Source organism: Salmo trutta, chromosome 25 (assembly GCF_901001165.1).
Source record: "Salmo trutta chromosome 25, fSalTru1.1, whole genome shotgun sequence".
In the NCBI taxonomy this organism is placed as follows: domain Eukaryota; kingdom Metazoa; phylum Chordata; class Actinopteri; order Salmoniformes; family Salmonidae; genus Salmo; species Salmo trutta.
In genome coordinates this window covers 43,146,473-43,218,561 of record NC_042981.1, presented here as the reverse complement: position 1 = coordinate 43,218,561, position 72,089 = coordinate 43,146,473, and the positions used below count along the sequence as shown (strand labels likewise).

Here is a 72,089-nt window from a genome sequence, read left to right as displayed (position 1 = left end):
CAGCTGATAATTATCCCGATAATTGTATCGAAACTGAACCTAAACCGAAACTAATTTCACACATATAACAGATGAAATAAATTAAGTAAAGTATGATTGGGAGAAAGTGGGAGAATGGGTGAGTTGATAATCACCAATTGTGAATGAAGAACAGGGCGGCCATTCTATTGTATTGATCCATTCTAATTCTAATGGTATGTACCCTATATCAGCCCATCTTATCAGTCTACTCTGGCCTAACTGGAGTAGACTACATAGTGAGAGCGTGTGTAATTGTACATGCTGAGCGGCTTTCAATATCTGGGAAACTATCCACATCAGGCAGCAGGTGAGTGAGTGTTGTAGAATGTGGTGATGAGGTTTGTGGAACCTTACGTTGGCAAGGGGAGAAATGTCACCATGGATAACTTCTTCACTTCACTGTCATTGTCATCAAGTTGCTTGCAAAGAAAACAAGTCTGACCGACACCATGAACAAAGTGAGAAGGGAGCTCCCTCCCTATTCGCAAAATAAGGCACATGCACAGCCGTTGTACTTCACAATGGTGCTGAAGAATTACAAGACAACAGGAACACAATAAAGGGAGACTTATGTACTACAACCAAACAAAGGTATGTCAAAGTGTGTCAAGCAATTGAACATTACGAAAATTGTGTCAACTGTTAGTACAAGGGATAACAGCTACATGAAATCGAACTGATGCCATTGCATGAAGATGCACACAACCTGACAATAATTGACTATTTTTGACTGCTTTCATATCGACATATGTTAAATATGATGCCATTATTGCTTTTGTACCGAGTTTCAGTATTTATCAGGGCCACTTGGCGTCTTTTGACCAGGGAATTTAAATGTTGTTAATAAAAATAAGCTGTTACTGTGTTCCAACACATATGCTTTCTGTTTCATAGTCGTAACAAAGGCACTCCACGAATAAAATTGACTGAACACTTGAATTTTGGATTTTTCTTTTTTTTTACATATAGCCTACAGTAACAAACTAATAAATGCTATAGTGTTATTTGAAATAAAATAAAAATCGTATTTTAATGTTACCCAAGGCCTTCATAAACACAACCAAGTTATTATTTTTGTGATAGCATATATGAAATATATTAATTACACTACATTACAATCAAAACCCCTAACTATTTTCCCGGTTACTCCAAACAAGTTTTATTTATTTTTTTAAACACAGTATTTTTTGCACTACAAGAATACACCAGTTTTGGATTTATACATGGCATTGTCATGCTGGAGGGTCAACAAAACAATATGTGTAAAACAAAAATAAACAATAATACTCCAAATTGTATGCCCGGGGGAGAAGAGGGCAGGAGAAGAGCAGAGCGATGAGAGACCAGGAGCGAAGTAGAAAGAGGAGTTGGCTGAAAGGAAAAAGGCAGGACATCAGGCTGAGGAGGTCAAAAGAGGAGCAGAGAGAGGAGGACACGAGGGCTTCTAAGGAGAGAAGTCCATAAAAATAAATCCCAGTTGAGGGATTCTTCCAAAATAGAGAGTGAATGGGCCAGAAAGAGATGGTACGTTGGCTTCCATGCCAAGTGTGTGTGAAGATATGCAAGCTCACACGTTGGAACCAGAGAGAACCATCAAAGTTCTTAGTGAGATGGATATTCTATACAGAGGGCTTCCTCTCTTGGTGCTGTTGTTGTCGTATCGGCTTCCAGCTTTCTTACTTGATTCAGTATACAATTGAGATCCAATCCACCTTATTATTGTCATCGTCACAGAAATTCATTTTACAGGTTTACTTGAATAGGGCCCATAATGTCTGCCTGTCAGACATAATGTCTGCCTGCTTAAGATTCCCAGCTACATGAAAAGGGGTGGGTGGGAACGTAAACTCCTGCATTGAACTTTTTTTGGTGCTAAAGTTCCTGTCACCCCTGGGTCAATTCCACACTTCTCTCCCTCTATAGCTCATCCTATGTGGAACCGAAGATCAACCAATGAATCATTGTAGTGCCAAGCGGCTAAACAGTCTCCCACTGAACTGACAAGAGACACCATTAGTTTAGTTGCGATAAATGCCAGCTTCCTGACCGAAACGGCAAATCCAATTCTTGCTTACTTATTCTTCTTCACTGGTCATAGAGATCCTGTCTGAGGGTCACTGATCCCTCCCGATCCCATCTGACCTTGGTCCTGAACATCCAACCGAACCACTACTGATTTAAGAATAGACCAGCTTTTAGAGTGGTGCAGGAAATACTTAGTCTTTGAATACAAAAAAACAAGGGATGTTATTTTTTACTTCAGAATCCAGACACCTTTTATCGATTCATATACTCTCAAACAAAGTACATTGATGTTGAAAGTTGAAGATTGCATATTATTTCAGCTGTTTAGGCACAGTCCTAGTTAACAAACTATATTGGAACTCCAACACATATGGCATATGCTCTAAACAAAAAGGATTACAAATATTTACTTTTTTATTTCACATAGAAAATGCATCATGACCCTGTTGAGATGACCTTTCAAGGATAGCATGTTTACCTTTTGCTTTATCGCCTGGTACTCCTCCCTGTCTGTAATCAACAAGAAAAATATCAACAGGATAGTAAACATATCAGGTAAAATAGTCAGAGCTCAGTTTGTGGTTACAAATAAGGGTACATCATACAACTCATCTCCAATTTTTCGGACGAGTTTCATACAATGTGTTTTATTTTTGTCTCCGTTGTCATTCATCCGGTGTACTCTATTCCTAACACAAGCCAATGAATATGCATCCAGGACTTTCTTTCAGACTTTGTTGTGTTATGAAGGCCTTTGTTGAAACTTTAGTAAGTGTCTAGGGGCATGAGACTACTCTTTCACAAAGAATAATCAAATATTGCATCTCCATCCTCCCATCATATATATAGTAGGCCTGTTATTATGCCCATTGTGATCCAAGATGTCACATCTCAGTATATCAGAATATCCAGATAGACCCACCATGAAGAGCTACTCCTCAGGATTCCCCCTACAGACCCACCTCATGCCACAGAAAGAGCACCAACTCAACCTAGGTCTCACATTTATATTGCTTTCTAGCAGGTCAAAACAACTTGTCAAGTCAAATAAAAACTCCCCCTGATATACCCCAAGAAACATTCCCGTTTTGTTTTAACATACCCGTAAAGCTCTTTGGTCAAGGCCTAATTCAAACTGCTGGCATTTTCAAACCTCTAGAAAGGCAGACTTTGTGAAAGCATGCTCGTGCTCTATGGCAGTGTGCACTGAAAGACTAAATATACCCATTTTCATCTCACTGCGTGGCCATGCACGACTCCAACACCAAGTTTGCAGATGACACGGCGGCGACGGCAATGAGACAGCGTACAGGGAGGAGATCAGAAATGACTCCATATTCAGGGTAAGACATATAGATCTGACTAAACCAGATGTGGCCAGATACTATGGGGAGCATTGGCCATTCATCATTTTAACTTGTCCACGATGAATACAGAGGAAAACAAAAAAATAACTCCAGGAAAAAGGAATAGGCTCTTGACTCTCAATCGCTTTCCTTTATTTTGCTGTGGTGTTTGCCATGGCAGGTATGAGAGTATGAGATGGGCATGTCCCAAATGGCACCCTATTCCCTACACATTCAGAAATAAAAGGTTTAGATTGTACCGCTTTAAGAACAAACGCTTGTCACTGTATTGGTATGGTGTAATGTATATCCTTTCTACCTTTAGTTATATGTACATAATTGTACCCTTGCAGTTTGTACCTTAGAGCCAATAGTGTACCGTAGGACAGAGTTTCCCAAACTCTGTACTGGGGCTCCCACTGGGTGCACATTTTGTTTTTTGCCCTAGCACTACAAATGCCTTTTTAGGGTACCACCACAGTGACAAAGCTGTTTGTTTCTTTTAAGTGGCAAAAATGTACCTCTGAAAAACACTAAAGTGTAAATCCTTATTTGCATATTTCCCAGGGTGCCTTTAACGTGAATTTTAGGGTTACCAGTACCACCCATGACAGTCTTTGCTAGTGACAGAGACAGAATTGATGCATTCAATGGCTTTCAGTCCTGTAGCCTTCAGCAAGTGAGTGCCTAAGTGACTATTTTATCATTGAAATTAAACGCTTTGACAATACATTACATATATCATAAGGCCGTAATTTGACAGCAAAGTTACCTTAATACTACATCCACCAAGTTGGTCATTCTGACTGTTTTCAATTTTGTCATTTCAATAACTTTATTTCAATAAAAACCTTGAATCCACCTGTCCCTGACTTTTCCTAAACATGTGTATTTTACACTAGCAGTACTTTCAGATAAATATCATAAAAGATAAAAACTTTAGAAGCAGTTCATCCTCAAAACGCCACGAAGGTCAAAATGACCGTATGCATATTTAACAGTTAGCTTCGAGGAGTACCGAAAGCCACCAGTAATAAATCCATTTAACTAAAAAAGCCTGGCCCGTTGGACCCCCCTTCATGCCAATGTCATTTGGTTGCGTTTATGAAGGTCTTAGGTAACAGTAGAATATGAAATGTAAATATTTGAAAGAACATAACATTTTCATTAGTTTGTTATTGTAGGCTATGTAAAACCACTGAAAACTGAATTTGAAGTGTAAAATAAATTTTATTTGCAGTGTCTTTGTTAGAACTATGAAAAAAAAGCATGTGCGTTGAAACACAATTAAAGCATATATTTATGACAAAACAAATTAAAAATACCCAACCCACAAGACATGCGGTCAATGAAGAAAATATCCGTATAAGCGCCAAGCGTGTTAATGAATAGTGAAAATCAGCACAAAAGCAATAACGGCATTATCATTTATGACTATGACAGCGGTTAAAAAAAGTCTATTATGGTCAGTTATTGCACACATTATTTGCTGCCTCGCTCGTGCTTACAGTATGGTGTGCGTCTTCACGCAACAGTTGGATCTCATTTAGCTGTTATCCTCTCTAGGGTAGGTGGGACGAAATCGTCCCACCTACGCAACAGCCAGTGTAATCCCGTGGCGCGATATTCAAATACCTTAGAAATGCTATTACTTCAATTTCTCAAACATATGACTATTTTACACCATTTTAAAGACAAGACTCTCGTTAATCTAACCACACTGTCCGATTTCAAAAAGGCTTTACAGCGAAAGCAAAACATTAGATTATGTCAGCAGAGTACCCAGCCAGAAATAATCAGACACCCATTTTTCAAGCTAGCATATAATGTAACATAAACCCAAACCACAGCTAAATGCAGCACTAACCTTTGATGATCTTCATCAGATGACAATCCTAGGACATTATGTTATACAATACATGCATGTTTTGTTCAATCAAGTTCATATTTCTATCAAAAACCAGCTTTTTACATTAGCATGTGACGTTCAGAACTAGCATACCCACCGCAAACTTCCGGTGAGTTTACTAAATTACTCACGATAAACGTTCACAAAAAACAACAATTATTTTAAGAATTATAGATACAGAACTCCTTTATGCACTCGCTATGTCCGATTTTAAAATAGCTTTTCGGTGAAAGCACATTTTGCAATATTCTGAGTAGATAGCGCAGCCATCACGGGCTAGCTATTTAGACACACACCAAGTTTAGCCCTCACCAAAGTCAGATTTACTATAAGAAAAATGTTATTACCTTTGCTGTTCTTCGTCAGAATGCACTCCCAGGACTTCTACTTCAATAACAAATGTTGGTTTGGTTCAAAATAATCCATAGTTATGTTCAAAAATCCTCTGTTTTGTTTGTGCGTTCAAGACACTATCCGAAGGGTAAATAAGGGTTACGCGCCCGAAGCGTTTCGTGACAAAAAAATTCGAAATATTCCATTACCGTACTTCGAAGCATGTCAACCGCTGTTTAAAATCAATTTTTATGCCATTTTTCTCGTAAAAAAGCGATAATATTCCGACCGGGAGTCGTTGTTTTAGTTCAAAGACTGTCACGCTTGTCGTTGGAAATGGAGGACCAAAACGCAGCAGATATGTGTATGCTCATCTTGACATTTATTTACTCAAAATGAACATACAAAATAACAAAACGAACGACGAAACAGTCTTGAAAGGCTCACTCAGCAAAACAAGAAACAATCTCCCACAAATGCACAGACAAACACACCCAACTAATATAGGACTTCCAATCAAAGGCAACACCAAACAGCTGCCTTCAATTGGAAGTCCACCCCAATTAACCCAACATAGAAACACACTCACTAGACTACACATAGAAATACATAAACATAGACCACAACTCAAAACCCTGAAATAATAAATCAAACGCCCTTTTAACAAACACACCACCCTGAACCCCATAAAACAAATACCCTCTGCCACGTCCTGACCAAACTACAATACTAATTAACCCTTATACTGGCCAGGACATGACAAAGACAGAGAAAATTTTCTCCTGCATGGCCTGTTCTGCACTCATGTCCTCAAGCTGCTTCCATGCTGTCCTGTAGCAAAACATAACCACAACACAGCAGATTGCTTCTGTTCCTCCCAAAAGCATTCAAGAGAACAAGACCATGCAGTAAATGAGTTTCAATTTGTAACAAAAAAATAGAATGTAGAAACCGGTACGGTTTTGGAAACATAAGGAATGTGTCCGGTTTGGAGCGAGCAGTCGCACTACGCTTCACTCCACAGGCCATACAAACGCTTCACACCGCGTGGCCGCTGCCACTCTAACCTGGTGGTCCCAGCGCGCACGACCCACGTGGAGTTCCAGGTCTCCGGCAGCCTCTGGAACTGCCGGTCTGCGGCCAACAAGGCTGAGTTCATCTTAGCCTATGCTACCCTCCAGTCCCTAGACTTCCTGGCGCTGACGGAAACATGGATCACCACAGATAACACTGCTACTCCTACTGCTCTCTCCTCGTCTGCCCACGTGTTCTCGCATACCCCTAGAGCATCGAGCCAGCGGGGTGGTGGCACTGGAATCCTCATCTCTCCCAAGTGGACATTCTCTCTTTCTCCCCTGACCCATCTGTCTATCTCCTCATTTGAATTCCATGCTGTCACAGTTACCAGCCCTTTCAAGCTTAACATCCTCATAATTTATCGCCCTCCAGGTTCCCTTGGAGAGTTCTTCAATGAGCTTGACGCCTTGATAAGTTCCTTTCCTGAGGATGGCTCACCTCTCACAGTTCTGGGTGACTTTAACCTCCCCACGTCTACCTTCGACTCATTCCTCTCTGCCTCCTTCTTTCCACTCCTCTCCTCTTTTGACCTCACCCTCTCACCTTCCCCCCCTACTCACAAGACAGGCAATACGCTTGACCTCATCTTTACTAGATGCTGTTCTTCCACTAATCTCATTGCAACTCCCCTCCAAGTCTCCGACCACTACCTTGTATCCTTTTCCCTCTCGCTCTCATCAAAAACTTCTCACTCTGCCCCTACTCGGATGGTATTGCGCCGTCCCAACCTTCGCTCTCTCTCTCCCGCTACTCTCTCCTCTTCCATCCTATCATCTCTTCCCTCTGCTCAAACCTTCTCCAACCTATCTCCTGATTCTGCCTCCTCAACCCTCCTCTCCTCCCTCTCTGCATCCTTTGATTTTCTCTGTCCCCTATCCTCCAGGCCGGCTCGGTCCTCCCCTCCTGCTCCGTGGCTCGACGACTCACTGCGAGCTCACAGAACAGGGCTCCGGGCAGCCGAGCGGAAATGGAGGAAAACTCGCCTCCCTGCGGACCTGGCATCCTTTCACTCCCTCCTCTCTACATTTTCCTCTTCTGTCTCTGCTGCTAAAGCCACTTTCTACCACTCTAAATTCCAAGCATCTGCCTCTAACCCTAGGAAGCTTTTTGCTACATTCTCCTCCCTCCTGAATCCTCCTCCCCCTCCCCCCCTCCTCCCTCACTGCGGATGACTTCGTCAACCATTTTGAAAAGAAGGTTGACGACATCCGATCCTCGTTTGCTAAGTCAAGCGACACCGCTGGTCCTGCTCACACAGCCCTACCCTGTGCTTTGACCTCTTTCTCCCCTCTCTCTCCAGATGAAATCTCGCGTCTTGTGACGGCCGGCCGCCCAACAACCTGCCCACTTGACCCTATCCCCTCCTCTCTTCTCCAGACCATTTCCGGAGACCTTCTCCCCTACCTCACCTCGCTCATCAACTCATCCTTGACCGCTGGCTACGTCCCTTCCGTCTTCAAGAGAGCGAGAGTTGCACCCCTTCTGAAAAAACCTACACTCGATCCCTCCGATGTCAACAACTACAGACCAGTATCCCTTCTTTCTTTTCTCTCCAAAACTCTTGAACGTGCCGTCCTTGGCCAGTTCTCCTGCTATCTCTCTCAGAACGACCTTCTTGATCCTAATCAGTCAGGTTTCAAGACTGGGCATTCAACTGAGACTGCTCTTCTCTGTGTCACGGAGGCTCTCCGCACTGCTAAAGCTAACTCTCTCTCCTCTGCTCTCATCCTTCTAGACCTATCTGCTGCCTTTGATACTGTGAACCATCAGATCCTCCTCTCCACCCTCTCTGAGCTGGGCATCTCCGGCGCGGCCCACGCTTGGATTGCGTCCTACCTGACAGGTCGCTCCTACCAGGTGGCGTGGCGAGAATCTGTCTCCGCACCACGTGCTCTCACCACTGGTGTCCCCCAGGGCTCTGTTCTAGGCCCTCTCCTATTCTCGCTATACACCAAGTCACTTGGCTCTGTCATATCCTCACACGGTCTCTCCTATCATTGCTATGCAGACGACACACAATTAATCTTCTCCTTTCCCCTTTCTGACAACCAGGTGGCGAATCGCATCTCTGCATGTCTGGCAGACATATCAGTGTGGATGACGGATCACCACCTCAAGCTGAACCTTCGGCAAGACGGAGCTGCTCTTCCTCCCGGGGAAGGACTGCCCGTTCCATGATCTCGCCATCACGGTTGACAACTCCCTTGTGTCCTCCTCCCAGAGTGCTAAGAACCTTGGCGTGATCCTGGACAACACCCTGTCGTTCTCCACTAACATCAAGGCGGTGACCCGATCCTGTAGGTTCATGCTCTACAACATTCGCAGAGTACGACCCTGCCTCACACAGGAAGCGGCGCAGGTCCTAATCCAGGCACTTGTCATCTCCCGTCTGGATTACTGCAACTCGCTGTTGGCTGGGCTCCCTGCCTGTGCCATCAAACCCCTACAACTCATCCAGAACGCCGCAGCCCGTCTGGTGTTCAACCTTCCCAAGTTCTCTCACGTCACCCTGCTCCTCCGCTCTCTCCACTGGCTTCCAGTTGAAGCTCGCATCCGCTACAAGACCATGGTGCTTGCCTACGGAGCTGTGAGGGGAACGGCACCTCCGTACCTTCAGGCTCTGATCAGGCCCTACACCCAAACAAGGGCACTGCGTTCATCCACCTCTGGCCTGCTCGCCTCCCTACCTCTGAGGAAGCACAGTTCCCGCTCAGCCCAGTCAAAACTGTTCGCTGCTCTGGCACCCCAATGGTGGAACAAGCTCCCTCACGATCCCAGGACAGCGGAGTCAATCACCACCTTCCGGAGACACCTGAAACCCCACCTCTTTAAGGAATACCTGGGATAGGATAAAGTAATCCTTCTAACCCCCCCCCCCCTTTAAAAGATTTAGATGCACTATTGTAAAGTGGTTGTTCTACTGGATATTATAGGTGAATGCACCAATTTGTAAGTCGCTCTGGATAAGAGCGTCTGCTAAATGACTTAAATGTAAATGACTTAAATGTAAAATAAAAACATGGGGTCGCCTCGTGCACGCGCCTCAGTCTCATTGTACTCTGATCGAACACCATCCAAATGCGCTAATGTTTTTCAGCCAGGGGCTGCAAAGACATCATTCAGCTTTTTCCCGGGTTCTGAGAGCCTATGGGAGCCGTAGGAAGTGTCACGTTACAGCAAAGATCCTCAGTTTTCAATAAAGAGAGTCAAGAAGCCCAATAAATTGTCAGACAGGCCACTTCCTGTAAGGAATCTTCTCAGGTTTTTGCTTGCCATATGAGTTATTTTATACTCACAGACACCATTCAAACAGTTTTAGAAACTTTAGGGTGTTTTCTATCCAAAGCCAATAATTATATGCATATTCTAGTTTCTGGGCAGTAGTAATAACCAGATTAAATCGGGTACGTTTTTTATCCGGCCGTGTAAATACTGCCCCCTATCCCTAACAGGTTATACCTTGTCATAAGTCACCACAAATCTTTGTCACGTTCACTTGATTACAACACTTCCCACAAACAAGTCGCTTGCAGCTGAAACCAGTGTCTTGGGGTCTGTTGCAAGTGCATATCCACCCTGCAGTTTCTCCTCCCCGGGAGCTGTGCGCAATTTGGCTTGTGCAATGGCTCGCATGGAATATTTGCTGCTGCCTTGGTCTTCATATGTCTCTCACATAGCCCGTATGCAAGACTCATGATGAAGTCTCTCCTGCTCATGGTGAACACCACGTGTGCGTTGATAGCAGCCAAGTCAAGTATGTTGTAGAACACAGCAACGAGTTCCTCCTTTCACCTAGTACACCCTGACAAAATATTACTCGCTCATCTGCTGCCCGTACGGATCCTTTCCCAGATATGGGAAATGATTATTAGCATGAATCATAAGAGATTCTTCCTTGTGCGTTTCCCACTTGAGATCAGATCCGGAGGTACCTGCGTCTTCATCCTCTGTTCTGTCTCCCTCTCCGGTGGCTTCCACCTCAGGTTCAGATCCTCAGAGCTCCCACCCTCATCAGACTGTGAGGCTGCCTGAGAGACCGGCCTAATCAACATCACCAGCTGTTATCATTGGCAGCCCTATGGTGAGAAACATCTCGGTTCCCAATGCAAAAACCTTGTGCTACCAAGGAGCACGAGTACAGGACACCTGGCTCTGCTGGGATCACTTCTATTGCTAACTTTGACACCTTCTGGAAACAGAAGATACTCTACAGGAATGACAGAATCCATCCAAATCCTTTTGGCTCCAAGACCAGCTCAGTTAATCCCTACCATTGTGACAATGAGTCGTCATAATGCTGCATCAAATGTACATTATCCAAGGGACATTGGAAGACACAACGTAAGTAACTTCATTTATGTCACCCTAATTGCCCTGAATACCTTTGTTGATCCTACAGCAATTGTGTGCAGTAATCATGAGCCTATGAACCAGATTTATACTGTTAGCACTGAGGCGGTGTGCCCTAGTAGGAAGACCACTGTTAGCACTGAGGCGGTGTGCCCTAGTAGGAAGACCACTGTTAGAACTGAGGCGGTGTGCCCTAGTAGGAAGACCACTTAGTGCAGGGTGAGCTGCAGTATAAGCTCCAATGAAAATAACTTGAGCAAGTCTACTTCTGATAAGCTTCCCAGTAAAGCACTAAAAACAATCAAGCATCCCAGAGAAATGCTAGAAATATCCCTTATTAAAACATATGTAACCTGAGAAACAAGGTTCATGAAGTAAATAACTTGCTTGTAACAGATGACACAGTGGTAGCAATACATGGTTATAAATTAAATAATTTTATTGGACACATACACATGGTTAGCAGATGTTAATGTGAGTGTAGCGAAATTCTTATGCTTTTAGTTCCGACAGTACAGTAATATCTAACAATTACCCAACAACTACCTAATACACACAAATCTAAAGGGATGGAATATGTACATACAAATATATGAATGAGCGATGGCCGACTGGCATAGGCAAGATTCAATAGATGGTATAAGATACGGTATATACATTTGAGATGAGTAATGTAAGATATGTAAACATTATTAAAGTAAACATTAAAGTGACTAGTGAGTCTATGTAGGTAGCAGCCTCTGAGTTAGTGATTGCCGTTTAGCAGTCTCTCGGTCCCAGCTTTGATGCACTCTATAACATCTACCGAAAAGACAGAAATACCAACCACATTCCTGTAAAGCTTAGAGACGATCTCATGTTAAATACTGTTGAAGTAATATGGCTACAGGTTAATCTGCCTCACCTAAAACCCATTCTGGTGGGAAGCTGCTATAGACCACCAAGTGCTAACAGTCAGTATTTGGATAATGTGTGTGAAATGCTTGATAATGTATGTGATCAGAGAAGTATATTTTCTGGGTGATTTAAATATTGACAAGCTCTCAAACTGCCCACTCAAGAAAAAAAATTCAAACTAACCAGTGCCTGCAAGCTGGTTCTGGTTGTCAAATCAAACACCTTATTGAAATACTTACAAGCCCTTAACCAACAATGCAGTTAAGAAAAAAATTATTATTCAGCAACAACGTGATGCAAGTCCAAAAAAAATTTATTAAACAAATAAAGAAAGAGCAGCAGTAAAATAATAGTGAGGCTATATACAGGGGGTATAGGCACAGAGTCAATGTGCGGGGGCACCGGTTAGTCGAGGAAATGTGTGCATGTAGGTAGAGTTAAAGTAACTATGCCTAGATAATAAACAGTGGGGGGGGCAATGCAAATAGTCTGGATAGCCATTTGATTAGCTGTTCAGGAATCTTATGGCTTGGGGTAGAAGCTGTTAAGAATGTTTTTTTTTTATGTAGACTTGGCCCTCCGGTACCGCTTGCCGTGCTGTAGCAGAGAGAACAGTCTATGACTTGGATGGCTGGAGTCTGACCATTTTTAAGGCCTTCCTCTGACAGCAACAAACGCTGACACCACACATCCAAGTATATCTGACCAAATTAAGACAAGAATTGTACTTTGAATTCCGTAAAGTCAGTGTGGAAGAGTTGAAAAAAGTACTGTTGTCTATCAGCAATGACAAGCCACCGGGGTCTGACAATCTGGATGGAAAATTACTGAGGATGATAGCAGACGATATTGCCACATCTTCAATTTATGCCTGCTAGAAAGTGTGTGCCCTCAGGCCTGGAGGGAAGCTAAAGTCATTCCACAAGAATAGTAAAGCCCCCCGTTACTGGCTCAAATAGCCAATCAGCCTGTTAACAACCCTTACTAAACGTCTGAAAATAATTGTGTTTGACCAGATACAAAGATATTTCACAGACTTTCAGCATGCTTATAGTGAAGGACACAAGCACAGCACTTACACAAATGACTGATGATTGGCTGAGTGAAATTGATGATAAAATGATTGTGGGGGCTGTCTTGTTAGACTTCAGTGCAGTTTGATATTATCGATCATAGTCTGCTGCTGTAAAAACGTATGTGTTATGGCTTTACACCCCCTGCTATAATGCGGATAAAGAATTACTTGTCGAACAGAACACAGAGGGTGTTCTTTAATGGAAGCCTCTCAAACATAATCCAGGTAGAATCAGGAATTCCTCAGGTTAGCTGTTCAGGCCACCTTACTTTTTTCAATGTTTACTAACAATATCTGGTCAAACCTTTTTAATTCTATGTGCTATGCATTTCGCCAGGATTTTTGCATCCCAACACTGAAGTGTAAGATGCCTCCAGTTTTTAAATGGACTGAATCTTTATACTTACCACCTGGGTCCTGTTTCAGTAATATTTTAAAGCAGACCTTCTTGATGGGTAGCTGATAGTATACAATTTTTTGTGTAGAAAAAAACACGCTAATAATCGATCTTTGAGTAGATCAAAAAAGGTTTGATATACCTCTACTGATATGCTATCAAGCCCTGTGGCTTTTCCCAAATGAAAGAATTTAAATGTCTCAAGACGTTCCTCCTCTGTAAGTTGGCCTTCACACAGGTCTTTCTGTATAATTATTAATTTTACATCATAATTAATATTAGGGGAAAAATAGTTAATATCATTCAGTGGAGAAGGAGGATACTGAAAAGAAAACATTTGCTTAAAATATTTTGCTTCCTCTTTCAAAATAGTTTAGTTTATTAATTCGACCATTTTAAAAAACAAGCACACATAACTTAAAAGCCATACATGCACATGAATAAAATCATCGAGGATAACACACAATAAAGTCTGGGACTTATTTCCATTGTGGTCCTCTTGAGACAAGATGGCTAGACAACGTCAAACACAGTATGGCAATGAAATAATAAAACAAAAACATAGAACATCTATCTCGTCATTCCAGTTACATCATAGGGGTTATTCATATGGGCACGGAAGACATCAAACATATTTTTACTTTATTTTTAAAGCTGTCCAGAGAGGACATTGTTTTGGTTTGTGCCAAGGTGCTATGAAAATTTGGTATATAACATTCCTTCCAAATCCGAAGTTCTGGATGCCATCAAAAGTGTTTGCATGACTGAGAAGTTGCTGAGAATTTACTATTCTTTCATCTAAATAACATTTAAAACAAACACATAAAGTAAAAGTGCTGCCATCATGCCAAACTTGCCGGTCGCCATGTTGTTTTCATATGGTGAATCATGGATGACTCCGTCATTTGAACATTTTCTGTGAATATTTATGCACGCTCAAGTTGTGTTTTTTTGTCTTATTTCTTGTTTGTTTCACAATAAAACATGTTGTGCAACTCAAATGATACAAACCCCCCGAAAATCTATTTTAATTCCAGGTTGTAAGGCAACAAAATAGGAAAAATGCCAAGGGGGTGAATACTTTTGCAAGCCACTGTAAGTAGCATAGTTGTAATATTTTATTCCAAGAAACACTACGTTTCTATATTAAAAAAGGAGTCTAGTTGAGGCCTCCTTACAGCAAATATGTTATTGGGCACAACATGGACATCTATAAATTATCAGTTCTTCCATGTGAAGTGAAGTCCACGGGGTTCCTTCTTCCAGCCACTTATTTTTTATGACGAGAGACAATGGAACTACAACTTCCGTTTAAGAACGAAACGGATTCAAACCTTGATTTTCAAGCAGATTTAAGTCAGGCTGAGAATGGACCCCTTAGGAACACTCATCACCTATTGGAAAGCCATTCTGGTGTGTCTTTGGCATTACAATGTGTGTACAGTCTGGACGAGACTCAGTTTGTTGATGCAATATTCGCCCAGAAATTGATCGAGCTTTGATTGGTTCTGTCAAACTTTTTTTTTTTTCTGGCGGTTGCAACCTCTTTTTGTTTGAATTTGAAAATCCAACAGTTGTAATGGAAGGGGGCAGCACTCAGATCCTGTGTGTGGGTGTTTGAGTGAGAAAGACACAGAGGCTAATCAACCATTAAAAGCGGATTTGGTGTCAGCCAGACTAATTGCCATCTTCTACACTGAAAACCTGACCATGTTGTATGCAATACCAGAAGTTTCAACTAGATGACACCATTCTCACAAAAGATAGAGGTGCAGTGTTACTGACACGCCTACTGTCAATGCTTCAACAATAGATAATGTGTAAGAATCAAATAATAACAGTTTCTATTTAATTGTGAATCTCCACTGAAGATGTGTCCTAGCCAATAAAGGGCGGTAGACTTTGTTTTGTGCTGTATACATGGGATGTATACCGTTGTCTGGGCTGCTCCTCTATGTGTATTTGAGCACGTACCCTACATTTTAATCTCGTTCTTTTTCGAGAACATAATTTACATTCCCCTTACATATTTTAATTGTTTATATGAATAGAAAGGATTGAAATTGAGGCGTGAGAGGAATACATATTTAGTTGTGTTACCTATTAACCCAAACTCTAGCAACCTTGCTATGTAAATTACCAGTGGCCTGGCCTTGGTCTCAAGTCAGAGCAGGTCCACTGTGAGACACAGGTGCCGGGCCGTGGAGGTGGAAACACAAAGTCTGAGCCTTTTTGGTAAAACAACGGGATAAGTCTCAGGTGGAAATTTGCCATTAGCTGTAACAAGTGAGTTGGTGTGTGTTGGTGAGAAGAATTTCACCAAATACAGTCAAACTCCAAAATCACAGTACAACTCCTTTAGCAGCGTCATCGGTCTGCATTCATGAATCATTGACAACCTCCTAAATTTGTAGCAGATTCTATAGCTGTGTATTCTTTACGCCTGTAGGGTTTTTGCCACTGATAAATTAGGCCAATAAGTGAAAATATACATCTATAGGTGGAGCATTATTGGATGAACTGAGGACACATTTACATTATAACATGGAAGAAGTCGACAAAGTTTACAGCATGTGAAACACAATATATTATTTAGCATTTGTAACCACAGTGAGGTTAGCATTTGGAGGAATGTGAATAATTAATGCATTAGTGTTCCTGCTTCACCCACTAGGAGTGTCTCTTTGTATAGTATTTCTCTAGTTGTTTAATGGAGATTTAAGTGACATAAACGTCAGCACGGGTCATCGTTAAACTTTATTATTGGTTACATAATAGGCTACAAGAGGACCACAATGACTTCTTGACCATAATAAGTCAAGAGGAAACAAGTCTTCTGACATTTTTGTGTACAGTAATATTTGTATATGTTGCCTGGTGTAACATTTGTATGTATTTTAAATTGTCAAATCAAATACAAAACCCTGATTGGTCAGCTGACTTTGAATGACAGTTGATGTGGAGAGGGGTGGTAGGTGGTGGTGATATATATATATTTTTTACAGCTTCTTTAACAGACCCATTCCCCCCATGGAGGTTCAAACACAAAACTTAAAACAGTATGTCACCAACAGGTGCTTTCCCTGCCCTATGCTTACCCCTTGTATATTTATTTTATATCACTGAATCTACAGAATGACTCAGCAAAAATATGTAGCCCTGAACAGTATGATAGAACAAGAGTTATTGCCTTCCCTTGTTTGTTAGGGCTTGTTTTCTTAACAAAATACTCTTGTCTTAGTGTGCCAGAGCGCAGAATAACTGATGCAGTTCTGAACGCTCAACACCCTTGGAATATGTCCGGTGTCAGTAAACGTCGGCAACAAAGCGTAATTCAATTGTTGCCAGCAGCACAGTTATAGTCACCAATGCTCTGGATAACATGAAAAAAGCCTAACCAGCTCTGCTAGGGCGAGTAAAATGGTCAGAGTGGGGTGTTCTCTCATTATGTGTCTGGAAGTAGCTACCCAATGTTAGCCAGTTAGCTTGGGTGCTTGACTGTAGTTGTGAGGTCAGAGCTTTCAGAACAAACCTACTTATTGCCAGAGCGTCCAGGGTGCGCTCTGAACTCGAAACCACAGATAGGGCGAGTAATGTTCAGTGAGTTGTTCTCTCTCTTTTAGATGTCTGGAAGTAGCTGGCAAGTCAGTTGAGAACGGTTGGATCAACCCTTAAAGAGATGGGTAGGGCTAAGGCTTAAGAGGGTGTGAACAATGCATGAATGAGTGTAGACAAAGAAGGGCTCTTCAATAGTAGTAGTATCAAAACATTGAAAGACAGTTTTCTCAAAAGTGAATTTACAAGTTGATAAACTTTCAAAGCAGAATTACTTTCCCATTGTTTCCTCAAATGCAGTGTATGATATACCATTTTGTAGCTCTGAGTCTCTACTTTTATCCAATGTAAAAAACAGAAGTTCAAACGTTGCTACATAAGACCGAATCCAGGATCCATTCATGTGATTTTTGGTCAGAACAATTCTTCAAACAATACAATTTTAGCTAGTGAGGTTGCTTATAACATTGCTTGTAATAAAGTTATCTAACTTGCTTACCATTGACAATATGGTCAAACTAAACTCAGCAAAAAAAAGAAACGTCCCTTTTTCAGGACCCTGTCTTTCAAAGATAATTCATGAAAATCAAAATAACTTCACAGATCTTCATTGTAAAGGGTTTCAACACTGTTTCCCATGCTTGTTCAATGAACGATAAACAATTAATGAACATGCACCTGTGGAACAGTCGTTAAGACACTAACAGCTTACAGACGGTAGGCAATTAAGGTCACAGTTATGAAAATTTAGGACACTAAACATTCCTTTCTACAGACTCTGAAAAACACCAAAAGAAAGATGCCCAGGGTCCCTGCTCATCTGCGTGAACGTGCCTTAGGCATGCTGCAAGGAGGCATGAGGACTGCAGATGTGGCCAGGGAAATAAATTGCAATGTCCGTACTGTGAGACGCCTAAGACAGCGCTACAGGGAGACAGGACGGACAGCTGATCCTCCTCGCAGTGGCAGCCCACGTGTAACAACACCTGCAGGATCGGTACACAGGATCGGTACATCCGAACATCACACCTGCAGGACAGGTACAGGATGGCAACAACAACTGCCCGAGTTACACCAGGAACGCACAATCCCTCCATCAGTGCTCAGACTGTCCTCAATAGGCTGAGAGGCTGGACTGAGGGCTTATAGGCCTGTTGTAAGACAGGTCCTCAGCAGACATCACCGGCAACAATGTTGCCTATGGGCACAAACCCACCGTCGCTAGACCAGACAGGACTGGCAAAAAGTGCTCTTCACTGACGAGTCGCAGTTTTGTCTCACCAGGGTTGGTCAGATTTGGGTTTATCGTCGAGGGAATGAGCATTACACCGAGGCCTGTACTCTGGAGCTGGATCGATTTGGAGGTGTAGGGTCCATCATGGTCTGGAGCGGTGTGTCACCGCATCATCGGACTGAGCCTGTTGTCGTTGCAGGGAAGACATCCTCCTCCCTCATGTTTTACCCTTCCTGCAGGCTCATCCTGACATGACCCTCCAGCATGACATTGCCACCAGCCATACTGCTCGTTCTGTGCGTGATCCTGCAAGACAGGAATGTTAGTGTTCTGCCATGGCCAGCAAAGAGCCAGGATCTCAATCCCATTGAGCACATCTGGGACCTGTTGGATCGGAGGGTGAGGGCTAGGGCCATTCCACACAGAAATGTCCGGGGACTTGCAGGTGCCTTGGTGGGCAACAACATTTCCTCAGAGTTTCCCACTTGTAATTCTGACTTGGATGGTGTTCCAAGTCAAACTTCCCAGTCGAACCTAGGAACTTCCAATAACTCCGATAGCATGTGAACACAGCATGAGCTCCCACATGCTGACCTCTGACATCACTTTCCCCACATGCTGAGCTCCCACATGCTGACCTAGCCACCATGCTTCTACACCTGCATTGCTTGCTGTTTGGGGTTTTAGGCTGGGTTTCTGTACAGCACTTTGTGATATCAGCTGATGTAAGAAGGGCTATATAAATACATTTGATTTGATCACCTACTAAGGAAATTACCTTGGTAACAGCATTTTTGGCAGTTAAATGCAACAATAATTAGTCTATAATTAATTCATCACTATAATTAGTCTTCAAGCATGATAGCAGTACTTTAGTTTATGGTTTACATAGCTTGTTGGTCATTAGCCAATCAGCGTTTCTCAACGAGTTCAAAGCATCTGAATGCATCCATCTGGTATTTATGACTTCACAACTGGTAAATCCCCACCTCCCACTTGGTTACGAACGTAGCATTATAGTTAAGTTATGTGATGACCTAACATGCCCTGCATACCTTCAAAATTATTCGGCAAATATATATATTTTTTTTAAAACACACTTTCCATCATAATTTGTAGCAGGAAAGAAAGTTAGACAAAAGAAAAATCCACCTCTGTTGAACGGATAAAGATTTTGTAAATCTTTAGAACAGTTATATAGTTGCTGTTTGTTGTTTTTGGCGACGTTGCTTTTGTGGAATAAACCTGTGTCAATGGAAGGAAACCTGTCTTTGGTAAAACTACACTTACCAGACGGCAACAAAATCGAGGTTTCAGATGATTGGCTGAAGCTGCCCACTCCCCCTCGAATATGGCTGCAGTGACTCTGAAGACGTTATGCGATCCTCCGACATCACCATTGGATGCGAAGTGTCTTCCTTTGATACTTTTAGGACGATAAACATCTAATTCCACTGCTACATTTAATTTATGCGATGGCTTTTTATGCCAGCAAGTGCTGCCGCATTGTACTGTGCAACCATTACGTTGTCAAGGCCCTGTCAACACAGCACATGAAACTATTTGCGCCAAGCTCTACAGCCAAAATGCTGCGGTTCTATTCCAGTGACACGCAAGAAGAAAATGAACTCGTAGCTGTCACCGTAACGAAAACTGGGACGACACAGGTAAGAAAGTACACCTATAACGGCTGCCCAGGCTAGTAAAGAAAGGCTTTACCAACATTTCAAACTACTTAAGTTATTACGTACGTTCTTGCTAGCTGTCAACCTTACCAGTGGCGATTTTAGCATGTAAATATTGATGGGGCAACAACAACAAAGTGGATGCATTCCAGCAATGCAACTACACTAAACAATACATGAATTGTCACCATTTATAGTGCAAACGGTGCCTACATAAAGCTGTCGCAACATCTTAACACTGCTAAATCTGGCTATCAGCCTTATCTGGCAGCAAAACAGTTCATTCAGCCACTTTTACTGACTTAAAAAAACATGGCTGACTTGCTTGGTTTCTAATGACATTTAAGATGTACAAACTATGGCATTAGGGGACGACAACCTGATGAGGCAATCCGTAATTTCGATTAAGACATTAATTAGCGAGCTAGGACAGACGTAGTCAATATAACTTTGTTTACGCACAGTAGACTGCATGGGAAGGTGATTTCCAACAAAGTCCAGCAATAAGAGCTAAGATGTTCATATTTCTGCAAACTCTACATAAATACGGGGTTCCACGCTAACATCGTCATATTCAACAGTGTTGAAGAATTATTACCATCAACAGTGTCATCTTGTGATCAAGCCATCAATGTTTTGTGATTATTGGTATCATAAAAATATCAGCTAACGGGTCAGAAATTAGCATGTTTGACATTTAAGTGGTACTAACATACCAGCTTTTTGATAAACGGCTTAGCAAAAAAAAATAGGTCCCGTATTATCGGCCACCTTACTATATTGCTCAATTACAAGATATGTTTAATTTTGTTCAAAAATTTGAAACCAACCTCGTATCCGAAGTGTTGACTAGATAGATAGTTGGCTAGCTTTCCGGCTTGCATTGTCAACTTTTAATTAATTGTGTAGCCTGGTGCGCCGCCCTCTGGACTCTTAAATGGTTCTTCACCAACATATTGAGTGTTGTAACCAAATAATGTCTCATTTGTTTTACATATTAATCTTGGTTTGAGAAAGTAGATAACAGTTTAATACTAAAATATACATGAGTTTAAATAAATACAACTTCAGTCACGTGCATTGACAAACTCCAACAGTGTTTTAATTGTTTGTTGCAGAGATGCACTTGGAAAGTAAAGGAAGAAATACACAAGATGTTTGAATAAATATATATTATATTTTAGACATGTATTTTTTAAAACAAAGAAATAATTTCATATGAAAACAAACAATTAAATCTTTACCTCATCCCTATATTGTCACAAAAATCCAGCTCCACCGCCACCTCTAGATCCCACGGCACACACCTGCGGTGGAACCAGTGCTGGCAGAAGTCACAGCACACACCTGCAGTGGAACCTCAGATGTACACTCTGCGGGCAGCTTGCAGGTGGATCACGCTCCCCGCAGTGAGCACAGCAGGTGGTGTCTTTAATTTGGAAAAAAAACCCACATCAAATTGATTAATATGTTTATGCAATATGTAGAAGTACTACAGCAACAATAGTAATTGATATAACAGAGAGAGAAAAATTAAGATAATGAAGTACCTGAGAGTGCTGCCATGGGTGGCGTGACAGAGGTGGCCGATGGAGCTTTTCTCTTCCTTATCTGTGCTGCATTTAAGAGAGGAAGTAGTGTTAGAGCATGTTAAATGAAACCCTTCAGCTTTTTACATCAATACCTCTGGAGGAAGCTGCAGAAGTTTAGGAGGAAGTGGACATGCCTTGAGGGCTTGTGCTCTGGACTGTAGATATATAAAGAAATTTAAAAAAGTTTAAACATTGCAGTTTTATAAAACACAAGTCATTTTTGGGGGAATTTAATGTGTTTACATCTGGAGGTGGCTATATTCAAATTGCAGGGGGCAGGGACACCAGACAGTGTCGTTATGGTGGTGTGACCAGGGGAGACGGAGGAGGCAGTTGGTCCAGAGGAGGCCGTGTTGGTGGTGACAGACGGGGGGTGGTGTGCATCGTGGTGGTGGTGGACGAAACCGCCGACGATGGCTTGGAGGAGCTGGTGTTTGTAATGGTGGGGTTGAGGGGCCGATGATGGTGTGGCCGGGAGAGTAGGCACGTGGCCTTCTGTAGCTGAGGGCTCCGGCAGCTCCGACATGTGTTACACACTGGGAGGCACTGGCGGTGGTGATGCAGCTGTCAGGAGTGGTTCCAGCGGGAGGTCCAGCAGAGGCGATGGCGTCAATGGTCTCATCCATTCTGAGGGCTGCCGGATGCTCTTTCTCCTCTGCCCTCTCCTTCTCACCCCTCTCCTGCCACTGGCATGTGTATTCTTTCCCAGTGAGGCATGTGGCGACCACGGGGAGTCTTCTGTATCGGTCTAGCCGATACTTCAGGACAGTAAGGATGTGCCCCAGGTCCTTCGCTATCAGCCCCCCTCTTTTAGTGGGTGCTTTTCTGGGACTGGAGCAGGGACTGGAGCAGGGGCTGAGGGTCCTCCTGTGGTCACTGGGGAGGAGGTGCTGATGGACGGCACAGTGCTGCTGGTTCCAGGAGAGGCGGTAGTGGGACCCGGTAGGGTCAAAAGGGAAGAGGCCACACTTCTTAAACCCTTCCACCACAGCGCATGCCCTTGCAGCGCTGGTACGGGTAGCAGAATACTCTGACAAATTCTGATTTGTTTACAATGTAGGAGTGGTTAAAATAGCTGAGGTCTCCAGCTACCTTGGAGAACTCAGCCTTTCAAGGGCCAAAGTATGCCATGTCCAGCAGCTGCAGGACATGGGTGCAGTGTGGTGGAAGACAAAGAAGTATAACCCCTACCCTTAGTGCCGCCATGAGCACCTCCGGGTCCATGTGGCTCTTGTGTCCATCGAAGAGGAGAAGGAGAGGGCGCTCCTTCACTGCATGCTGAATGAAGTGCTGAAACCACTTCCTGAATTGGTCTCCGTCAATGTAGCCACTGTTTGACCGTCCATACAAGGCTTGGGGGGGCATCCCAGTGTGTAGTGTCCACCAGGGAAACCTCCTCCCCAGCTGCGTTGAAGCAGGCCAGCACTCTGATGTGCTCCTTGGTCCCCGGAGCCAGCTGGTACATGTTTTGCGCCCCAGGGAGCCAGCACTTTGTGCCTGCTCTGGTTGCTACGAAACCTAGACTCATCGCCGTTAAAGATTTGTCTGGGTTTCTCCATCAACCCACTCTCCTCCAAGTGCTTCTCGTAAGAAGTAAAGAAGGTGTCCATTGTCGGACATGTGGCACACTCAGCTCTCCCCCTGGCTAGGGTGTCCGGTCTCCTCATGCTCAGGTTCTTGTCTCCTGAACATTTCCCACCACCTCTTCACTAGTGGTGGGATTGTTTCCCTGGGTGCCGAAAGCTACAATAGAATAAAATATGAAATTGTCCATCAGGATGAAAATGTTTGTTTTGTCATCACCATACACATCCACATTTACATCACACACATTGAGAACAGTCAGTCCAGCATTCTACATACATAAACACATAGAACACCAACTACCTGCGTATTTTGTATTTCATCAGCCTCTGTCTGGTGAAGGGGAACTCATGGCTGGCGCAGTAGATGCAGTACAACACCAGAGAAGTTTCATCCTCTGGTGCAAGCAATCTGGGTAGTCCACTGCGACAACCATGGGTCACCCGGCCGCTCAGCCAGTCCGCCAGGGTCTGACGAGGTACACCATGCACCTTGGTAGAAAAGAGAACTGTTACTAGCAGATAATTCACTTATGCGTGGTAATCTCCTAAAAAGAAAAGATGCCTAACCTTGGTAGCCTGGCAGATAGCCATCCCTGCCCCGCCGTCCTCCATGGCATGGAACATGTCCACCTTGCTCCACTGCTTCATCTCGACTTTCTCCATGCAGTGGTGGTAAACACGTCGCTAAATAACTTGGCACATTTTAGAAAGATAACTCAATCTGAATATGTATAAACATTTGCATTTCAGAGCTAAGGCATTGAAAGGTGATAAACATTTTCACAACTGAAAGTGTACCCACGTTTTTTGTTTATTTGTATGAAAATTTGTGTACCAATTAGTTTAATATTGCATTTACATTACATTTTAGTCATTTAGCAGACGCTCTTATCCAGAGCGACTTACAGTAGTGAATGCATACATTTCATTTCATGCATTTTTTTTTTTTTTTTTTTTGTACTGGCCCCCCGTGGGAATCGAACCGACAACCCTGGCGTTGCACACACCATGCTCTACCAACTGAGCCACAGGGAAGACTTAGTCAAATGTAACATTTGACTAAATACTGCCTCTATGTAGCTGTTGTAAGATGAAACATAGCCTATAGTGATAGGTCTCAAAAAGTTAATGGTTCCAAATACATTTTTGCAGATTGTGCAAAACGCCCCCGTCAGAGGACTCCAAATTTGATACGGTAATGCTTGACAACATTCAGTTGTTTTTGTGATATGTATTATCTAACGCTTACAATTTATTTCCTTTTTGCTTAATATATGAACATTTAGCAACCAAGCTAGCAACATTAGCAAATCCGTTAGCTATATTTCAGAGGTAAAAAGTTGATGTTAAATGATGTGTGGTCTGTTGCGCAGTCTAATTTAAAGATATACAGTGTGTCCTACAAAATGTGTGTACGTGTTACTTTTTTGAAAACTCTCAAAACCGAACTTACATGAATTGCAATAAAAATCGGTGGTCAGCTAGCTAGAAGTGTCTTTAGTCTTTTTTCCAGTCCATTTAAATGTTGAGCTCAAGGTGATTTAGTTGAGCTCGAGGTGATTTTGTCTGAAGTTAGGGGGTGGCTGATTTTGGGGCAAAATTAGCTATGTTCTGTGTGTGTTACCCCATTTCATGTGTGCACAATTCAGAGGTAAGGCAGCGTAGTGCATATAAGCATACAATTATGCAGTCTAATAGATCCACAGTGGGATTTAAACAGTTTTTCTGTGTGGTCAAATAAGTAAATAAATTAACATTCCAACCTGGTTTAGCATTATCTAGTCCAAATTTGGCTTGATTCCACTATTTGTTTGTGTAACCTTCCGGTTCTAACTCCTTTCCAAGGCAACCATGGACATTTTTACATTTACATTTTAGTCATTTAGCAGACGCTCTTATCCAGAGCAACTTACAGTAGTGAATGCATACATTTCATGCATAAAAAAAATAAAAAATGTTGTACTGGCCCCCCGTGGGAATCGAACCCACAACCCTGGCGTTGCACACACCATGCTGGCGTTGCAAACACCATGCTCTACCAACTGAGCCACAGGGACAAGATGGTACTGGAGCATATGCAATCTTTTTTTATTTTGGGGACAGACAATAATACACCGCAGTGCTAGTTGACTTATGGCTTTTCTCACCTCCATTAATTCCATCAGCATGAAACAGTCGTATAGTATTTTTACTTTGTTGAAAACAAGCTAGCTAACAGTGTACATGGGTAATGGGATGAGCGCTAGCTTAGCTAACACGTTAGCATGGAAACTTTGTTAAAACATCAAAATACACTTCACGTTATGACAAACAACATGTTATTACATTGTACCTTAGTTCTTGCATATTCTGTGACAATTTGGAACGCAATTATAGAGAAAGTGCCTTTTAACTGGGAAAGGAGTGGACAAGCATTCCCTACCTATCATTAATACCGTCAGCATGAAACAGTCTGAGGGTGCACAAAAATAATACAGCAGCTAGGATACATTACCGTCAACCAACCTCACGATGTCCGTCAAATAACCATGAATGAAACCTATCAATGGGAATAATTGAAACTATGACATATTCAAACATGAATTCAATGCTTATGAAACAAATGTTGGCGAACTTCAAATAAAAAAGGATATATTTCTTACTCTGTTACGTTTGAATCACTTTCAGTTAGGGACTTTAGCTTGAAGGCAAACCGCAAACTCCCCTATTGTGGATAATTGCTATTGTGGCTAGTGTCACATATGTCACTGCCCCAAGCGATTCTGTTTACCAAAACTTATGTGACTCACCGATTCAGTCACAGATTCAGTCTTATGTAGAAACATTTGAGACAGATTTTTTTTTTTACATTGGATAAAAGTAGAGACTCAGAGAAACTGGTATATCATAAACTGCAGTTGAGGAACAATGTAATTCTGCTTTGAAAGTTGATCCACTTGTAACCCACTTATGAGAAAATTGCCCTTGAATGTTTTGTTGCACCTACTGAAGCTCTTTGTCTACACCCATTCAGCATCGTTCACACCCTCTTAAGCCTTAGCCCCACCCATCTCTTTAAGGATTCACATGTGAGGCCGTGTGCTAAACAGAGTGAGTAGTGTAGTAAACAACCATAGATTTCAAGACTAAAAGTGGTAAAAGTGCAGGTCATGTTGTTCTTCACATTACCGTCTTTGGTAAACACACACTATATCAAGTAAAAACTAAAAAGTGTCAGTAGAGAAAGAACAAAATAATATATAGTATGCACAACAAGAATATCAGTGATACTGGTGATAGACAATGTAGTTATATGCATGCAATATGGGGTGAAGTGGCTGAGCAGCAGGATACAAAAAATAATTGCAGTGTGTGTGTGTGTGTGTGTGTGTTAGTCATGTGAATGTGCATAGAGGCACTGCAGATAGTCCGGATGACTGGGAACTTGCCCCAAGTGATCAACTGGTCCTTCCACACCGAGGATGAATAAGGGAATCTATATTCGGAGAGCCTGTTTTTGTCTTCCCCATGACTTTGGTGTAGGCCATGTTAACCTGTTTGGGGTAGGGGGCAGTATTGAGAATTTTGGAAAAAATATGTTCCCATTTTTAACTGCCTCCTACACCAACTCAGAAGCTAGAATATGCATATTATTGTTCAGGTTTGGATAGAAAACACTCTGAAATTTCTAAAACTGTTTGAATGGTGTCTGTGAGTATAACAGAACTCCTATGGCAGGCAAAAACCTGACAAGGTTTCAAGCAGGAAGTACCCTGTCTGACAAGGAGTCGTGCGTCTTGCATCTTTTTATTGAAAAGTAAGGATCTTAGCTGTAACGTGACAATTCCCAGGGCTCCAATAGGCTCTCAGAGCCCGCGAAATAACTGAAGGTTTACGAGGGAGCCTCAGGTTGAAACAGATTATCGCCTTTTGTAAGTGGATGCTCCGAGGACCTTTGAATGATGCGCGTGCATGAGTCGCTTCTGAGGAGAAATTTTATTCGGCTGTTTAGGCTCAATGCATACTCCCGGTCGGAATATTATCACTAATCTACGAGTTGAATGGCATAAAAATTGGTTTTAAACAGCGGTTGACATGCTTCGAAGTACGGTAATGGAATAGTTAGACATTTTTGACACGCCAATGCGCCATGCGCGGGACCGCGAAGAAGCATTCTAGAACTCACGAACAAAACGTCGCTGTTTGGATATAACGATGGATTATTTGGGACCAAACCAACATTTGTTATTGAAGTAGAAGTCCTGGCAGTGTATTCTGATGAAGAACAAGCAAGGTAAGAACATTTTTCTTATAGGAAATGTGATTTTGGTGGATGCTGACCTGGGTGGGTATCTAAATAGCTAGCCCTGTAATGCCGGGCTATGTACTTAGATTATTGCAAAATGTGCTTCATCCGAAAAGCTATTTTAAAATCGGACATATCGAGTGCATAGAGGAGTAATGTATCTATAATTCTTAAAATAATTGTTATGCTTTTTGTGAACGTTTATCGTGAGTAATTTAGCAAACTGTTAGTAAATTCAACGGAAGTTTGCCGGGGGTTATGCGTTTTCTGAACGTCACATGCTAATGCAAAAAGCTGTTTTTTGATATAAATATGAACTTGATTGAACAGACATGCATGTATTGTATAACACAATGTCCTAGGTGTGTCATCTGATGAAGATCATCAAAGGTTAGTGCTGCATTTAGCTGTGGTTTGGGTTTTTGTGACATTATATGCTAGCTTGAAAAATGGCTGTCTGATTTTTTCTGGCTGGGCACTCTGCTGACATAATCTAATGTTTTGCTTTCGTTGTAAAGCCTTTTTGAAATCGGACAGTGGGGTTAGATTAACGAGATTCTTGTCTTTAAATAGCTGTAAAATAGTCATATGTTTGAGAAATTGAAGTAATAGTATTTCTAACGATTCAAAAATCGCGCCACTGGAATTTCAGTAGCTGTTACGTAGGTGGGACGAAATCGTCCCACATACCCGAGAGAGGTTAACCTCCCTGGGCAAGGTGGGACGTTTACCTAGCCAGTGGAATCGCGTGGCGCGAAATACAAATACCTAAAAAATGCTATAACTTCAATTTCTCAAACATATGACTATTTTACACCATTTTAAAGACAACACTCTCGTTAATCTAACCACACTGTCCGATTTCAAAAAGGCTTTACAACGAAAGCAAAACATTTAGATTATGTCAGCAGAGTACCCAGCCAGAAATAATCAGACACCCATTTTTCAAGCTAGCATATAATGTCACATAAATCCAAACCACAGCTAAATGCAGCACTAACCTTTGATCTTCATCAGATGACACTTCTAGGACATTATGTTATACAATACATGCATGTTTTGTTCAATCAAGTTCATATTTATATCAAAAACCAGCTTTTTACTTTAGCATGTGACGTTCAGAACTAGCATACCCCCCGCAAACTTCCGGTGAATTTACTAAATTACTCACGATAAATGTTCACAAAAAAACATAATTATTTTAAGAATTATAGATACAGAACTCCTCTATGCACTCGCTATGTCCCATTTTAAAATAGCTTTTCGGTGAAAGCACATTTTGCAATATTCTAAGTAGATAGCCCGGCATCACAGGGCTAGCTATTTAGACATCCACCAAGTTTAGCCCTCACCAAAGTCAGATTTACTATAAGAAAAATGATATTACCTTTGGTGTTCTTCGTCAGAATGCACTCCCAGGACTTCTACTTCAATAACAAATGTTGGTTTGGTCCCAAATAATCCATAGTTATATCCAAATAGCGGCGTTTTGTTCGTGCGTTCAAGACACTATCCGAAGGGTAAATAAGGGTTACGCGCCCGACTCGTTTCGTGACAAAAAAATTCGAAATATTCCATTACCGTACTTCGAAGCATGTCAACCGCTGTTTAAAATCAACTTTTATGCCATTTTTCTCATAAAAAAGCGATAATATTCCGACCGGGAAATCTGTGTTTTAGTTCAAAGAGAGAGAAAGTAAAAACATGAGGTCGCCCCGTGCATGCACCTCAGGCTCATTGTCCTCTGACAGACCACTTACCAAAGGCGCTAATGTTTTTCAGCCAGGGGCTGGAATTACATCATTCAGCTTTTTCCCGGGTTCTGAGATCCTATGGGGGCCGTAGGAAGTGTCATGTTACAGCAAAGATCCTAAGTTTTCAATAAACAGAGTCAAGAAGCCCAAGGAATGGTCAGAGAGGGCACTTCCTGTACAGAATCTTCTCATGTTTTTGCCTGCCATATGAGTTCTGTTATACTCACAGACACCATTCAAACAGTTTTAGAAACTTTAGGGTGTTTTCTATCCAAAGCCAATAATTATATGCATATTCTAGTTTCTGGGCAGTAGTAATAACCAGATTAAATCGGGTACGTTTTTTATCCGGCCGTGTAAATACTGCCCCCTATCCCCAACAGGTTAAAATGGTGTAAAATAGTCATATGTTTGAGAAATTGAAGTAATAGCATTTCTAAGGTATTTGAATATCGCGCCACGGGATTCCACTGGCTGTTGACTAGGTGGGACGCTTGCCCAGAGAGGTTAAGGTAATGCTTTTGTACTGGCACCTGAAAGGTGGAGATCCTTCGCTACTTGACAACTATCGACCCATATCAAAATTGTCCGTACTGTCAAAGGTACTGGAGTCCTTAGTTAGTAGACAGCTAAAGGTCTACTTCCAAGAAAACAAGATCTTAAATGGAATGCAATCAGGTTTTAGGTCAGGCCACGGTACTGTTTCAGCAACATTGAAGGTTTTAAATGACATTCACTGTGCTCTTGATAAGAACTTATATTGTGTGTCTGTTTTTATTGATTTGTCGAAGGCTTTTGACACCATGGACCATGCGGTGTTAGTGCAAAGGTTGAAATGTTGTGGAATTACTGGTCATGCTATATATTGGTTTATAAACCAAATAAATCAAATATGACTCCATAGAGCTGTCCTCAGGTCTTCCCCAAGGTTCTATTTTAGGCCCACTGTTGTTCATTTTTTATATCAACAACATTAGGGATCTTATTGAAACAGCGGATGTTCATTTTTATGCAGGTGGTACTGTTCTTTATTCAAGTGGTAGTAGTTTCTTTAGCTTTTGAAAATGTCCAAAGAGCATTTAACATCATACAACAGAATCTGTATGATTTTTAAAGCTGATTCTAAATTCGGGTAAAACAAAATGCATTGTATTTTCTAACGCCAGGCATGTTACAAATCATGTCATTGCTACATTGGCTGGGCATACTATAGAGCAAGTTAAAGTGTACAAATATTTGGGTGTGGGGGTTGATGATAAGCCAAGCTTCACTGTGCATGTAGAGAACTTGATAAGGAAGCTCAAGCTGAGAATAGGTTTTTATTACCGGCATAAGGCTTGTTTTTCTTTTGAGGCCAGGAAGGAGCTGGTACGATGTACATTACTGTCGGTTTTAGATTTTAGTGATGAGATATATACTGAATCAAGTGCTCTCAGGGTAGTGGCTGAGGCATCTATCTCTATCTATCTATCTATCTATCTCTCTCTCTATCTCTCACTCACTACCCTGAGAGCACTTGATTCAGTGTATCATGCAGCGCTCCGGTTCATTACAAATCAGAAACGTCTAACACATCATTGTGATCTCTACAGCGCTGTTGGCTGGTCGTCATTGACCTTGCGTAGGCTTAAACACTGGTATACACTGATTTATAAGGCCATATTGGGTTAAATGTCATTTTATCTCTGTTCTTTTTTTAGTCAGGTCAGTAAATAAATATCAATTACGGTCCCATTCTGATTTGCTTCTAACAGTACCAGAAATTATAACGGGTCATGGTAGAAATAGTTTTAGTTACTTAGCTCCGTGGTCCTGGAAATCTCTCCTGAACATTTTAAAATGTGATGATCTAGTTTTGTTGGTGGAGTTTAAACACTTGATCGATGTATATATCATAGAAGAGTGTAATTGTTTTTAGGCCCGCTGTTTTTAGTCAAGACGTTTGTTTTTAATGTCAAATGTTTTTGTTGTATTGTATGTGTGTTTTATAGTTTTGTTTAAGGTTGTGTTAGTGTATGTAAGTTGTTCCCTCTGCTGCTATTGGACCACATCTCTTGAAAAAGAGATGTTATCTCAATGAGAAAAAACCTGTATAAATAAAAGGTAATTTTTTTTACAATTTAGCAGTAGGGACTGGGAGACTAGTCAGGATTGAGGGGAAAATGAACTGGGCAAATTACAGAGATCCTTGATGAAAACCTGCTCAGGACATCAGACTGGGACGAAGGTTCACCTTTCAACAGGACAACGACCCTAAGCACACAGCCAAGACAACACAGGAGTGGCTTCGGGACAAGTCTCTGAATGTCCCAGCTGAGTGGCCCAGCTAGAGCCCTTACTTGAACCCGATCGAACATCTCTGGAGAGACCTGAAAATGGCTGTGCAGCGACGCTCCCCATCCAACCTGACAGCGCTTGAGGATCTGCAGAGAAGAATGGGAAAAACTCTTTCAATACAGGTGTGCCAATCTTGTAGCGTGATACCCAAGAAGACTCAAGGCTGTAATCGCTGCCAATGGTGCTTTAACAAAGTACTGAGTAAAGAGTCTGAATACTTATTTACAGTTGAAGTTGGAAGTTTACATACACGTTAGCCAAATACATTTTAACGCAGTTTTTCACAATTCCTGCCATTTAATCCTAGTAAAAAGTCCTTGTCTTATGTCAGTTAGGATCACCACCTTATTTTAAGAATGTGAAATGTCAGAATAATAGTAGTGATTTTATTTCAGCCATCACATTCCCAGTGGGTCAGAAGTTTACATGCACTCAATTAGTATTTGGTAGCATTGCCTTAAACAATTTAAACGTGAGTCAAACGTTTCGGGTAGCCTTCCACAAGCTTCCCACAAAAATTTGGGTGAATTTTGGCCCATTCCTCCTGACAGCTGGTGTAACTGAGTCAGGTTTGTAGGGTTCCTCGCTCGCACATGCTTTTTCAGTTTTGCCCAGAAATAGGATTGAGGTCAGGGCTTTGTGATGACCACTCCAATACCTTGACTTTGTTGTCCTTAAGCCATTTTGCCACAACTTTGGAAGTATGCTTGGGGTCATTGTCCATTTGGAAGACCCATTTGCGCTCAAGCTTTAACTCCCTGACTGATGTTTTGATGTTCCTTCAATATAACCACGTAATATTCCTGCCTCATGATGCCATCTATTTTGTGAAGTGCACCAGTCCCTCCTGCAGCAAAGCACCCCAGAACATGATGCTGCCACCCCCGTGCTTCACGGTTGGGATGGTGTTTTTCGGCTTGCAATCCTCCCCCTTTTTCCCCCAAACATAACAATGGTCATTATGGCCAAACAGTTCTATTTTTGTTTTATCAGACCTCCAAAAAGTACGCTCTTTGTCCCCATGTGCAGTTGCAATCTGTAGTTTGGCTTTTTTTATGGCGGTTTTGGAGCAGTGGCTTTTTCATTGCTGAGCAGCCTTTCAGGTTATGTTGATATAGGACAAATTTTTACTGTGGATATAGATACTTTTGTACCTGTTTCCTCCAGCATCTTCACAAGGTCCTTTGCTGTTGTTCTGGGATTGATTTGCACTTTTCGCACCAAAGTACGTCCATCTCTAGGAGACAGAATGCGTCTTCTTCCTGAGCGGTATGACGGCTGTGTGGTCCCATTGTGTTTATATTTGCGTACTATTGTTTGTACAGATGAACGTGGTACCTTCAGGCGTTTGTAAATTGCTCCCAAGGACTCAAATGATGTCAATTAGCCTTTCAGAAGCTTCTAAAGCCATGACATAGTTTTCTGGAATTTTTCAAGCTGTTTAAAGGCACACTGTTTCACTGTATCACAATTCCAATCTGTCTATAAACTGTTGTTGGAATACTTACTTGTCATGTACAAAGTAGATGTCCTAACCCGACTTGCCAAAATTATAGTTTGTTAACAAGAAATTTGTGGAGTGGTTGAAACTAGTTCATGTAAACTTCTGACTTCAACTGTAAATGTGGCATTTCTTTTTTTTATACAATTGCAAACATTTCTGTTTTTGCTTTGTCATTATCAGGTATTGTGTGGAGATTGAGGGGGGGTGGGGGGGAACGATGTAAATCATTTTAGAATAAGGCTGTAACGTAACAAAGTGGAAAAATTCAAGGGGCCTGAATACTTTCCCGAATGCACTGTGTACAGGTAATAGTCTAGCTACATTTTCTAATATTGTCAAAGTTAGTTTTCATTGCAAGTTAAAGTGTACTCTTAGCTAACTAGCAAATGTTAGCTTGCTGTCTCTCCAGCTAAAATTACATGTATGATCTGTGTAGTAATATTGTTCGAATCAGAAATCCATTTGCATTGCTTGCTAACATTGAACCTTTTTGGTTAGCTTTAGCCACCTGCATATTCATACTACAGCTATGGCAATGTTCGTTTTGGCAGTAGTATGATTTGGGATTATGGTGATTACGGCCATCTATTGTATTTCATGAACATGTGTACATGTCTAAACAATAGTGACCCATCCACTTAGCTAGATGTGACTGGGTGGTGGTTACAGCATTTCCTTCACATGACCCATCAATTTAAATAAGTGTGTCTGGTAAGCGTCATCTAAAATATTTTTATCTTGACACTTTTTGTTTTTCATATTGCTACTATGCAAGTAACCATTTCACTGTACCGTTTACACATTCTGTATTATGTGTGTTTACCAGAGATGGTAATGTGAAAAACAACATGACCTGTTCCAAAGTCAGATTAGGATGTATGCCAAGGACTAGATAAAGTGTATTTTTACCTGGAGTGTTACCCCTTTTAGTTTTAGTCTTTGGTTGTTTACGAAACTACTCGGCCTCACGTGAATCCTTAGAGATGGTTGGGGCTAAGGTTAATGCTGAATGGATGTAGACAAAGAGCTATCCAGTAGGTGTACCAAAAATATTCAAGGGCCATTTTCTCAAAAGTGTGGTTGATCAACTTTCAAAGCAGAATTACTTACCCATTACTTACTTACTTCTCTAATTTTATCCAATGTAAAAAACACTTTCAAATTTTGCTACATAAGATCGAGGCGGTCGGTCACAAATAGTGAAGAGAACAGGTCCAACAATCGACCTCTGTGGTGCACTTCAAGAAATGCAGACTTAACCCCATCCATCACGATGGCCTGAGTTCTGTCACTAATATAATAATGAAACCAAGAACAGGTGTCAAAACTCAGGCCTATCGTGGATAACTTATTCAATAAACTAGCATGATCAAAAGCTTTTGACAGGTCCTCAATCAAAGCAGCACATTTCATTTGAGTGTTTAAAGCATTGACAAGATCATTAACTACTAATGTGGTTGCTGTAATAGTGCTATGCCAAGGCCTAAACCCTGATTTGGTTTACATTCAAAATACATTTCTCAGATAAAGATCAAAGTTGTACATTTACCAAGGATTTGAGAATCTTTGCTTGAGAAGGAAGACCTGAAGTGGGGTGACAAGGATTAAAATCACTACGGTCCCCACTTCCAATGTGGCAGCACGAGCTAATTTCCATAATTTTGGAATATTTCCTGATAATAATGTTAAATAAAAAAGCAGACCAGTATCCAATTGTTCGGCCCCTGTGGATTTGTTGTCTATTGCTAGCAAATGCATTCAGGACTTATTTTTCTGTTAATAACTTTTTAAAGAAAAGCTTTGAATACCATTTCTGATCATTAAGCAAATTTCCCCTATCAGCTACCAGCCCAATCATTGTGAATAGGCTTAGAAGTTATTTCAGAGAGAGCCTGCTGAAATAGTGGTGATTAAATGTATCAATGATGGCGCTTTTTTTTTCCATAATGAGGCCAGTGTCTGAGTTAATTTGTTGTGGTAGAGAGGAGGAAGTACAACCCTTCAGGGATTTGACTTTTTTTTTTTTTTTTTTTTTTTTTCCCAGAATTAAGTATGGTTCCCATTACAATCTGAAAGAGCAGTTACATAATTCAATTTACATAAGCTAAATCCAGTTCAGGGATAGCTGAAATACAATTAAGGTCATTAAAATAAAGAATGTAAAAACAAAAAGATAACATTTTGATTTTAAATGCTTAGATTTGTGTATTCTCACATCTCTAACACAAGCAACTGGGCAATGGCTACTATTGCCTTGGGTGAAGACACCAGTAGAAACATATTTTGTTAATATAAGATCAGAGTTGACTTTGAAGGACCTCTAAGGTTGGAACTTGTAGGCTTAGTCACCAGCTGGGTTAGGTTAAGATTATTACATGTTTTAGATTGTCTAAAGCCTGCATTTCCTAATCATATTTTAGGTAACCTTGGACAATAACTTCTGATTTAGTCAAATAACTTGTTTCTTAACCCCTATAACAGTTATGGATACATGTTTCTCCAGACAAAGGCTTAAAGATAATAGCTCAAATTTTGGGGCGAGGGAAATGGATTTCAGCTATGAGACAGCGAAATTATTTTGTATAAAAATTGCCACACATGATAACCCTCAATATTGATTGAGTCCAGAATGTCCCCTGAGCTCCAAGTTTCAGTCAATACCAGAATGTCTGGATTTGTCTGCATAGCCCAGGTCTTGATGTAATCCAGTTTAGGAAGTAAACTCCTAATGTTCAGATGCATCAACACAAGTCAAACAAGCTATGTTCACTAAAAGGGCTTGACATTAACTTTGTTAGCCACATGTCTTTCGGACTGAGTGGGACAAGATAAATTATCTTGTCCCAAAAGAAACGCATTCATTTTATTTTGTAAAGTGGCATCTTTACAAAATGATGTAAAAATACAATTTTTACCATAGAGAATGGCAAAGATGTAGGCTACACTATGTCTATTGTCTTCTTTGCATATTCAAACCTGTCTCAAAAAAACAACTCTCCTTTTAAGGCTCTCCTGGAGGATGGTTGGCCACCCTTGGTAGCCTATAAAATATTGCAACCTAAAAAAATACAACCAAATACTTTTTGTCTTTATAAAATATTCCCTTCAGGGCTCGGAATTAAGGGTGTCCTGTCATCCCTGGGATGATAAAAAAAAAAAAATGTCTATGGTTTAAAGATTCTGGGGCAGTTCTGGGATGACCGATCCAAAATGCATACAACCATAATAATAATAATAATAATAATAATAATAATAATAATAACAACGAGGCTGATGCTACAGTAAATATCCATTAGAAATTAAGGGAGATCTAAAGATGCATTAACTAGCATGGGTTACGACTAGGATTATGCCTTTGGCTGCTGGACAATAAAAAAAATTATGTTGATGGTAACCAGTTTATAATAGCAATAAGGCACCTTGGGGGTTTGTGGTATAAAGCCAATATACCTCACCCCCTCGGGCCTTATTGTTTAACAATAATAATAATAATGCACAGTGCTTTACAATTGTACCCTATACAATTGTCTTGTCAGTGAAGAACACTGGATGCAAAACCATTCCAGATGTATTTGTCCATGTAATTGATCAGAAATTTGATGACACTTCACATTTATTTTTAAATATCTTTAGACTGGTATTCAGTATGCGTTGCATTAGTTTCCTTTACAATTATGCAATCCAGGTTTTCATTGACAGACTCATCTGGAGAACATAGACATTCAACCCGAGAGACTAGCTGAATCCCAGATTTTTGTATTATTGCTGCTTTGCTCCCACATGAAGAACATAGTGCCTCGACCATGTGTTCCATACACACCTCTGCATTTTCACTTATTTTCTCCCCTATGAAAAATATACTACCATCAACTTGCCAGGTTGTCATTGTAAATAAGATGTTGCTCTTAATTGACCTGCCAGGTTTGCTAAAGGTAAAAGAAACATAACTGAGTAAAGGGACAAAGTTGCATGTTGGTTTCCTTACCCTGTACGCAGTCACTAGGCAACCATGTTTTGGTTTTGTTTACCTGCATCTCCAAATGCTGTCTCTTTAATTTTTGGGCCACAAATGCTAAAGTCAATATCACTGATATTAGCATTTTTTGCGTTTCTTGTCCAAATCATCCTAAAGTTTCGAAAATGGATTGTCTAATTCAATAAAGTGAGCCTACTTTAGATGTTTGCTCACGGTTTCTTTTGTCTTTTATTGTTATTGTCCAGGAGGTGGCTGTCCCAGGGGGCCGGAGGCAAAGGTTAAACGAGGACGTTCTACCCTTCTCTGCCTTCCTGACAGGTGACTTTTGTCGAAGGCACAGCTACCTGCGCGTCTCCTTGATGGAAGAATGCAACCTTCGCTGTAAGCATGAAGAAGGTGGCTTTAAGGCACCATAATAATTGGTTTTTGAACAATAGAAAAATGTACAAAAATTATTCAATTTCTCGCCAATAGTGGGTGATTCATCTCTGTCACATTAACTTTGGTCTTTCATTCATGAGAACTGTCCTGCATTTGTAATTCACCCCTTACCCCCTGAAAGAATCAGATAAACAAAATGCTGGCCTAATAGCTCTGTCTTGCCTTCCGATAGCCTAGGTCAGGGATAGGCAACTTTGATAGGGGTAGGAGACACAAAATCTGATATCATCATGAGGGGCGCAGTTGCCCTGCTGATGCACAGGTAGGGCTGTGGCGGCCACGATATTACGTCAACCGATGATTGTCAAGCAAATAACTGTCGGTTTCATGGTAATTGACTGTTAATTAACAAACACATTTATCACTTTCACATACCGCCTACAAGCCACTGATGCTGACCTTTGGAACACTTACATTTAAAAAAATCAAATAAATCAAAGTAATAGACACAATAAATCCATTATTTATTTTAGACTGGTCTAAAGAAGCATGATATGAAGAAAATGTCTTATTTCAGAAGAACAGAATAGCATACTCTGAGTTGTCCTTAACTTGTTATGGATAGGGGGCAGTATTTTCACGGCCAGATAAAAAACGTACCCGATTTAATCTGATTATTACTCCTGCCCAGAAACTAGAATATGCATATAATTATTAGCTTTGGATAGAAAACACTCCAAAGTTTCTAAAACTGTTTGAATGGTGTCTGTGAGTATAACAGAACTCATTTGGCAGGCCAAAACCTGAGAAGATTCCTGAGAAGATTCCTTACACATATTTATTTATCGCACAGAATAGGTCGACCTTTGTAATATGGGAGATAGTGGATTGACATAGGCTAGTGCTTTTGCTATTCGTTAGGCCTGCTCATCTTGTTTGCTGACAAAAATGTGGACAGTTCTTCCAATATCTACCTCAGAATTTGATTTTTATTTATTTTTTAACCTTTATTTAACTAGGCAAGTCAGTTAAGAACAAATTCTTATTTTCAATGACGGCCTACGAACAGTGTTCAGGAGCAGAACGGCAGATTTGTACCTTGTCAGCTCGAGGATTTGAACTTGCAACATTTCGGTTACTAGTCCAACACTAACCACTAGGGTACCCTGCCGCCCCACAATAAGGACACGCGCAGTTGTGTCCCTGATGTGTCTGTCTTCACTTGTAGCCTGTGAGAAATGCCTGATCACGTGATGGAGCGCAGCACTCGGGGAGAATGGCCACTGGCCACAAAAGGCATGGATTTTTTGGGGTGTGCATTATGGCCACACAAAGGGGATGCTGCCGTCAAATTGTGAATGAGTGACTGATGGTGTGTGTACAGCCTGCGCACAAAAACAAAGCAGGGCACATGCCTTTCAAGTGACTAACTTTTTTCAAATGATCATTAGAGTCGCATCATGCAGCCTTAAAATGTATTAAAAATCAAAACATATAGCCCAACGTTTGTATAACTAAAGTTACATTAATATCTCTGAATGAAGCATATAGGAATATATATTTCTTTGTTAACCGCTCAACACAGAATAGCAGCATGTGCGCACTCCCTTAAATCATTTGGAGAAAATATCCTTTGTATTTTATTCAGCTTTGATCAATTGTAATTTTTCATAATAAAATACTGCCACGGAATTCTAAGCAAATCTTTTCTGCTAAATGAACTAGTGTAGCCCACAGCCATATGTCATAGAGCCAGATCAGGACCTAACTTAAAACCTCTTACATCTAGACGTTCCGCCAGCGGAACACCTGCTCCAATATCCAATGATGGGCGTGGCGCGAAATACAAAGTCCTCAAATCCGAAAACTTCAATTTTTCAAACATATCGCCATCACGGGCTAGCTATTTTGACACCCACCAAACTCCGATTTACTATATGAAAAATTGGATTATCTTTGCTGTTCTTTGTCAGAATGCACTCCCAGGACTTCTACTTCAATATCAAATGTTGGTTTGGTTCAAAATAATCCATAGTTATGTTCAAATATCCTCTGTTTTGTTCGTGCGTTCAAGACACTATCCGAAGGGTGACGTGCCCGACGCGTTTCGTGACAAAGAAATTCTAAATATTCCATTACCGTACTTCGAAGCATGTCAACCGCTGTTTAAAATCAATTTTTATGCGATTTTTCTCGTAAAAAAGCGATAATATTCCCGACCGGGAAACCCTGTTTTCGTTCAAAGACTAAAAATCTAAAATGGACTCTTCTCGTGCACACGCGCCCCTGTCTCATTGTTCTCTGATCGACCACTTACAAAATGCGCTACTGTTTTTCAGCAATGGGCTGCAAAGTCATCATTCAACGTTCTGCCGCCTTCTGAGAACCTATGGGAGCCGTAGGAAGTGTCACGTTACAGCAGAGATCCTCAGTTTTCAATAAAGAGAGTGTAGAAGGCCAAGAAATGGTCAGAGAGGGCACTTCCTGTAAGGAATCTTCTCAGGTTTTTGCCTGCCATATGAGTTCTGTTATACTCACAGACACCATTCAAACAGTTTTAGAAACTTTAGGGTGTTTTCTATCCAAATCAAACAATTATATGCATATTCTAGTTTCTGGGCAGTAGTAATAACCAGATTAAATCGGTACGTTTTTTTTATCCGGCCGTGCAAATACTGCCCCCTACCCTAGAGAGGTTAATACTCACAGTAATCATTCACAAAACAGGATTCAAACAAACTACAATTTAACTTGAAACATGTTACATTTTAACAGAATCCATCAGTGGCTAAACCAACTATGATTGTAATTTAACTATTTTATTCATATTTACAGATGGCATACAAGTGCATTATTAAGGTATTTCGTTTTTTATATATAAATACGTTCAAATGGCTCTCCTGTAAAGTAGTGACGCGCAACGTACGCCTAGTTTCCTGAAACGAGTCACAAATCAAATTTTATTTATCACATACACATGGCTAGCAGATGTTAATGTGAGTGTTGCGAAATGCTTGTGCTTCTAGTTCCGACCATGTAGTAATATCTAACAAGTAATCTAACCTAAATTTGACTTGTTTCAGGAAACTAGGCGTACGTCACGCGTCACTACTTCACATGAGAGCCATTTGAATGTAAAAAATTTAATTTTTAAAAATCAAAATGCATTGCTGCAGAAATACCTTTTGGAACATGTGAACTTTCATGTGCCATCTGCCCCGTAGCACTCACTTTTGTCATCATGAAGTGCTTTGAGAGACAAGTCAAGGACCATATCACCTCCACCCTACCTGACACCCTAGACCCACTCCAATTTGCTTACCGCCCCAATAGGTCCACAGACGACGCAATCACACTGCACACTGCCCTAACCCATCTGGACAAGAGGAATACCTATGTAAGAATGCTGTTCATCAACTACAGCTCAGCATTTAACACCATAGTACCTTCCAAACTCGTCACTAAGCTCGAGACCCTGGGTCTCGACCCCGCCCTGTGCAACTGGGTCCTGGACATCCTGACGGGCAGCCCCCAGGTGGTGAGGGTAGGTAACAACATCTCCACCCCGCTGATCCTCAACACTGGGTCCCCACAAGGGTGCGTTCTCAGCCCTCTACTGTACTCCCTGTTCACCCATGAATGTGTGGCCATGCACGCCTTTAACTCAATCATCAAGTATGCAGACGACACTACAGTGGTAGGCTTGATTACCAACAACGACAAGATGGCCTACAGGGAGGAGGTGAGGGCCCTCGGAGTGTGGTGTCAGGAAAATAACCTCACACTCAATGTCAACAAAACAAAGGAGATGATCGTGGACTTCAGGAAACAGCAGAGGGAGCAGCCCCCTATCCATATCGACGGGACAGTAGTGGAGAAGGTGGAAAGTTCCTCGGCGTACACATCACGGACAAACTGAAATGGTCCACCCACACAGACAGCGTGGTGAAGGCGGCACAGCACTCACAAACTTTTACAGATGCACAATCGAGAGCATCCTGTCGGGCTGTATCACCGCCTGGTACGGCAACTGCTCCGCCCACAACCGTATGGCTCTCCAAAGTGTAGTGAGGTCTGCACAACACATCACCGGGGGCAAACTACCTGCCCTCCAGGACATCTACACCACCCGATGTCACAGGAAGGCCAAAAAGTTCATCAAGGACAACAACCACCTGAGCCACTGCCTGTTCACCCTGCTATCATCCAGAAGGCGAGGTCAGTACAGGTGCATCAAAGCGGTGACCGAGAGACAGCTTCTATCTCAAGGCCATCAGACTGTTAAACAGCCATCACTAACATTGAGTGGCTGCTGCCAACATACTGACTCATCTCTAGCCACTTTAATAATGAAAAATGTATGAGAAAAATGGATCACTTGCCACTTTATATAATGTTTACATACCCTACATCACTCTGTACCATCTCCTGCATCTTGCCTATGCCGTTGGGCCATTGTTCATTCATATACTTTTATGTACATATTCTTATTAATTCCTTTACAATTGTGTGTGTATAAGGTAGTTGTGAAATTGTTAGGTTAGATTACTTGTTAGATATTACTGCATGGTCAGAACTAGAAGCACAAGCATTTCGCTACACTCGCATTAACATCTGCTAACCATGCGTATGTGACCAATAAAATTTGATTTGATATACACTACCGGTCAAAAGTTTTAGAACACCTACTCATTCAAGGCTTTTCTTTATTTGTACTATTTTCTACATTGTAGAATAATAGTAAAGACATCAAAACTATGAAATAACACACATGGAATCATGTACTACACAAAAAAAGTGTTAAACAAATCAATATATTTGATATTCTTCAAATAGCCACCCTTTGCCTGGATGACAGCTTTGCACACTCTTGGCATTTTCTCAACCAGCTTCATGAGGTAGTCACCTGGAATGCATTTCAATTAACAGGTGTGCCTTGTTAAATTGGGTTTTTCCACCAAGTACTAAGTCATGTTTTTCAGAGGGGTCAAATACTTACTTCCCTCATTAAAATGCAAATCATTTTATAACATTTTTGACATGCGTTTCTGTATTTTTGTTGTTATTTTGTCTCTCACTGTTCAAATAAACCTACCATTAAAATTATAAACTGATCATTTCTTTGTCAGTGGGCAAACGTACAAAATCAGCAGGGGATCAAATACTTTTTTCCCCTCACTGTACAGGATAAAGGACAGAACAGTAATAGACAAGAACATAAGATATTTCATTAAATAAAAATTTGTACAAAGTGCATTTGGAAAGTCTTCAGACCCCTTCCCCTTTCCACATTTTGTTACGTTACAGCGTTATTTTAATATTGATCAAATTAAACGTCCTCAATCTACACATAATGGCCTATAATGACAAAGCGAAAAAGTGTTTTTTAGACATTTTTCACATATATAAAAAACTTAAATACCTTATTTACACCCTATTCTATGAGACTCGATATTGAGCTCAGGTACATCCTGTTTCCATTGACCATCCTTGAGATGTTTCTACAACTTGATCGGAGTCCACCTGTGGTAAATTGAATTGATTGGACATGCTTTGGAAAGCACACACCTGTCTAGGTTCCACAGTTGACAGTGCATGTCAGAGTAAAATCCAAGCCATGAGGTCAAAGGAATTGTCTGTAGAGCTCCGAGACAGGATTGTGTCGAGGCACAGATCTCTGGAAGGGTACAAAAGAATGTGTGCAGCATTGAAGGTCTCCAAGAACACAGTGGCCTCCATCATTCTTAAATGGAAAAAGTTTGGAACCACCAAGACTCTTCCTAGAGGTGACCGCCCGGACAAACTGAGCAATCAGGGGAGAAGGGCCTTGGTCATGGAGGTGACCAAGATCTGGATCTGGCTCTGTCTTGATCTTAACTTAAAGAACATATTCTGGGCGTTCTGCCAGATGTTCCTATGGAGGGGGCCCTCCCTCTCTTGACCAGAGGGAGGGCCACAGGCAAGAACCAAGGATTGTTTATGACACCAAAGATAAGATGCACAAAGTAAATTTCATTCATTACAGCTTAGTGGGACTATCATTTGTTTTTCAACAAGACAAATCAAGTCTAATTTTATTTGTCACATGCGCTGACTCAACGGGTGTAGACCTTACCGTGAAATGCTAACTTACAAGCCTTTAACAAACAATGCAGTTCAAGAAATAGAGTTAAGAAAATATTTACTAAATAAACTAAAGTAAAAACCTTTTGATTTAATTTAACACAAGAAAATTACAACAATAACGAGGCTATATACAGGGGGTACCGTTACAGGTTAGTCAAAGTAATTTGTACATGTAGGTAGGGTTAAAGTGACTATGCATAGATAATAAACAGCGAGTAGCAGCAGCGTAAAAACAAAAGGAGGGGGGTCAATGTAAATATTCCGGGTGGCCATTTCATGAATTGTTCAGTAGTCTTATGGAGCCTTTTGGTCCTAGACTTGGCGCTCCGGTACCACTTGCCGTTCGGTAGCAGAGAGAACAGTCTATGACTTGGGTGACTGAAGTGAAGAAGCCAGATGTGGAGGTCCTTTACATCCCTGTTAGTGAGTATTTCTCCTTTACCAAGATAATCCATCCACTTGGCAGGTGTGGCATATCAAGAAGCTGCTTAAACAGCACAATCATTACACAGGTGCACCTTCTGCTGGGGACAAAAGGCCACTCTAAAATATGCAGTTTTGTCAAGTGCCACAGATGTCTCAAGTTTTGAGGGAGTGTTAAATTGGCATGCTGACTAGTAATGTCCACCAAAGCTGTTGCCAGGGAATTGAAGGTTAAGTTCTCTACCATAAGCCACCTTTAACCTTGTTTTATATAATTTGGCAGTACGGCCTCACAACTGCAGACCACGTGTAACCATGCCAGCACAGGACCTCGACAGCCAGCTTCTTCACCGGCGGGATCTTCTGAGGGAGGAGGGTGGATGTGCTGATGAGTTTTTCTGTCTATAAAGGCCTTTTTTATTAGAAAAGAAATATTCTGATTGCCTGGCTTCCCAGTGGGTGGGCCTGGCTCCTACCCATGGTTGCACCCCTGCCCAGTCATGAAATCCATAGATTTAGGGCCTAATTAATTTATTTCAATTGACTGATTTCCTTATGAACTGTAACTCAGCAAAATCTTTGAAATTGTTCCATGTTGCGTTTTTATTTTTGGTCAGTATATGTTGGTACCCTTGCACTTTTCTTATTTTTTGCAGAACCTATTTTATTTAAAAAATAAATAAAACACAAAAACGATTGGCACCCCAGAGCTAGTATTTGGTTGGACAGTCTTTGACCAAGATAACTGCCGACAAACGCTTATAATAATACAAAATTGGTGAGTGCTTATATTTGTCCTATTGCAATTTAAAATAATTTTGGGGCATATTCTAACTCCCCGAAACACCCGTGGAGAGTGGGGTCACGGCCAGGGTCTGCCATTATTATTATTATTATTATTATTATTATTATTATTATTATTGGAGCAACTAGGGTTAAGTGCCTTGCTCAATGAGTGTGAGGATGGCTGTGTAGTTGAGGAGCTACGTCGAACACAACAGTAAATAGATTTTTGCAACCATATTGACCCATTTTGGGGGATAGTTGTACTCATAAGTAAAAGGCACATTTTGTTAAAACCAAAAATAACATGTCTAACCAGGATAGCCGCAAATTACAGCACGCAAGGATTCACTGCAGACACAACTGTCCAAGCTTAGCAAGAAAATGGAGGCTGCCTAAGGGCCAAATAGGCCAGCTATGCCAGACACTGCAACTTGCGAGCCCACAAATCAAGACACTGACCACCGGCGTTAGCAAAGCAGAGGACCGTGTTGCATCATTGGAGAATGGCACTGTCACAACGAAAGGTCCAGCAGATGAAATCCAGACGGAATTGCAAAATTTACAGGACCATGTTGATAATTTGCATAACCGAAGGCGTCACTGTAATTAAATCTTGGGCGTTCCCGAATATGCTGGAATGCCAGTTTGAGAGGCCACTTGATATTGAGGGCACCGCCCAGAAGAGAACAGGACTAGAACTTGTGGTCAATCCTGAAGAGGCGGGTGGACACACAAAACCCCACAAATTCTGACAAACTCCAAGCATTGATTATGCAAGAATGGGCTGCCATCAGTCAGGATGTGGCCCAGAAGTTAATTGACAGCATGCCAGGGTGGATTGCAGAGGTCTTGAAGAAGGGTCAACACTGCAAATATTGACTCTTTGCATCTACTTCATGTAATTGTCAATAAAAGCCATTGACACTTATGCTAATAGTCCAGGTAGCCTTTTGATGAAGTGTTCTGCAGTCTTATTGCTTGGGGGTAGAAACTGCTCAGGAAACTTTTGGTCCCAGACTTGGCGCTCTGGTACTGCTTGCCATGCGGTGGCAGACTGAACAGTCTATGGCTTGGGTGGCTGGGGTCTTTGACAGTTTTCCGGGCCTTCCTCTGACACCGCCTGTTAGAGGTCCTGGATGTCAGGGAGCTCGGCCCCAGTTAATATACAGGGCCGTCCGCACCACCCTCTGTAGCACCTTGCCATGCAGTTGCCATACCAAGTGCTGATGCAGCCAGTTCGAGATGCTTTCAATGGAAGTTCACTAGGCAGCATGCCGTGTGCACAATACCCGGACTGACGCATCTGGCGGGGTCAAGTCTGGGTAGTCTGCCATGGTTTCATTTAATATCCGTTGGGATCGGCGTGGTTTTATTCCCCATAGTTTGTTGTACTGAAGTTGACTGACTGAAAGGGAACGTAATGTTATGACTAACTACTGTTCCCTGAAGGAGGGAAACGAAGTACAACACCTATTTGGCCCCGCACCGCCCGTTCCTGGGCTCGGTGAAGATTGGAATTAAATTGAGGGAATTAATCTGAGCCTCTTATCACCTGTGGAAGGCGGGGCTTCCAGGGAGGCGCAGATTTCATTGGTCTTGTCAGCTGTGGTTTTAGCTCCTTCAACCAAGTGTGCGACCCCCATAGTATGTTGTACCTCTTTTCCCTCCTTCAGGGAACAGTAGTTAGTCATAACGTTACGTTTTGATCGCACACTGATCCTGATTTCAAATAAGGTGAAATTGTTACCTCTTCCATTTTCTCTCTCCCCTGACTCATCTCGCCTTCCTTTAAAAAAATATATCTCCAGACCCATGATCCTCATCGGTGGGTGGTGCGGCTGTACATAACACTCACGCACTCGCTTTCCCCCTCTCCTAATCTTGTCCCCTCAGTCCATTATGATTTGAATTTGATAAAGTGAACCCATAGAAATGTACTAGAGAGCTCATATAATTTATTTTTACTTCTATGAGTAAATTGGAAGTTTGTAAATTAACTGAAAAGGTGCATACCACCACCTATTGTGCTGGAGTGTGTGAAGTCTGAACAGGTATAAAGCCAAGGTAGGTGATTTACTGCCACCTGCAGTTATGGAATGTTCAGTAGTATAATTAAATGGCCAAGCCATCCTGGTGACCTGGATAGAATTCTGTTATCCTTACTTAACTCATTAGCATGTCCCACCCAATTGACGACTTCAAAATGGTGAAAGCCCTCAGTGGCGCTGCCCATGTTGTCAAAGTGGAGATGTGCATCTCCATGAGTTGTGTTTTCAGATGCATCGTATTCTTCTGGCATGCAAAATGGGAAACATTGATATTCTGCTTGGATAGAGGCCTTTTTGACCTCTAAGTCATGTGGTAACTTTTAAAATAAAATCACTAACACTGATTGATTGTAATATGGTAATGCATTGTAATTCAATCTTGTTTGACTATATTTTAGAGTTGCCTTCCTAACCCTTCATCTTAATTTCCTCCCTGTCTCAGGCACCACAGCCAAAAGGCCTCTGTCCCTGCCCAAGACCAGAATCAGCCAGGGGTCCTCTCCCCCCCTCTCCTATGTCCCCCATCCTAGAGTCCTCACCTCAGCTATGGCCCTCCAACAGTACCGCTCCAGAAGTGGGGGAGGCCAACTCAGTAAGGATGTATTGTGCCTTTCAGGCTACACTGTTTCAACAGTGCAGCCTGATGTCAGCTTCTCGGGAACCCACCAGTGTGGAAGAATCCCTCAGTGGTCCCATATTGTCAAAAGAAGCCTTTACGGGGGTGCCAGTGCCTCTAGTGTAGCCCCCCGCAGCAGATATGGGATCGGTGACTTACTGGCAACCCCCAGTTATCAAACCAAAGCTGCTGGTTCTGACACACACACAAATGTGTTGAGTCCCAATGACATAGACTGCCTCAGGTACACACTTACCAGGGGTCCAAACTTAATTAAGAATTCCTCTACAAGGACCTCCGGGATTCCTTCCCTTTGCACACTACTGAGAAGCGCCAAAACAGGGCCCTTCTTAGGCCAGCATAGCATAAGGCTATGCCACAGACAAACCTCCAGAGATGTCCCCCAAGCCAAACTCAAACAACCCACACAGGAGCACTTGGGGGCGGACGCAAATTCTTCTCACTACCCTAAGCCAGACAACCCCACCACCGCCCAACTGACACACACTGACGCCCAAGGCCGGGCCTCCATGGTGGATGTGGGCAGCAAGTCTCCCACACGGCGAAGCGCCACAGCCACAGCTACCGTTCATCTGGGCCCCACCACTTTCCGCCTGCTCCATGACAACCAGTTAGCTAAGGGCGACGCACTAGCCGTAGCGCAACTAGCGGGAATCATGGCCGCCAAGCAGACTAGCGCCCTCATCCCGCTCTGCCACCCGCTGCCCTTAGACCATATCTCTGTCACCTTCAACCTCAACGCCAGCCGACTAGCAGCCGTTGTCACGGCGACTGCCCACACTACAGGCCGCACCGGCGTGGAGATGGAGGCACTGACGGCGGTCACGGTGGCGGCGTTGACGCTTTACGACATGTGCAAGGCGGTGAGTCATGACATCACCATTACGGACGTCAAGCTGGTCAGTAAGACAGGTGGGAAGAGGGACTTCCACCGTGAACCCTGACCTTTAACCCCTGCCCAAAACCTGATTTCCACACAGCACCAGGTTTAGGAGTCAATACCATTTTTATTTAGGTAAGTTTAACTCAGGAGACTTCCTGATTTGACTGAACTGAAATTGGAATCGAGCCCCCAATCCTGCATGGTATATCTCCTTTCCGACCCCCTAATCTCTGTTCACCTTAGAGAGGATCAAGAAATGCCTCACTGTAAGTCCTCCACTGATTAAGTTTCCATAACCTATGTGAATCAAATCAGCGTGCCGATGGCACTGTCTGCCTGGTAGGCCGTGCCACGACTTGCTGATAGTATTGTTTTTTTCATTGTACCAGATAACAGGGCATGGGTACGATCAGAAATGCTTACTCTGGCTATCTGTACTGTACATTTTGTTAAATATCAGTCGCACACTCTCCCTTAAAATATGAAATGTAGGAAATGTAAAATTGCAGTTTTGCTTTTGCTTTATTTTATAGTCTTTTTTTAATCTGGGGCATCATTTATGAAATGTTCTTACACACAGATTGTGAATTGTTTGTATGTTGAAATCCATGGCAACATTGATTCATAAACCTTAAACTTGATGTGAAAAAATGATTCATTGGATTTTTTTTATAAAAGGGTGATTTAATGAAACATGCTTGTGTGATTCCCACACCTTTTAACAATGCTTATACATGTTTAATGATTGTGTGCTGAAATTTAGTATAAAATTGAGACCCCTTGTATGTACTAAGAAAGTGTTAAAATGGTAATTGCATAATAATGACCTAGTAACACTGCACAATTCATATTGGATCAGTTATTTCTGTATACCAGAAATAACTAGTTTGTTAGTGAATACCAGGTGGAAATGGCAACAATATCAACAACATGGTAAATACAGTGCCTTCGGAAAGTATTCAAACCCCTTGACTTTTTCCACATTTTGTTAGGTTATAGCCTTCTAAAATTGATTAAATAGTTTTTTTCCCCTCATTGATCGACACACAATACCCCATTTTCCCCTCATTCATCCAAACTTCCGAATACTGCCCCCTATCCCAAAGAAGTTTTGACGTCCGGATGAAAAGCGTGCCCAAAGGAAACTGCCTGCTACTCAGGCCCAGAAGCTAAAATATGCATATAATTGGTAGATTTGGATAGAAAACACTCAAGTTTCTAAAACTGTTAAAATAATGTCTGAGTATAACAGAACTGAAATGGCAGGCGAAACTCCGATGACAAACCATTAAAAAAATAATAATAATATTCAGCATACTACTGATTTCAATGGCTGGCACTTTTATAATAGGGCGAAATTGTCCCCGGTTGCAGTTCCTAGGGCTTCCACTAGATGTCAACAGTCTTTAGAAAGAGTTTCAGGCTGGTTTTTGGAAAAATGAGGGAGAAGTTGTAGTTTTTCTAAGTGGCTCCCATTTTGGCTGTAGTGTTTCCGAGCGCGTTCTTTTTGTTTATCTCCGGTAAAGACTAACGATTCTCCGTCTTAAATTGTATTGTTTATTTGCGTATTAGGGTACCTAAAGATTGATTATAAACGTTGATTGACTTGTTTGGATAAGTTTATTGGTAACGTTTGGGATTCATTTTGAAGGAGGGAAACCGAGTGGATTATTGACTGAAGCGCTCCAGCTAAACTGAGTTTTTATGGATATAAAGGACTTTTTCGAACAAAAGGACCATTTGTAATGTAACTGGGACATTTTGGAGTGCCAACAGAAGAAGATCTTCAAAGGTAAGGCATATAATATCGCTATTTTGGACTTTCATGTCGCAACTCCCTGGTTGAAAATGATTTGTTATGCATTTGTGTGCTGGACGCTGTCCTCAGATAATCCAATGGTTTGCTTTCGCCGTAAAACCTTTTTGAAATCTGACACCTTGGCTGGATTAACAACAAGTTAAGCTTTATTTTGATGTATTGCACTTGTGATTTCATGAAAGTTTAATATTTATAGTAATTTAATTTTAATTTGGCGCTCTGCCATTTCACCAGATGTTGGCCAGGTGGGACGCTACCGTCCCATATATCCATAAGAAGTTAAAACCTGTTAAGGCTAGAGGGCAGTGTTCGGATGACTGACGTGCCCAAAGTAACTGTATTATCACTTTTTTACGAGAAAAATCGCATAAAAATTGATTTTAAACGGCGTTTGACATGCTTCGAAGTACGGTAATGGAATGTTTTGAAATTTTTGTCACGGAACGCGCCGGGCGCGTCACCCTTCGTTACCCTTCGGATAGTGTCTTGAACGCAAAAACAAAACGCCGCTATTGGATATAACTATGGATTATTTGGAACCAAACCAACATTTGTTATTGAAGTAGAAGTCCTGGGAGTGCATTCTGACGAAGAACACCAAGGGTAATAACATTTTTCTTATAGTAAATCTGACTTTGGTGGGTGTCAAAATAGCTAGCCCGTGATGGCGAGCTATCTACTCAGAATATTGCAAAATGTGCTTTCACCGAAATGCTATTTTAAAATCGGACACCGCGATTGCATAAAGGAGTTCTGTATCTATAATTGTTAAAATAATTTGTTTTTTTGTGAACGTTTATCGTGAGTAATTTAGAACTTGATTGAACAAAACATGCATGTATTGTTTAACATAATGTCCTAGGAGTGTCATCTGATGAAGATCATCAAAGGTTAGTGCTGCATTTAGCTGTGGTTTTGTTTTTTGTGACATATGCTATCTTGAAAAATGGGTGTCTGATTATTTCTGGCTCGGTACTCTGCTGACATAATCTAATGTTTTGCTTTCGCTGTAAAGCCTTTTTGAAATCGGACAGTGTGGTTAGATAAAGGAGAGTCTTGTCTTTAAAATGGTGTAAAATAGTCATATGTTTGAAAAATGGAATTTTTCGGATTTCCGAGGACTTTGTATTTCGCGCCACGCCCATCATTGGATATTGGAGCAGGTGTTCCGCTAGCGGAACGTCTAGATGTAAGAGGTTAAAATAAATGTTTTATAAAAATTCGTTTTTTGGCAGAAATGCCTTCTCGAACATGTGTACTTTCATGTGCCTTTTTATATCAAAGTTTTATGCCATCTGTAAATACGAATAAAATTGTTAAATTACGAGCCTAGTGGGTTTAACCACAGAAAAAGTCAGCAACCTTCCCGCTAGACATGATTGGGCTGGACATGCCGAGAGATGAGTTTGGATTGGTCTGCCATATATCACGCGTCTGTCTATTGGAGCTGGTCAGTATGTCTAGGTAATCATTTCAAACGCAGTAGTAAAACTGCATAAACCTGATGTCAAGTTAAAGTGTACTGTTAACGTTAGCGGACTGGCTCGCTAGCTATGTGTATGCTCTCCACTTTCTGCAGGACCGAGATTTGAAAGTGGAATTTGAGTATGATAGCTAAGGAGATGGAGAAAACACCAGTCTGATTACATTGTGCATGGCATCAGACAGGAGATGCGTCCAACCATGATGTATCCTGGTATAAGATTGTTTAGCTAGCTACATTTTCAGATATTACGTTTCTAATTTTGACAGTGGTTTCATTTCAAGTGTACTGTTAGCTAGCTATGTGTGTGTATGATCTTATTCTTCGTATCTCAGACATATTTGCTTGATTAGTTATAGCCATAGAACCTGGTTGTTAGCTACCTGCAGATTCATGCAGGGTGGTAACGTCATGAGTTGTGATTATGGTCCATTGTTTAGCTAGCTAGCTGCATGTCTTAACAAAGACTCCAATCTAATTTTGACAATGTATTTTCATTTCAAGTGTACTGTTAGCTAGCTAACGTAAGCTGGCTGGCTCGCTAGCTGACGTTATGTCATGCGTTGGGATTCATTATTTACCTAGCTATCTAGCTACATTTCTTACAAGACTCTCGTCTTAGTGTGCCAGAGCGCAGAATAACTGATTCAATTTTGAACGCTAAAAACCCATTGAATGTTGCCGGTGTCAGTAAACGTCGGCAACAAAGCGTAATTCAATTCAGAGCGCCCAGTGTGCGCGCTGAACTCAAAACGCTCTGAATTTACAAACGGACACTCTGACAGCACAGTTGCAGTCACGAACGCTCTGGATGACATACTGTAACAGCCTAACCAGCTCCGCTAGGGCGACTAATGTTCAGTGAGTTGTTCTCTCTCTTTTAGATGTCTGGAAGTAGCTGGCAAGTCAGTTGAGAACAGTTGGATCAACCCTTAAAGAGATGGGTGGGGCTAAGGCTTAAGAGGGTGTCAACAATGCATGAATGAGTGTAGACAAAGCAGGGCTCTTCAATAGTAGTACCAAAACATTGAAAGACGTTTTTCTCAAAAGCGAGTTTACAAGTTGATGAACTTTCAAAGCAGAATTACTTTCCCATTGTTTCCTCAAATGCAGTGTATTACATGCCGTTTTGTAGCTCTGAGTCTCTACTTTTATCCAAAATAAAAAACTGATTCAAATGTTGCTACATAAGACTGAATAAGATCCAGGTGGTGAGTCACATATGTGCTTTAATTTGAGTGTGAAGACATTTTCTTCGTGTGAACGACTAGGGACGGGGTTAAGTATATCTGTGAGGGACTGCTCACACGCGAGTGCATTTTTGTGTAATTTGAATGTACAAAATTGGTGCATTTTGACATGTTTATTTTATAAGTCTAAGGCCTAGATTCAATCCGATCAAGCGTTAACCAGCGATAGCCGACACCCACATAACTGATGTTTTGGTGGTGATCGTTGTCACGAAGCCACACCCGTCCCACTAGCGTTAGCCTACACTTTCTCGTTCTGAACTTCTACCTAAAAATAATGACGCTCAAATTGAAAATCATTTAACAAAATAATGAGGATTTCTATCATCCTAATTGAGGTGTAGATTACATCTCAGTGTTTGAACTTGTAAACAACGCTGCATTGGATATATCTAAATGCGACTCCATGCAGCCAATGGCGATGTCTGCTCTAGGTATAATGTCGGGAGCCATATGTGAATTTGACAGCTCTAACGCAGTTCCGACACCGTCAAAACATCGGCTAACATCCAGATATCCACATATATGCAGCCTTTGACTTGCCTACTGCTGAAATATTAGAAATATGTATCTTCATTATTTCTCTTCATATGACAAGGATTTGCCAGTAGATTGTTGACTTGATTCATGATGACTGTTAGCCTGCTAGATAAGATTTTTTTTAAGTAGGATGTCCTTGATCAGTCCAATCAAAGCTACTGTAGATATAATGTGATTTGACTTCCTTTTATCTGTGGCCAATGACCTTGAGCCTTCTTGGATGGGCACTTCTAATGCAACTCTATGGCAGCACCTAAAGGGGCTTGAATGTTCCAGCTCTACCCTTAGATTTTGCGGTGACGTAGTATCCCCATGAGTGACAGAACACTGAGCCAATCACGGCACAAGTAGAGAATATTACCAACCCCTACGCTCCGTATTTTCCAATGGCTGCCCCACGGAAAGCACTGAGCTAGGCTGAAACACCTGCATTTTGGAGCTGCCTTAAGAAAGCAAAAATAGTTTTGTATGCGGCTTTATTAACACAATGATTTATTTTTACATTGTTTGCAAACTGATATGTGACACGTATGAATGCCAAAATAACATGCATTTTAATTTTTTGGGCTAAACAGGTGGGGATCTGCTCCACTTGCCCTGAATGACAGGTCGCCACTGCCTGTGGTTTATTATGGGTTAATAACCTAAACTGTTACCTTCATTTTTATAAAGTGTACCTTAATGTAAAAAAATAATATCATTGAGTTATTTTTTTTGTCCCGGTTTAGCCTATGTTTGATGGTAAAGTGTCTTGGCTTTCTGTGTCTGAGGATGCAGATGTGTCCTGTAATTGTGATCTTGTCACCACAACAACCAACAGTATCATACCTATCCTGTAATCATGTCTTTGGTCAAACATTTACCTTCATCCTTCCAACTCTGGGCCACATAACCGAACACATACACTAAATACTTGACACACAGAAAAATGTGTACATAAATACTCTGACACACACATTCCCACACACGCATGCACAAAAACGCGCACACACAACTCCCTGTCCAACATAGATTTTCACTACCACCGATGACACACTGCTGAGTTCTTTGGGGTAATTAGCACCAGCTATTAGTCATGGAGATTTTATGATGAGAGAGAGAGGAGGAAAGGGCAGGGAGTGCAGAAATAGAGAGTGGAATGGACTGGATCCTCCTTTCCTCAATGTGGATCGATGAAAAGGCTACATAGTCATCCACCATATTATTGAAATTACATTCTCTATCAATATCATATCAATATTACCACTGCAACTTTATTTATTTCACATCGTTCAAGAGTTTTCAGATTAGCCGTCATGAAGCAAAGAAACAAGACGAGAAGTAATCACTTTAAAATAAATTGGACACTTGTGGGAACATATTAAGACACTGTGCTACTGGTGAGAGTCATGGGACTCCTTTAGTACAGTCCTTGTCCTGGAGAGCAACATTGGTGTGCAAGCTTTTGTTCCAGCCCAGCAGTAAAACGCTTTATAAACCAGAGTTGCACTGAGGCGGTGTGTAATAGTAGGAAGACCACTTAGTGCAGGGTGAGCTGCATAATCAGATCCGACGTAAATAACATGAGTAAGTCTACCTCTGATAAGCTTCCCAGTAAAGCATTAAAAACAATTAAGCAACCCAGAAAAGTGCTAAAAATAGCCCATATTAACATATATAGCCTAAGAAACAAGGTCCATGAAGTCATTAACTTGCTTGTAACAGATGATATTCATATTTGGAATATCTCTGAAACTCACTAAGATAATACTTTTGATACAGCGGTAGCAATACATGGTTATAACATTTACCGAAAAGACAGAAATGCCAACGGAGGCGGTGTTGCGGTCTATATTAAGAACCACATTCCTGTAAAGCTTAGAGACGATCTAATGTTAAATACTGTTGAAGTAATATGGCTACAGGTTCATCTGCCTCGCCTAAAGCCTATTCCTGTGGGAAGACCACCAAGTGCTAACTGTCAGTATCTGGATAATATGTGTGAAATGCTTGATAATGTATGTGATATGAACAGAAGTATATTTTCTGGGTGATTTAAAATATTGACTGGCTATCATCAAGCTGCCCACTCAGGAAAAAACTTTAAACTGTAAACAGTGCCTGCAACCTGGATCAGGTTGTCAGTCAACCTACCAGGGTAGTTACAAGCAGCACAGGAATTAAATCAACATGTATTGATTACATCTTTACTAATGCTGCAGATATTTGCTTTACAGCAGTATCCAAATCCATAGTATGTAGTAATCACAATATAATAGCCATATCTAGGAAAACCAAAGTTCCAAAGGCTGGGTCTAATATAGTGTATAAAAGGTCATACAATAAGTTTTAAAGTGATTCATATGTTGATGTAAAGAATACAGTTGAAGTCGGAAGTTTACATACACTTAGGTTGGAGTCATTAAAACTTGTTTTTTAACCACTCCACAAATTTCTTGTTAACAAACTATAGTTTTGGCAAGTCGGTTAGAACATCTACTTTGTGCATGACACAAGTCATTTTTCCAACAATTGTTTGCAGACAGATTATTTCACTTAAACTTCTGACCCACTGGAATTGTGATAGTGAATTATAAGGCTAATTGACATCATTTGAGTCAATTGGAGGTACCTGTGGATGTATTTGAAGGCCTACCTTCAAACTCAGTGCCTCTTTGCTTGACATCATGGGAAAATCAAAAGAAATCTGCCAAACTGTAGACCTCCACAAGTCAGGTTCATCCTTGGGAGCAATTTCCAAACACCTGAAGGTACCACGTTCATCTGTACAAACAATAGTACGCAAGTATAAACACCATGGGACCACGCAGCCGTTATACTACTCAGGAAGGAGATGCATTCTGTCTCCTAGAGAGGAACGTACTTTTGTGTGAAAAGTGCAAATCAATCCCAGAACAACAGCAAAGGACCTTGTAAAGATGCTGGAGGAAACGGGTACAAAATTATCTATATCCACAGTAAAACGAATCCTATATCGACATAACCTGAAAGGCCGCTCAGCAAGGAAGAAGCCACTGCTCCAAAACAGCCATTAAAAAAAGCCAGACTACGGTTTGCAACTGCACATGGGGACAAAAATCGTACTTTTTGGAGAAATATCCTCTGGTCTTATGAAACAAAAATAGAACTGTTTGGCCATAATGACCATCGTTATGTTTGTAGGAAAAAGGGGAGGCTTGCAAGCCGAAGAACACCATCCCAACGTCATGTTGTGTGGGTGCTTTGCTGCAGGAGGGACTGGTGCACTTCACAAAATAGATGGTGTCATGAGGCAGGAAAATTACGTGGATATATTGAAGCAACATCAAGACATCAGGAAGTTAAAGCTTGGTCGCAAATGGGTCTTCCAAATGGACAATGACCCCAAGCATACTTCCAAAGTTGTGGCAAAATGACTTCAGGACAACAAAGTCAAGGTATTGGAGTGGCCATCACAAAGCCCTGTCCTCCAGCCTATAGAACATTTGTGGGCAGAACTGAAAAAGCGTGTGCGAGTAAGGAGGCCTACAAACCTGACTTAGTTACACCAGCTCTGTCAGGAGGAATGGGCCAAAATTCATCCCACTTATTGTGGGAAGCTTGTGGAAAGCTACCTGAAACGTTTGACCCAAGTTAAACAATTTAAAGGCAATGATACCAATTACTAATTGAGTGTATGTAAACTTCTGACCCACTGGGAATGTGATGTAAGAAATAAAAGCTGAACTAAATCATTCTCTCTGCTATTATTCTGACATTTCACATTCTTAAAATAAAGTGGTGATCCTAACTCACCTAAGACAGGGAATTTTTACTAGGATTATATGTCAGGAATTGTGAAAAACTGAGTAAATGTATTTGGCTAAGCTGTATGTAAACTTCCGACTTCAACTGTATTTGCTGGTCTGTGGTGTGTAATGAGGAGCAACCAGACGCTGCACTTGACGCATTTATGAAATTGCTTATTGTAGTTACTGATAAGCACTCACCCATTAAGAAAATTACTGTAAAAACTTAAATCCCTTGGATTGATGAGGAACTGAAAAATTGTATGGTTGAGAGGGATTTTTTTTATTGCACTTTTATTTAACCAGGTAGGCAAGTTGAGAACAAGTTCTCATTTACAATTGCGACCTGGCCAAGATAAAGCAAAGCAGTTCGACACATACAAAAACAGAGTTACACATGGAGTAAAACAAATATACAGTAGAAAAATAAGTCTATATACAATGTGAGCAAATGAGGTGAGAAGGGAGGTAAAGGCAAAAAAGGCCATGGTGGCAAAGTAAATACAATATAGCAGGTAAAACACTGGAATGGTAGATTTGTAGTGGAAGAAAGTGCAAAGTAGAAATATAAATAATCGGGTGCAAAGGAGAAAAATGAATAAATACAGTAGGGGAAGAGGTAGCTGTTTGGGCTAAATTATAGATGGGCTATGTACAGGTGCAGTGATCTGTGAGCTACTCTGACAGTTGGTGCTTAAAGCTAGTGAGGGAGAAGTGTTTCCAGTTTCAGAGATTTTTGTAGTTCGTTCCAGTCATTGGCAGCAGAGAACTGGAAGGAGGAATTGGCTTTGGGGGTGACCAGAGAGATATACCTGCTGGAGCGCGTTGGCGTGTGGGAAGAGTACCCACTACAGGTGGGTATTGCTACAGTGACCAGTGAGCTGTGATAAGGGGGGACTTTACCTAGCAGGGTCTTGTAGGTGACCTGGAGCCAGTGGGTTTGGCGACGAGTATGAAGCGAGGGCCAGCCAACGAGAGCGTGCAGGTTGCAGTGGTGGGTAGTATATGGGGCTTTGGTGACAAAATGGATGGCACTGTGATAGACTGCATCCAATTTATTGAGTAGGCTATTTAGTAAATGACATCGCTGAAGTCGAGGATCGGTAGGATGGTCAGTTTTACGAGGGTATGTTTGGCAGCATGAGTGAAGGATGCTTTGTTGCGAAATAGGAAACCAATTCTAGATTTAACTTTGGATTGGAGATGTTTGATGTGAGTCTGGAAGGAGAGCTTACAGTCTAACCAGACACCTAGGTATTTGTAGTTGTCCACATATTCTAAGTAAGAACCGTCCAGAGTAGTGATGCTGGATGGGCGGGCAGGTGCAGGCAGCGATTGGTTGAAGAGCATGTATTTAGTTTTACTTGTATTTAAGAGCAGTTGGAGGCCACGGAAGGAGAGTTGTATGGCATTGAAGTTCGTCTGGAGGGTTGTTAACACAGTGTCCAAAGAAGGGCCAGAAGTATACAGAATGGTGTCGTCTGCGTAGAGGTGGATCAGAGACTCACCAGCAGCGACATCATTGATGTATACAGAGAGAAGATTCGGCCCAAGAATTGAAACCTGTGGCACCCCCATAGAGACTACCAGAGGCCCGGACAACAGGCCATCCGATTTGACACATTGAACTCTATCAGAGAAGTAGTTGGTGAACCAGGCGAGGCAATCATTTGAGAAACCAAGGCTATTGAGTCTGCCGATGAGGATGTGGTGATTGACAGAGTCGAAAGCCTTGGCCAGTTCAATGAATACGGCTGCACAGTATTGTTTCTTATCGATGGCGGTTACGATATCATTTAGGACATTGAGCGTGGCCGAGGTGCACCCATGACCAGCTCTGAAACCAGATTGCATAGCGGAGAAGGTGCGGTGGTATTCGAAATGGTCGGTAATTTGTTTGTTGACTTGGCTTTCGAAGACCTCAGAAAGGCAGGGTAGGTTAGATATGGGTCTGGAGCAGTTTGGGTCAAGAGTGTCCCCTCCTTTGAAGAGGGGGATGACAGCAGCTGCTTTCCAATCTTTTGGAATCTGAGACGACACGAATGAGGTTGAACAGGCTAGTAGTAGGGGTTGCAGCAATTTCGGCAGATCATTTTAGAAAGAATGGGTTCAGATTGTCTAGCCCGGCTGATTTGTAGGGGTCCAGATTTTGCAGCTCTTTCAGAACATCAGCTGACTAGATTTGGGAGAAGGAGAAATGGGGAAGGCTTGGGCGAGTAGCTGTGGGGGGTGCAGTGCTGTTGACCGTGGTAGAGGTAGCCAGGTGGAAAGCATGGCCAGCCGTAGAAAAATGCTTATTGAAATTCTCAATTATAGTGGATTTATCGGAGGTGACAGAATTTCCTATCCTCAGTGCAGTGGGCAGCTGGGAGGAGGTGTTCTTATTCTCCATGGACTTTACAGTGTCCCAGAACGTTTTTGAGTTTGTGTTGCAGGAAGCAAATTTCTGCTTGAAAAAGCTAGCCTTGGCTTCTCTAACTGCCTGTGTATATTGGTTTCTAACTTCCCTGAAAAGTTGCATATCACGGGGGCTGTTCGATGCTAATGCAGAACGCCACAAGATGTTTTTGTGTTGGTTAAGGGCAGTCAGGTCTGGAGAGAACCAAGGGCTATATTTGTTCCTGGTTTTACATTTCTTGAATGGGGCATGCTTATTTAAGATGGTGAGGAAGGCATTTAAAAAAAATAACCAGGCATCCTCTACAGACGGGATGAGGTCAATATCCATCCAGGATACCCGGGCCAGGTCGATTAGAAAGGCTTGCTAGCTGAAATGTTTCATGGAGCGTTAGACAGTGATGAGTGGAGGACGTTTGACCGCTGACCCATTACGGATGCAGGCAGTGATCGCTGAGATCTTGGTTGAAAACAGCAGAGGTGTATTTAGAGGGCAAGTTGGTTAGGATGATATCTATGAGGGTGCCCGTGTTTAACATCTCTAGGGTAGGGGGCAGTATTTCCACGGCCGGATAAAAAACGTAGCCGATTTAATCTGGTTATTACTACTGCCCAGAAACTAGAATATGCATATAATTATTGGCTTTGGATAGAAAACACCCTAAAGTTTCTAAAACTGTTTGAATGGTGTCTGTGAGTATAACAGAACTCATATGGCAGGCAAAAACCTGAGAAGATTCTTTACAGGAAGTGCCCTCTCTGACCATTTCTTGGGCTTCTACACTCTCTTTATTGAAAGCTGAGGATCTCTGCTGTAACGTGACACTTCCTACGGCTCCCATAGGCTCTCAGAAGGCGGCAAAACGCTGAATGATGCCTTTGCAGGCCCTGGCTGAAAAACAGTAGCGCATTTGGATAGTGGTCGATCAGAGAACAATGAGACTGGGGCGCATGCACGAGGCGACACCATGTTTTTATTTCCCGGTCGGAATATTATCGCTTTTTTCCGAGAAAAATCGCAAAAAAATTGATTTTAAACAGAGGTTGACATGCTTCGAAGTACGGTAATGGAATATTTAGAATGTTTTTGTCACGAAACGCGTCGGGCGCGTCACCCTTCGTCACCCTTCGGATAGTGTCTTGAACGCACGAACAAAACAGAGGATATTTGAACATAACTATGGATTATTTTGAACCAAACCAACATTAGTTATTGAAGTAGAAGTCCTGGGAGTGCATTCTGACGAAGAACAGCAAAGGTAATCCAATTTTTCTAATAGTAAATCGGAGTTTGGTGAGGGCCAAACTTGGTGGGTGTCAAAATAGCTAGCCCGGGATGGCAGGGCTATCTACTCAGAATATTGCAAAATGTGCTTTCACCGAAAAGCTATTTTAAAATCGGACATAGCGATTGCATAAAGGAGTTCTGTATCTATAATTCTTAAAATAATTTGTTTTTTGTGAACGTTTATCGTGAGTAATTAAGTAAATTCACCGGAAGTGAATATAATCTAATATTTTGTTTTCATTGTAAAGCCTTTTTGAAATCGGACAGTGTGGTTACATTAACCTGTCTAGGACCGGCGGGACGAATTCGTCCCACCTACGTAACAGCCAGTTGAATCCTGTGGCGCGATTTTCAAAACCTTTGAAATGCTATTACTTCAATTTCTCAAACATATGACTATTTTACAGCTATTTAAAGACAAGACTCTCGTTAATCTAACCACACTGTCCGATTTCAAAAAGGCTTTACAACGAAAGCAAAACATTAGATTATGTCAGCGGAGTACCCAGCCAGAAATAATCAGACACCCATTTTTCAAGCTAGCATATAATGTCACAAAAACCCAGAAGACAGCTAAATGCAGCACTAACCTTTTGATGATCTTCATCAGATGACACACCTAGGACATTATGTTATACAATACATGCATGTTTTGTTCAATCAAGTTCATATTTATATAAAAAAAACGCTTTTTACATTAGCATGTGACGTTCAGAACTAGCATACCCCCCGCAAACTTCCGGGGAATTTACTAACAATTTACTAAATTACTCACGATAAACATTCACAAAAAGCATAACAATTATTTTAAGAATTATAGATACATTACTCCTCTATGCACTCGATATGTTTTAAAATAGCTTTTCGGATGAAGCACATTTTGCAATATTCTGAGTAGATAGCCCGGCATCACAGGGCTAGCTATTTAGACACCCACCAAGTTTAGCCTTCACCAAAATCACATTTACTATTAGAAAAGTTTGATTACCTTTCCTGTTCTTCGTCAGAATGCACTCCCAGGACTTCTACTTCAATAACAAATGTAGGTTTGGTCCAAAATAATCCATAGTTATGTTCCAACAGCGACGTTTTGTTCGTGCGTTCTAGACACTATCCCAATAGTAAATAACGGTCACGCACACGGCGCATTTCGTGACAAAAGATTTCTAAATATTTCATTACCGTACTTCGAAGCATGTCAACCGCTGTTTAAAATCAATTTTTATGCCATTATTCTCGTAAAAAAAGCGATAATATTCAGACCGGGAATCTGCAATTAGGTAAACAGCCGAAAGAAAATACTGCACGGGGTCGAATCGGGCAAGCGCCTAATTCAATTGTCCTCTGATAGACTACTTGGCAAAGGCGATTATGTGTTTCAGCCTGAGGCTGCCTCGTCATCGTTCAGCTTTTTCCCGGGCTCTGAGAGCCTATTGGAGCCGTAGGAAGTGTCACGTTACAGCTAAGATCCTGACTCTTCAATAAACAGAAGCAAGAACAACACCACCTTGTCAGTCAGGCCACTTCCTGCATGAAATCTTCTCAGGTTTTTGCCTGCCATTTGAGTTCTGTTATACTCACAGACACCATTCAAACAGTTTTAGAAACTTTAGGGTGTTTTCTATCCAAAGCCAATAATTATATGCATATTCTAGTTACTGGGCAGGAGTAGTAACCAGATTAAATCGGGTACGTTTTTTATCTGGCCGTGAAAATACTGCCCCCTATCCCAAAGAAGTTAACGAGAGTCTTGTCTTTAAAATGGTGTAAAATAGTCATATGTTTGAAAAATTGAAGTAATATCATTTCTAAGGTATTTGAAGAACGCGCCACGGGATTCCACTGGCTGTTGAGTAGGTGGGACGATTTCGTCCCACATACCCTAGAGAGGTTAAGGCTTTGGAGTGGTACCTGATAGGTTCATTGATAATTTGTGTGAGATTGAGAGCATCAAGCTTAGATTGTAGGATGGCTGGGGTGTTAAGCATGTCCCAGTTTAGGTCACCTAGCAGCACGAGCTCTGAAGATAGATGGGGGGGCAATCAGTTCACATATGGTGTCCTGAGCACAGCTGGGGGCAGAGGGTGGTCTATTGCAGGCGGCAACGGTGAGAGACTTGTTTTTAGGGATGGATTTTTAAAAGTAGAAGTTCAAATTGTTTGGGTACAGACCTGGATAGTAGGACAGAACTCTGCAGGCTATCTCTGCAGTAGATTGCATCACCGCCCCCTTTGGCCATTCTATCTTGTCTGAAAATGTTGTAGTTAGGGATGAAGATTTCAGAGTTTTTGGTGGACTTCCTAAGCCAGGATTCAGACACGGCTAGGACATCCGGGTTGGCAGAGTGTGCTAAAGCAGTGAATAAAACAAACTTAGGGAGAAGGCTTCTAATGTTAACATGCCTGACATGAAGCAAATAAGGATGAGGCAAAAGGTTTGGAAAATAAGTCCTATTTTATTGGCTGATTGGCAAACGTTCTGCAAATCAAGAAATCATGTGGCTAAACTAAATAGAAAGAAACTACACTATGAAGTCCAGAACAGACTATGGGAGGCACACAGTACTACATAGAGCCATGACAACATGGAACTCTATTCCACATCTGGTACTGTAAATTATCCAAGCAGTAGAATCAGATGTAAAAAGCAGCTAAAAATACACCTTCTAGAACAGCGGGGACTATATCGTTTTATTTATTTTATTTCACCAGGTAGGCAAGTTGAGAACAAGTTTACAATTGCAATCTGGCCAAGATACAGCAAAGCAGTTTGACACATACAACAACACAGAGTTACACATGGGGTAAAACAAACACAGTCAATAATACAGTAGAAAAATAAGTCTATATACAATGTGAGCAATGCGGTGAGATAAGGGAGGTAAAGGCAAAAAAAAGGCCATGGTGGCGAACTAAATACAATATAGCAAGTAAAACTCTGGAATGGTAGATTTGCAGTGGAAGAAAGTGCAAAGTAGAAATAGAAATAATGGGGTAGCACAAGTAACACAAACATGCATACAAACAAACGATAACATACGCACTATACATACACATGGATTTTGTGTTGTATATGATAGAGTAGGGGCAGCAGCTAATGGGGATCCATAATAATTAGAAACACATATGACAGAGATGATTGCAGATAAATGTAAGTGTACAAATGAAAGCAACTATAGCATGTAGTAAATAATTGCCTAAATAATAGTTAGCCCCAGAACAGAGTCTACTGTGTTGGGCCTAATAAACTCAGCAAAAAAAGAAACGTCCGCTCACTGTCAACTGCATTTATTTTCAGCTAACTTAACGTGTAAATGTTTGTATGAACATAAGATTCAACAACTGAGACATAAACTGAACAAGTTCCACAGACATATGACTAATAGAAATTGAATAATGTGTCCCTGAACAAAGGGGGGGTCAAAGGTAAAGGTCAGTATCTGGTGTGGCCACCACCTGCATTAAGTACTGCAGTGCATCTCCTCCTTGTGGACTGCACCAGATTTGCCAGTTCTTGTTGTGAGATGTTACCCCACTCTTCTACCAAGGCACCTTTAAGTCCTTGGACATTTTTGGGGGGAATGGCCCTAGCCCTCACCCTCCGATCCAACAGGTCCAAGACGTGCTTAATGGGATTGAGATCCGGGCTCTTTGCTGGCCATGGCAGAACACTGACATTCCTGTCTTGCAGGAAATCACGCACAGAACGAGCAGTATGGCTGGTGGCATTGTCATGCTGGAGGGTCATGTCAGGATGAGCCTGCAGGAAGGGTACCACATGAGGGAGGAGGATGTCTTCCCTGTAGCGCACAGCGTTGAGATTGCCTGCAATAACAACAAGCCCATTCCGATGATGCTGTGACACACCGCCCCAGACCATGATGGACCCTCCACCTCCAAATCAATCCCGCTCCAGAGTTCAGGCTTCGGTGTAATGCTCATTCCTAAACGCGAATCCGACCGTCACCCCTGGTGAGACAAAACCGCGAATTGTCAGTGAAGAGCACTTTTTGTCAATCCTGTCTGGTCCAGCGACGGTGGGTTTGTCCCCTTAGGCGACGTTGTTGCCGGTGATGTCTGGTGAGGCCTTGCCTTAAAACAGGCCTACAAGCCCTCAGTTCAGCCTCTCTCAGCCTATTGAGGACAGTCTGAGCACTGATGAAGGGATTGTGTGTTCCTGGTGTAACTTGGCCAGTTGTTGCTGGACTGAACCTGCGTAGATGTGATGTTCGGATGTACCGATCCTGTGCACGTGTTGTTACATGTGGTCTGCCACTGCGAGGACGATCAGTTGTCCGTCCTGTCTCCCTGTAGCGCTGTCTTAGGCGTCTCACGGTACGGACGTTGCAATTTATTGCCCTGGCCACATCTGCAGTCTTCATGCCTCCTTGGAGCATGTCTAAGGCACTTCCACGCACATGAAAGTAGGGACCCTGGGCATCTTTCTTTTGGTCTTTTTCAGAGTCAATAGGAAGGCCTCTTTAGTGTCCTAAGTTTTCATAACTGTGACCTTATTTGCCTACCGTCTGTAAGCTGTTAGTGTCTTAACGACCGTTCCAGAGGTGCATGTTCATTAATTGTTTATGGTTCATTGAACGAGAATGGGAAACAGTGTTGAAACCCTTTACAATGAAGATCTGTGTTTGTTATTTTGATTTTTATGAATTATCTTTGAAAGACAGGGTCCTGAAAAGGGACGTTTCTTTTTTTGCTGAGTTCAGGTGTTTGCTGTCTAAATTCAGTGTACTTGTCTTTAACTGCCATTTCCAGGAAGTCAGACTCTTCCCACACGCCAATTTATTTTTCTCAGCCTCAGTAGCACCTGCATTGACCACATTGTGTGTGTTTATCCTTAAGCCAGCTGGACACTACACCTTTTTGTCCCGATCCAGGGGCTCCCGATCACCTCCCGGTGCATTTTTCCAAATTGGAGCAAACCCGGAAGTAAAACGTAACGCCAAAGCACGTAAAATGTAAGCACATACCCGATTTGCAGTTGATGGCTCTCACGAGCTCCCGGGCACTCTACGGAGACACGATCATGTTGAATATATTCAGCCTCATACCAGTCATTATCGCCAACTGTGAGCAGTTCTCAGGAGCAGATGTGAGTCATGTCCCACTGTCAGCCATTCAGCTACTCAGAACTATAAAGGTTCTTTTAAACTACCTCAGTCATAAATTCATCACAAATGGCACCAAAAAGAAAACAAGATGCGCTGGTGTGTGCACTATGTACTTGCTCCAGCTCTAGAACTGCCAAGTCATGCCAAGGTAAATTATTTGTCGTCATCAACATCATTACAATTATTTTAATCATAATATGATGGGGTTGGTTTGGATAACCAGAGTGAAATTGACTGGGTTTTTGCCATTACCCAAAACTGCTGTCTTCACTTTTTCAGAGCATAACAATGCACATACAAGAAACGCAGCATCTTCCTTGGTTGCCATGATTATTTCCTTACTACACATGCGCAAATCTGCCCAGCAAATATAGCCCGATTCTGGCCCTAATGTCCAATCGTACTGCCGCAGAGGTGCGTGTAATATACAAATTGTAGGTCACTATAATTTTGCTTGACTGAATCGTTAAATGTGAGAGGTTCTCCGATGGTTAGAGCTCGTAGACCGGCAAACATTGTAGTATATTTCAGCCTTTAAACATTCTCCAGACTTACACACAGGAATTGTTGTTTTGTCACATTTTTATTGTAGATTACATTTTCTTCTCAAAAATATGCCCAAAATGCATTTTCCAACCTTTCTTTAGTGTTTTACAGTTAAAATTCAATACCTAGTTTTCTGAACAAAAGAAGACCCACCACTGTCTCTTCACCATCTTCGAACACTGGTGAGCAAACAGTGGCCTATTTCAGTGTTTTTGTGTTCGAACCAAGCTTGAAACTTTTTGCCATAACAACTGCCGTCAATGTCAAGGCAATATTTAGCTTGCACAAGAAGTAATGCTGAAAGGATGCTTCCCTTAGTCTCTTGAATGTCCAACTTGGTTCAGTAATTCTATTCACACCTCTAGCAACAAAGAAAACATAGTATATCATAATAGCTCTATATACAGGATCTGCATTTGTGACCCGTTTCAGGAAACTAGGTGATGTCGCGGGTCACTTCACAGGAAAGCCGTTGGAACGTAAAACTTAAAAAAAAAAAATCTAGGTGTTTTTTGGCAGCAATGCCTTCTCAAACATGTAAATTTTCATGAGCATTAAGAATAAACGTGCATGCCAAAAAACAGAGAAAAGGAAAAATCAGGCGCACGGAGTAACATGTTGGTTGACTTGACAAAACAAGACAAACTGGCACAGAGACAGAAAACACAGGTATAAATACCCAGGGGATAATGGGGAAGATGGGTGACACCTGGAGGGGGTGGAGACAAGCACAAGGACAGGTGAAACGGATCAGGGTGTGACAGGTGTTGAGAACATTGTGGCGGAGACAGCAGCAGAATTAGGAGATGAGAAAACAGACCTTCCCTTATTGTCTTAGAAAAGTGAGGAGAGAGGAAACACATTTAATTAGGTCTATAATCAATAGCCTAACTGTTAAATGTTCCTGGCTTTATAAATCACCAATATCTCTGTTGAAATAAGACAGATCCTGCTTCTGTTGCCTGTTTGAGTTGTGAGCTGACCAAGTAATTTGGTGTTACTCTAAAGCAGAAAGGTGGAATAAACGAGTCAGGAGTAGGTTTTCTTAATTGAACAAAGTTCTCTATTGAGGGATTTCTTTCAACACAATCAATGAGGATCTCCCAAGGAAAACATAAAGGAACATGACGATTATCTTCAAATTATAACATAAACCCAGGATTTGTCACTGTCTTAATGGTTTGTTCGTGAATAGCTCCCCTATCGTGGTGGCAATCCCCCAGAGGTAGTTTGTCTTGCGAAAGGTACATCTTCCCCTTTGGAGGATGGGAGGGATGAGGTGGGTTTATTTTTTATTTTAACCTTTTACATCTAGACGTTCCGCTAGAGGAACACCTGCTCCAATATCCAATGATGGGCGTGGCGCAAAATACAAAAACTTCAATTTTTCAAACATATGACTATTTTACAGCATTTTAAAGACAAGACTCTCGTTAATCTAACCACACTGTCCGATTTCAAAAAGGCTTTACAGCGAAAGCAAAACATTAGATTATGTCAGCAGAGTACCCAGCCAGAAATAATCAGACACCCATTTTTCAAGCTAGCGTATAATGTCACAAAAAACAGAACCACAGCTAAATGCAGCACTAACCTTTGATCTTCATCAGATGACACTTCTAGGACATTATGTTATACAATACATGCATGTTTTGTTCAATCAAGTTCATATTTATATCAAAAAACAGCTTTTTACATTAGCATGTGACGTTCAGAACTAGCATACCCCCCGCAAACTTCCGGTGAATTTACTAAATTACTCACGATAAACGTTCACAAAAAACAATTATTTTAAGAATTATAGATACAGAACTATAATTCACTCGCTATGTCCGATTTTAAAATAGCTTTTCGGTGAAAGCACATTTTGCAATATTCTAAGTAGATAGCCCGGCATCACAGGGCTAGCTATTTAGACATCCACCAAGTTTAGCCCTCACCAAAGTCAGATTTACTATAAGAAAAATGATATTACCTTTGGTGTTCTTCGTCAGAATGCACTCCCAGGACTTCTACTTCAATAACAAATGTTGGTTTGGTTCAAAATAATCCATAGTTTTGTTCGTGCATTCAAGACACTATCCGAAGGGTAAATAAGGGTGACGCGCCCGACGCGTTTCGTGACAAAAAAATTCTAAATATTCCATTACCGTACTTCGAAGCATGTCAACCGCTGTTTAAAATCAATTTTTATGCTATTTTTCTCATAAAAAAGCGATAATATTCTGACCGGGAATCTGTGTTTTAGTACAAAGAGGGAGAAAATAAAACATGGGGTCGCCTCCTGCACGCGTCTCAGTCTGATTGTCCTCTGATAGACCACTTACCAAAGGCGCTAATGTTTTTCAGCCAGGGGCTGGAATTACATCATTCAGCTTTTTCCCGGGTTCTGAGAGCCTATGGGAGCCGTAGGAAGTGTCACGTTACAGCAAAGATCTTAAGTTTTCAATAAACAGAGCCAAGAAGCCCAAGGAATGGTCAGAGAGGGCACTTCCTGTACAGAATCTTCTCAGGTTTTTGCCTGCCATATGAGTTCTGTTATACTCACAGACACCATTCAAACAGTTTTAGAAACTTTAGGGTGTTTTCTATCCAAATCCAATAATTATATGCATATTCTAGATTCTGGGCAGTAGTAATAACCAGATTAAATTGGGTACGTGTCTTATTCGGCCGTGTAAATACTGCCCCCTAGCCCTAACAGGTTAAAGTCAAGTAACGACATATTAGAGCCCCGTGCGAGGAATATAAAACACAATTAGGCCTTACTTTTGAATTCAGTCTACAGGAAGGGTGTAGCAAATTATACCCCAAAGAGCAGTAGTCAGGAATGTCATGGAGTGGTGTGTTTTCCTTTCAACCCAGATAGCAGGGAGAGATTGACTCTAGTGTTGTATACCTGACAAAGGGCTAGAGTGTGTAGGGTGAATTATTCATTTCCAGAGCTAGGACATAAGGGCCAGCCGATTTTAACTTCTATGGGCTAGGTGGCACGTCACCGTCCCACTCTATTCAACAGCCAGTGGAAGAGCGTGGCGCGAAATACAAAACCTCAAATTCAATAATTTCAATTTTTCAAACATATGACTATTTTACACCATTTTAAAGACAAGACTCTCGTTAATCTAACCACATTGTCCGATTTCAAAAAGGCTTTACAACGAAAGCAAAACATTAGATTATGTTAGGAGAGTACATATAATCACACAGCCATTTCCCAAGCAAGCATATATGTCACATAAACCCAAAACACAGCTAAATGAAGGACTAACCTTTGATGATTTTCATCAGATGACACTCCTAGGACATTATGTTATACAATACATGCATGTTTTGTTCAATCAAGTTCATATTTATATCCAAAAACAGCTTTTTACATTGGCATGTGATGTTCAGAACATGCATTCCCACCCAAAACTTCCGGTGAATTTACTAAATTACTCAACATAAACGTTGACAAAATACATAAATTATTTTAAGAATTATAGATACTGAACTCCTTTATGCAATCGCTATGTCAGATTTTAAAATAGCTTTTTGGCGAAAGCACATTTTGCAATATTCTGAGTACATAGCTCAGCCATCACGGCTAGCTATTTTGACACCCGCCAACTTCGGGGCTCACTAAACTCAGAATTACTATTAGACATTTTTTATTGCCTTTGCTGATCTTCGTCACAGACACCATTCAAACAGTTTTAGAAACTTTGGAGTGTTTTCTATCCAAAGCTAATAATTATATGCATATTCTAGTTTCTGGGCAGGAGTAATAATCAGATTAAATCGGGTACGTTTTTTTATCCAGCCGTGAAAATACTGCCCCCTATCCATAACAAGTTAATGGTGGAATTAGTTAACATAGCATCTAATGTTGCTTGCTAGGTCTGTGCATGTATTATGAATGCACCTGATATTTTACTGATAATTATGTCTTTATGTTGGACGTGCGCTGACAATCAAATTATTTGTCCAGTTATTTATTCTGCCTAATGCTTGAGCATATAATAAATTGATTAAAAAAAGACTACCCTACAATTAGATAAATATAATTGATTGAACATGAAATTGATTGAATATATAGGCCTATGTAGCAGGGTTGGGGTCAGTAATGTTTCACTTCCAGTTAAATCAGAAAGTGAACCATATTCCAATTCCAAATGTTCCTAATTGAAAAGCACTATAGAGAATTGGAATGGGAATTTCATTGTACTTCCTCAATTGACTGGAATTGAAATGGAATTGACCCCAACTCTATGTAGCTTAGGCCTATGCTGTATTTATATTTTAATGCATTTATCTCGGGTTTTCATTTGAATCATCTTTTTATGGTTATTTTGTCTGTAACATTGGAGCCTTTGTATTTGTAATCAACTTAATTCTGAAGTTAGCGCCATTCACAAAGACAGATAAACATATTGATTCTATGTTTAGAAGAGATCTTCTGTGTATAAAGTGACCCAGAAGGGGAAAACAAGCATCTAACGACGCACTTGGCAGTTCTACTGGTGGTCTGAGGCAGTTGGTAAATAACAAGCATTTCAAGTGCAATTTTGGTAAGAATGGTTTTGGGAAACAGATTGATATTTAACAAAGCTCGTTTGAAGGTTCTAACGATAAAGATAGCGGAACCCTTTTTGTTGCTATAAGGCTAAGTTCAAGAGGCAAATGTGTACTACCACATACTGACACATACAGTACCAGTCAAAAGTTTGGACTCATACCAGGGTTTTTCTGTATTTTACTATTTTCTACATTGTAGAATAATAGTGAAGACATCACAACTATGAAATAACACATACTGTATGGAATCATGTACTAACAAAAAAGTGTTAAACAAATCAAAATATATTTTATATTTGAGATTCTTCAAAGTAGCCACCCTTTGCCTTGATGACAGCTTTGCACACTCTTGGCATTCTCTCAACCAGCTTCATGAGAGAGTCACCTGGAATGCATTTCAATAAACAGGTGTGCCTTCTTAAAAGTTCACTTGGGGAATTTCTTTCCTTCTTAATGCGCTTGAACCAATCAGTTGTTGTGACAAGGTAGGGGTGGTATACAGAAGTCCATATTATGGCAAGAACAGCTCAAATAAGCAAAGAGAAATGACAGTCCATCATTACTTTAAGACATGAAGGTCAGTCAATACGGAAAATTCAAGAACTTTGAAAGTTTCTTCAAGTGTAGTCACAAAAACCATCAAACGCTATAAAAGTGGCTCTCATGAGGACCGCCATAGGAAAGGAAGACCCAGAGGATAAGTTCACTAGAGTTACCAGCCTCAGATATTGCAACCAACATAAATGCTTCACAGAGTTCATGTAACAGACACATCTCAACATCAACTGTTCAGAGGAGACCTTCATGGTCGAATTACTGCAAAGAAACCACTACTAAAGGACACCAATAAGAGTAAGAGACTTGGTTGGGCCAAGAAACACGAGCAATGGACATTAGAACGGTGGAAATCTGTCCTTTTGGTTTCAACCGCCGTGTCTTTGTGAGACGCAGAAAGGATGATCTCCGCATGTGTGGTTCCCACCGTGAAGAAGGTGTGATGGTGTGGGGGTGCTTTGCTGGTGACACTGTCAGTGATTTATTTAGAATTGAAGGCACACTTAACCAGCATGGCTACCACAGCATTCTGCAGCG

The 72,089-nt window shown here is 41.4% G+C and overlaps 1 protein-coding gene across 2 annotated transcripts; it reads left to right on the top strand.

Moving 5' to 3' along the window:
• The first annotated feature begins 19,549 nt into the window (after positions 1-19,549).
• mocs1 (molybdenum cofactor synthesis 1) lies at positions 19,550-48,873 on the top strand. Of its 2 annotated transcripts, XM_029714069.1 has the most exons (4): positions 19,847-19,886; positions 21,178-21,313; positions 37,184-37,319; positions 47,145-48,873. In XM_029714069.1, the coding sequence occupies exons 2-4, from the start codon at positions 21,269-21,271 to the stop codon at positions 48,281-48,283; spliced, it is 1,320 nt and encodes a 439-aa protein (XP_029569929.1). In that variant the 5' UTR covers positions 19,847-19,886; positions 21,178-21,268; the 3' UTR covers positions 48,284-48,873. The 2 variants fall into 2 exon arrangements, with proteins under 2 accessions (XP_029569928.1, XP_029569929.1); XM_029714068.1 differs by lacking the exon at positions 21,178-21,313 and having other exon boundaries at positions 19,550-19,886.
• The last annotated feature ends 23,216 nt before the right edge of the window (positions 48,874-72,089 follow it).

Bases quoted from the DNA above. Each gene is read 5' to 3' on its own strand.
- mocs1 (XM_029714068.1), top strand. From the start codon at position 19,695: ATGGCTTTTTATGCCAGCAAGTGCTGCCGCATTGTACTGTGCAACCAT. The intron at 19,887-37,183 runs GTAAGAAAGTAC...GTTATTGTCCAG, and splicing joins CGAAAACTGGGACGACACAG to GAGGTGGCTGTCCCAGGGGG. The intron at 37,320-47,144 runs GTAAGCATGAAG...TCCCTGTCTCAG, and splicing joins GGAAGAATGCAACCTTCGCT to GCACCACAGCCAAAAGGCCT.